This window comes from Quercus lobata, chromosome 4 (assembly GCF_001633185.2).
Source record: "Quercus lobata isolate SW786 chromosome 4, ValleyOak3.0 Primary Assembly, whole genome shotgun sequence".
Lineage (NCBI taxonomy): Eukaryota > Viridiplantae > Streptophyta > Magnoliopsida > Fagales > Fagaceae > Quercus > Quercus lobata.
Window position 1 is genome coordinate 40,043,981 of NC_044907.1, and position 72,089 is coordinate 40,116,069.

Here is a 72,089-nt window from a genome sequence, read left to right on the forward strand (position 1 = left end):
ATCGTTGTGTTCTTTATTTTTGGCACTGTTTCAATGATATGATTTATCTGTGTTAACCTAGATTTGTATAATTTACCTAAGTTAATTACTTGGCTAAATAACTAGATTAATTTGATTGTATTTAAGGGGTCTAAAAATGTACAGTATCTCTAATTACAGCCCCTCTGGGATGTAAAATATATATTTTCTCACCATTCCCATAGTGTATGAGACAAATGTATGCATTTCGATTAGGGTTGTATTCTATGATTATGATTCTACCATATATGTCTTTTTCATTTCATTGACAATCAATTTTACGGTATAGACGCTTATGACCTCCCTCTTTATGCCCCGTGGCAATGATTCCTCTGGCATTACGACCTTTACTACAATGATGCTGTCTATAGATCAAATTATTTCGTGGATTGGATTTCACTTGACTGTTTACGACTCCATTACATGTGCTCAAGGTAGAAGTTTTGTATAAATGTATTGCCATGCTATTAAGTATTTTGATTTAAATTATATGCCCCATAATTGATCTCATTCTTCTACCATTTCCCGGGAGTCAATGACTATTCATAGCTATTACCTTGACACCAAAGAAGTGTTCGACCCAATGCTTTATTTCTGTCCTAGTTGATCCCGATTCGACATTAGAAGTATATTGATTTTTACCTAATAACTAAATAATTTTGTCTGTAAATATTGCATATTTGATTCCATTCATAAATCTATTTTCTTCCCTATGAGTCTTAGTCTTACTAAGAATGCTAGTTCTTACTGTTTATATGTTATGATATGAATATACCACACTAATTCATTATGTAGGGATGATGAGATTCCATTGATACATAACCAATTCCAATAGACTTATTGAAGGGTCCCATTGGCGTGCATCTAGTAGGAATTGAACCTACGAATTTGCCAATTATGAGTTGGGCACTTTAACCATTTAGCCATGGATGCTGAGCGGGGATCCTCGTACATGGTGAATAACCAAATTCCAATTGAAATGAAACCTTAGGATAAATCAATGAAATTTAGAAGGACTCAATGAAAGGACATCAATTCAAATCATGGGTTTTCGAATTTAAAGAGATATTGAGAGAGATCAAGAATTCTCACTATTTCTTAGATTCATGGACCCAATTCAATTCAGTGGGATCTTTCATTCACATTTTTTTCCATCAAGAACGTTTTATAAAACTCTTGGACTCCCAAATTTGGAGTATCTTACTTTCACGCAATTCACATGGTTTAACAAGCAATCGACATTTCACAATCATGGGTGTAGTACTATTTGTAGTAGTGGTCTTTATAGGAATTGGTAGTGTCTCATTGTACCCATTAATGATTAGGATAATGTTAAGAAAGCTAAGCAAGCTAACCCAGTGGGGTTGGCCGAGTGGTTGGGCACTTGGTCTCAAAGTGGCTATCTTGGATTTGATTAGGAGTTCCTTAGTTCAAGTTCGGGCACTAGCACTTTGAAAAATCTTCCTGAGCCAGCGATTTATCCCGCTATGGGCCCACTCGTTGCGAACAGTGATTAGTCTTTGGTTGAAAGGTTTGAGGAAACATTATGGGAAATCAAAAAAGAAAAAGAAAGCTAAGCAAGCTAATGCATTGCTGGTGTGGTCTTCCATAAAGACCGATTAATTTCTCCTAAATTAGTCTTTCTTATCCTATTTTCAGGATAACAAATGAGAATGCGCTAAGAGTCACCAATCACGCCTTTTATCTCGTAAGATAAATAAATAAAGGTTTTCTACCTTGTGGAACAAGACTTCTTCTAACATTAAAATCACAAATGCTAGCTCACACACCCTAGAAAATAATAATAATAACCAACTATTTACATATTCTATATATATATATATTTATTTATTTATTTGAGAATCATTTACATTATATTTTCAATACAAGAATCCTAGTGAGAAAAAAATTAATAACGAACTATCTACATTATATTTTCAATACACAAATCCCATATCGATTTACTCCATTTCATTTAATTTTTTATTTCGTAATCTACACTACTTAATGTCACTTGTTTTATAAATTAAAGCTTTGAGAACCCCTTTTTGTTTTCTTGGTCAAATGTTTGAACTTACACCATTTCATTTTTTGTTTTTGTTTTCTTGGATAGCTTATTTTTTGTTAATTTATTTTACTATTTAGCTTATTTTTGCTACTATTCATGGGTCCCACTGCACTTTTTAGTATTATTTATGGGTCTTATTGTACTATTTCAACTAACTTTTACCTTTATCTACAATACTTTCAGCAAAAAGTTTTCAATTTCAGCAAAATAAGCGGATCTTAAACAGACTCTAGTGCGTTTGGCTCCAAATTAAAAAGCCAACTTATTTTACTATTTAGCTTATTTTTGCTACTATTCATGGGTTTTACCGCACTTTTTGATACTATTTATAGATTGCACTGTACTATTTCAACTAACTTTTACCTTTATCAACAATACTTTCAGCAAAAAGTTTTCAGTTTCAGTAAAATAAACGGATCTTAAACAGACTCTAGTGCGTTTGGCTCTAGATTAAAAAGCTAGCTTATTTTACTATTCAGCTTATTTTTGCTACTATTCGTGAGTTTTACCGCACTTTTTGATATTATTTATAGATTGCACTGTACTATTTCAACTAACTTTTACCTTTATCAACAATATTTTCAGCAAAAAGTTTTCAGTTCAAGTATCGATTGCTTAATTTGTCAATCTATTTTTACAACATACTCCATTAAGTATATCTATATATACCCAAATTTTCATCTATAGCCAAAACCAATTAATAGATGTCTAAATTTTGTTGATGATAAAAAATAGATGAATTAAAAATATGAATTAGCCCAATTAATAGATGTCTAAATTTTGTTGATGATTAAAAATATGAAATAGCTATCAAAAATGAAAACTAATGATTAAGGTTGCACTTGGCATTGGCTAAAAAATTCAGTTTAAAAAAAAAAAAAACTATTTAGCTTATTTTTGTTATTATTCAGTTTATTTTTGGTACTATTTGATGGGTCCCATTGCACTTGTTGGTATTATTCATAGGTCCCACTATATTATTTCAATTAATTTTTAGCGTTATCTACATTACGTGTTTATTTGGGAACAACTTATTTAGTTGAAACTAAAAAGTTTTTGTTGAAAATACTGTAAATAAAGTTAAAAGGTAGCTGAAATAGTACAGTTGGACCCATAAATAGTACCAAAAAGTGCAATAAGACTCATGAATAGTAGCAAAAATAAGCTAAAAAAAAAAGTTAGTTTTTTAAGCCAATGCCAAACGCACACTACTTTCAGCAAAAAATATTCAATTTCAGTTAAATAAGCTGTTCCCAAACGGACTTTAAGAGTAAATATTTATTTATAACAAAAGCTATTGTATGGTTTCAATTAATTGAACTGGTAAAAATTTATGTTGTCAAATGATAAACTTGTGATTCAATCTTGTTTAAACCAAAAAAAAAAAAAAAAAAGCTTATTAGTGCCTTAATTAATATGATCTTAAAGGGTGTTTATCATGTAGCATAGACTATAAATTCAAGTCTTATTGTACTTAAATAAAAAAAATGATTAACATAATACGAGGATTGAAATCCTAAAGTTGTTACTAATTTTATTATAAAAAAATTTACATTGAAATAAGAAATAATATGATGGGTGACATATTAAAAAACATAACAAATAAATTTCTTAATTACTTTATTTTGTCATAAACACAGCGAACCAAAATCTTTTCACTTCTTTTAGAATCGAACAAAGAAAAATCCTTCATTACATTTTGTTTGAAAACATAAAGAGAATTCCCTCTTTCTGTCAAGAATTAATATCGTACCGAAAATTGTTTCAATTTGAGTTGGGGGAATAAAATATTTATGTACTAGTAAATACCGGCGTAATTATAATATTAATGAATTTAATAGTAAATATATTATTTGCATGTTTATAAATTTAATTGTTTGGTAAAAGTACATGTAAATATTATGGAGCTTTAATTCTTTCATTTTATATCTAAACCAATAAGCTTAAAAGTTTTTTTTTTAATTAAAAAAGAAGGAAAGAAAAGACCATGAGACAAAACAAGACAAGACAAAAAATTAAATAAGAAATGGTAAATGATACATAGAGAATCAGAGATGGTCACGTTGAGGGAGTAAAAAATTATTTAAAAAATTAAAAACTTGTGGGTGGAAAGTGGAAACCCAAAAACTCAAAATTAAAAAAAGCCAACCCATCCTGCCGTTGGAACTAAAAACAAGCCAGCCAGTCATTTTTATGTTTTTCATGTCTTCCAAGATTTTATTAAGTTTTTCTCTGTACACACTTTGCGTTAATGGGTTTTGCTTAGCACAGGCTGGCATCCATTTACTGGCCAGAGCCCACTATTTATTCCGGGAAACGATCCCGATATAGCATGTATTTCAACTAGCACGAAATTAATGTGTTTCTGTACAAGTCCACCTGCCGGCTGCTGGTACGGCACAAAATTGACTCATTTGTTTTTTGTTCAAACAAAATAAAAAAAAAATATTATCACAGACATGGTACACATACATAATACACACACACATAGTACAGAAAAAGTAAAGAAAAATATGACTTGAAGTCCAAATTTTTAAGAAGGTGACAAAGTCAACATGAATTTTTGTTAAAACCTTATTCCCTCGATGTTATGTGTGTGTTTGATTCTAAAATAAAAAAAATGACAGTGAATATGCTAATTATAAATTTATAAAAATAACCAACTTTGAATGCAAAAATCCTGCAATTATACTGGGATCAACTCAAAAGTTGCATATATATAGTTCTTTTTCACATAAATATATATGACATCGAGATTCCCATTCAAGCATTGCGTTCGATTCCACTGCATATCATTATCATGGCCATTAGAACTCATAAATCATCACAGGGAGCCCCATGGCTTCCATGTTTGCTTATTCTATTGCTCTTCATTACGTTCACTTGTGCTTCACCACCAACGAGACCGAGGCTCGGTGTACTAGGCGGACACAATAATCCAAAAAATGATGTACACAACCCATCTCTAACTGCATCTGACTCAAAAAAAGATTATCAAACGTTCTATTTTGATCAACCAATCGATCACTTCAACTATCAGCCCGTAAGCTACAACACTTTCCGGGAAAGATATATCGTGAATTTTAAGCATTGGCGTGGCGCCAAGGCAGCTGCTCCCATATTTGCATATCTTGGAGAGGAGTCTTCCATAGACGATGATCTTGGTCTTATAAATTTCATGCCAGAGAATGTTCGCAGGTTTGGTGCTTTGGAGCTGTACATAGAGGTGAGTCTAAACATATTGTTAATTAATTAGGAAAACTTGATTCATATGGCTTTATATATGTGTGTATAAATAGATATATACTCACGATAAAGAACCGCTATGAGAAAAACAAGATTGCTGGAAGCCTAGAACCCCTCCTAAAATATTACAGGTAAGAAAAATATAATCATAAGAATCATATATGCAAATGAAAAAACCCACAAAAAAAAAAGGGGGGGATCTTGCAAATGCCTGAAATCTTGTGAGACTTTCCTAGGCCTGTTTGATATGTGATTCCAAATAACAGTTTTCAGTGTTTAAACACTGAAAACTGTAATTCTAAAAAAACCTACGTGTTTGGTAAGACTGTTTTTTTAAAAGTGTTTTAAGTAAAAAAAGTAAAAAAACTCACACACATATACTAAACACACAATTATATTTTTTCACACACTGAAACATGTTATTTGAAACATGATACCTAAACACATTTAAATTTGCTTTATGAATATTGTAAATGCATGTTTTCATAATACTTTTTAAATCACAATTTTCACATTATTTAATCAACGATAGTAGAAATCTCCAATCAAACGATGAATTTCTATCTTTACTTGCTTCAATCACTAGATTCACTACATTAAATATATGATTCCACTGCTGTCGATAATTATTTAATTATATAAAAATAATAAAATTGTACCTCTATTGACTTTGAAATTGTTTTCTTCTTTATTGGAACAAAGTTCATCGATGGCAATCCCATCATGGAAATATATTCCAAAGTTGTCCTCCATAACGATTTTTTTTACAGCATCGCTTCTATGGTGAATCAATCCCTACTGGATTTACAAGCGAAGAAGCATTGAAAAATGCTACCATTCGCGGATACTTTAGCTCGTCTCAAGCTCTGGCAGATTATGCAGAAGTAATTAGAAGCTTGAAGAAAAATTTATCAGCTGAGTCCTCTCCAGTTATAGTCGTTGGAGGATCTTATGGTGGAAGTAAGTCTTATGAATATTAGAAATTAAATCTCACTCAAACTAATTAAATCTCATATATTAATCTCAGTTCCTAATGTTTTCCACTTTTAAATTTTTCCAACAGTGCTTGCAACATGGTTCCGCCTAAAGTATCCTCATATTGCAATGGCTGCATTTGCCTCTTCAGCACCCATTCTTTACTTCGAGGACCTCGTTCCACATAATTCATATCCTGTTGTTGTTACCAAGGACTTTCAGGTTAAAATAAATAGTTTATACTCTATTTATTTTGAACCATATCTTATATTTTGAGATAGAAATTCTGATTTAACTTAATCTAAATGTATAGATGTGAAACTCTTTTTTAGAGACTTGAACCTTAACCCTTGTTTTTTCTTGTGCTTGTGGGGACGACCATCACGCAAAAAGTGCGTTATGATAACCGTATACCTTATGTTTAAAAGGCTTTAACCTTGTACCGGAAAATTCATATTATGCTGTTGTTACCAAGGACTTTTAGGTTAAAATCAATAGTTAATACTTGAACCGTGACTCATATTTCAATGGGGTTAACTTTGTGTGAGGATGATATGTAGTTTAGTGGCATAGTCGAGTCTCCTTTTTAAAGAGAACCATATATAATTCAAATCTCCCTCTCCTACCCGTAACAATTGAATTATCTTATAAAAAAAAAAAAGAAGTTGACTTTGCTTGTATTATGGATATTGCAGGAGGCTAGTTTGAGCTGCTATAATACCATAAAGCAGTCATGGTCTGAGATCGATAGAGTTGCTAATAAATCAAATGGTCTTTCCGAACTCAGCAAGAAATTCAAACTTTGCAAGTAATAATACTGAGTTCTTCATTTGTCTTCATATCCCATTTGTTTGTTAACCTTATACTACAATTTATGCTGATATAATTTATTCAAACTTTTCAAGGTTTTGATTTCATCTCATATAATTGTATTGATGAACTTATACATAGGCCATTGAAGGATGCATCCGACTTAAAGAATTACTTGAACAGTCTGTATTCATCTTCAGCTCAATATGATAGACCTCCAAAGTATCCAGTGACTGTTGTCTGCAGAGGTATTGACGGAGGAGCCAATGGAACCGACATTCTTGGCCGAATTTTCTCCGGAATTGTTTCTTATTATGGGAAAAATAAAGAGTGCTATGATTTAGGTGATTTCTTTTCAACAGAAACACTGACTGGTTGGGACTGGCAGGTAATGCACTTGCATTTATCAATTTTTTTTCCTTCTAATTTAATCAATTTCACAGCTTCAACAATTGCCAAACTTGATTGTAATTAAAACTCGCCTTGGCCTTTGTAGACATGTAGTGAAATGGTTATACCAATTGGGAATGGCCCGAATGAAACCATGTTTCCTGCATCACCATTTGTTTACAAAGAATATAGGGACTACTGCGTGAATAAATTTGGAGTCGAACCTAGGCCCACTTGGATCACAACTAATTATGGTGGTTACGTATGGCTTCTCTCTCTCTCTCTCTCTCTCTGTATAAGTAATGAAAAAATAATGTACGTGATTTTTTATTTATTTAATTATTTTTTGTTTCTCAATGTAAAATTGCAGCATATAAAAAGGGTTCTCCAGAGGTTTGGTAGCAACATCCTCTTCTCCAATGGCCTACGTGACCCTTATAGCAGTGGAGGGTAGCTTTTCAAAAATATATAATCTTTTTTTATATTTTTGGGCAAAAATGTTGATCCTTTTTTCTGTAATATTTGGTATTTAGTTAGCTTGCACTTACAATGATCTCATTATTATATATGCTAATTTCAGGATATTGGAGAACATATCAGATAGTATACTTGCTGTGTTTACAAAAGAAGGTAATTCATAATAATGTATGCAATAACTTCACAATTTCAAATGAGATATCCACATTTGAAACATGAAATGAATGACGTGATTGGAATTATTGCCCTAATTTAGGGTCATAACAGTTCCGCTGAACTTTTGGACCCCTTAAAAAGTCTAAGTAATTATCTTTTGCTAGACTCTATTATAGAACAAGTTTACTAATATAAAGTTGATTTCTGCAGGGTCTCATTGCCTTGACATAGTGCCAGCTGCAAGTGCAAACGATCCAAAGTGGTTGATCGCACAACGAAAACAAGAAGTTAGGATAATCGAACGATGGTTTAACGAGTACTACGATGAGTTGCATAAGTTTGGTTAGAAGTTCACACGTAATGCTATTCATGGATTATGAAGTCACCAAAAATCAGATTCTGCTTTTAGTGTGGAGCAAAGATTAACCGCAGTAGTGCAGACTTGAGTAATAAAGACAACGTTTAAATATATATTAGAATAATGATTATCATACGCATCATGCATGCATGTACCCAGTTAAAATAATTGTGAAATTGTCATTTCACAATTATAATTAAAACTGTGTTATTAATACACGATTTTACGTGTGTATTTTTCTATAACTAGTTGTGTATAACTTCTATATCATGAGTCTTAATTTTTTACACAACTTCTATATCATGAGTCTGAATTTTTTTTCCAAGTGAATTATGACTCTCTCTCTCTCTCTCTCTCTCTCTCTCTCTCTCTCTCTCTCTCTCTCTTGTGTGTTATGCTTTGTGGAGTTTAGTTGTGTTTGATTTGGATTATGACCCGACTAGAAATAAAATTGTTACGGTTTTTTAATGGGAGTTTTTCTAAGGTCTAGTCCATGGAGGGGAAACTTGAACCGATAGGCCCAAGTCGGAGCTTAGGATAGAATAACTATTTGTAGCTTATTTGTAGACCATTGTGAATCCTGTGTGCAAGATAGAAAACTATTATTTTAGAGATTAGGGTTTTGTGTTGCTTTTTTGAGAGAAAACTGTATTGCCGCATCTGGTATTTTTTCATGTGAATAGTGAAATCCCTACAATTTCGTGGACGTAGATAAATTGCCGATCTATGTAAATATTGTCTTGTGTGATTGCTTTTTTTTTTTTTTTTGGCATATATTTTTCTTTATTTTTGAATGTCATAACTCTGAGAATTTCATGTATATTCCCTTTAACACACACAAAAGAAATGACTATAGTACATATTTGCATTTCTTACTAAAAAAAATCACAATTCTTGACAGGGATCCAAAGAAATATTTTACGTAACAACGATCAAACTTTGAAATCGCCTGATCGAGATTGTCAATTTACTTGGTGACTCTTCTTAGTTCTTCATTCTTAGTTGCATGCACTTGCATGTGAGACCTTAATTATTGAGGGTGAGGTTAATCTATGGTTGAATCTATGACCTAATTTTTTTTTAGCATCTACGGTTTTTTTTTTTTTTTTTTTTTGGGTCCCATTTTCTCCATCTCATCCCCGGTCTATCTTCTCTCAAATATTGGTTCCACAGTGAGTAAATGTTATTATAGTCACTTTACAAAATAGTCATCCCTTTTGGGTTAACAAAACTAGTATGTAATCCGTACTTACGCACGAAAATGGTGAATTGTAGTGATACTATTGATTTTTAGCTTAGATTATTAAACATATAAAACATTAGTTCAACCAAGATATTTGGAGATACTAAAATGGTTTTTCCTTAGCAATTTTCATGATATTGGCTACGTCAAGTTTCTCATTACACTACTATTACATATGTAATTTTGAAAATCACTACTAGATACTACATATACAATATCAATTGACAATCTTTGTTTGTGAAATTCTAATAAATACAACACAAAATAAAAGAATAAATTGGTTTAATAGTATCTCCTAAATTGAATGGAGGTGTATGTGATAATTCAACTCAATTATAGTTTGTGACCTTCAAGATCTTCGCATACAAAATATCTGAATAAAAATAATATAAAAAATACGCTCATTAGTTCTAAGAAAAAATAACAGCAAAAATGTAAACAATCTAATTTGTATAAAGCAGAAAAGACAAAGAAAATTATCTAAGATGTCAAGATTTAATTAGGCTTGATTGTTTGTATTTAGCACCTACTCATCATTAGCTTAACATCAACTCCACCAATTGAAAAAACTTGCCAAATAATAATATGTCAAAATTAAAAGAAAAAAAAATGAGACAGTGAATAAATATTTACCTAGCTCAGTTGACATCTTAAATAGATAACTTATGAAGTCACTTAAGTCCATTGGTCTTTATAAAATCTGTATGGACCAGCTTTAGACTTCTAGCCCAACGGATATATGGACTTAAGCCCAAAACAGCCCAAAACAATAAATTTGAAGAGAATGGGTTGGGAAATTGGACTTGTGTGAACCAGGTAATAGAAAAATATGTTTTGATGCTAAAAAGAGAAAGATAACAGAAGTTTGTTAAGAAATAATGTTCTCAGATTGGTCCGAGGACGCTGATTCTTAAATATTTTCTACTTAAAGCTCTATTACAAATTTGTTTACAGTTTTTCCGTCCTCTTCACCGTCAGGGGAGGCATCCGGGTTGGAGGAGGCTTGCCTCCACTGTGCATGGCGCAACTTTCTCTTCAGCTGGTCGACTTCTAGTTGCAGCACTCTGGTATTCTCTTCTTGAGAAAGATGACCCTTTCCCCGTGACTGGCTTCTTCTGGTCTGGGCACTATACAAACTCCCCTCTCAATCTCTTCTCCGCTCGAGGTTGACGAAAGGATTTTGACGTTGGGACCCTATGGATTCTGCCTGTCGTAGGTCTGAACCTGCCATGGTTGAACGTTGAGCTCGCTAACACCCAAATATTCCTTCCCATAGATGGCACCAATTGTATAGACCAGCTTTAGACTTCTAGCCAAACGAATATATGGACTTAAGCCCAAAACAGCCCAAAACAATAAATTTGTAGAGAATGGGTTGGGAAACTGGGCTTGCGTGAACTAGGTAACAGAAAAACACGTTTTGATGCTAAAAAGAGAAAGATAACAGAAGTTTATTAAGGAATAATGTTCTCAGATTGGTCTGAGGATGCTGATTCTTAAATATTTTCTACTTAAAGCTCTATTACAGATTTGTTTACAGTTTTTCCGTCCTCCCTCCATGGAGGGTCTTTCATGTTATATAACCCTCTTTAGATCATCTTGATCCTATACTTGTTGATCATCTGAGCCCTTACTTGAGTACCTGTCCTATTAGACACCCTCTTGATAACGACTTGTTTCTCTTTGGACAATTCAACTGTCCCGGACAAAGGCCCAAGGCCCAACATGTCATTTTGGGCCTTTATCCCTACAGAATCCATTGCAAGAATAGTCATGAACATTTTATAAGAAATAAAAGAAAATAATTTTGTATTAGGGTCCGTTTGGTTGGAGGAGTGAAAAAGTGAGAGGATAGAAAATAGAGAGATGATAGAAAAGTGGAAGGATAGAAAAGATTTAATTTTCTCTCGTATGTGTTTGGTTGGGAGGGTAGAAAAATGGAGGGATGAAAAATTCTTTTGTTTGGTTGAGAAGAAAAGTGAGAGGATAGAAAATAAAATTGGTATAAAGTTACCATTATATCCAATTTAGATAAAACAAAAAGAATACATTATATTTTATTAAAAAAATATGTATGAATGATTTCTTCATTAAAAAACTAAAATAAAAAGAGGATAAGAAGTTTAAGAACCCAAAACTTTTTTTTTCAAAAAATAAAAAATCAAAACAATTTTTTTAATCAAAAAAAAGAAAAAAAAAACAATTGAAAAAAGAGAGGGTGTTGTACGAACACAAAAGAAAAGAACTGAAAAAGAAAAGAAAATGAAAGGATAAGGAGTCAAGGACCTGACTTACAAGTCAAACATGCAAATTCCCATAACACACTAGTATATATGTAATTTAAGTGTTAAGCCCCCCCCCCCCCCCCCCCCTCTTTTCTCTCTTTTCTTCCTAGTTTTCCTCCCAAATTGGGAGGAAAAAAATTTGTGGGCCCGGGTGGATTTTTTTCTTCAACATTTTTCATCCTTTGTGTTTTCTTTCCTATACCAAACAAGGGAAAACATCATTTTATCTCCTGTTTTCCTCTCTTCATTTTCCATCCCTCCTATTTTCACTCCTACCAAATGGAGCCTTAACGAAATAGTTCAATAACATCAATAAAAATTTTTTACCATTAATTATTCCAAAATTACCCACATGACTATGTTTTCACAATTTTTGGAAAAGAAAATGCAAAATTTTCTTTGGCCATCCCTGTTCAATCAAACCAAACACATAGATCATCACTATTTTTTTTTTTTTTTTTGGTGAAAAAAGAGCTTCATTACAAACTAAGTAGCAACAATACAAACAGAACAGACCCTATTACAAAACAACCCATTGAGGTCATCCTCAAAAAACATCTATAAGGTCCACAGGTGGACTATCAAAGGTAGAAAAATCAACATCAAGACAAAAGCTCAATCTAGCAAGACTATCCGCACCCCTATTCGCCTGACGGAAGCAATGCTTAATACAAAACTGCGAAATGTGAGAAATCAATAACTTGCAATCATCCAACAGAGGCGATATGACATTATTCACATAAGAAGGATTTTCTAAGGCATCCACAATAGATTTGGCATCAAGTTCAACTTCAAGAGCATTTATGTTAAGGTTGTTGCATAAAAGAAGACCCTCCCTTAAACCCCATAGCTCAACGGCAAAACTGTTGGTCATGCCAATACTTCTACTAAAACCCATAACCTACCTACCTGCATCATCTTTAATCACCCCTCCACAGCCTGCCAAACCTGTGCTACCACAATAAGAGCCATCTGTATTGAGCTTCCACCATCCTTGAAGCGGCTTCTCCCACCTAATCCTCCTTAAAACTTTCCGGGTCAGCAGCCTTGGAGAAGAAAGGCAATGAAAGAATTCCACTGCTAGGTTTACAATCACCAAATCAAGCTTCGGATTCCTACATTTGCCATTGAAGACCGCATTATTTCTACTCTTCCAGACATTCCACACAGCAAAAGGAAAAACAACATTCCAAGGAGGTTGAGTAGCACCTAAACTGTGCTTAAATTTACTATTTAACATCAGCCAATCTTGAAGGTTGCTCCTCCAAAAGGCTTGATTAGAGGGTAACACCCCCAACTGATTCCACAGACCTCTTAAAAGAGGGCAATCTCTCAGGGCATGTAAAATGCTTTCAGCTCCTTCCTAGCATAAAGGGCAAGTAGTATCAAGACTAACACCCCTCTTCTCAAGGCAAACCTTAACTCCAATGCTGTTATAGGCACACTTCCAAAGAAAAGTTCTAATCCTTGGAAGAGTATTCACTTTCCAAATCCAACGAGCTGGAAAAAGATCTATCCCTTCATCCCCCATGGCAATCCTATAAGCACTCTTCAAGTCAAAAGTACCTTTAGGAGACCTCGACCAAGCCAACTTATCAACACCTCTACTCAACAAATTCATTAGGGTTGCTTGAATCAACCTTCTAACCTCAACAGGAAGTTCAAAGGGAATCTTCCCCCAATCCTAACCAATGTCTATCATAAAATCTTTAACTTCTAACTGGCTAGCCTCCCTCGTGATAGGACCCTGAATCAAACCTCTAAGAGAACCTCCATTAGTCCAATTGCTTTGCCACACATTAAGCCCACTATCCCTACCAACCATCCACCTGCTACCCTTATTGAAAGTGTCCATACCTTTCTTCATCGTAGCCCAAATGTGAGAGCAAGGAAGTCTGTTAGCATTGGTAGCAACTCTTCTTCTAGGATTACAATATTTCATATTCAAAACTCTAGCCCAAGGGGCCTCCTTTTCAGTATGGAACCTCCAATTAAGCTTAGAAAGGAGAGCTATATTCTTCCCCTTTGCAGATTGCAACCCAAGCCCCCCTTCCTCCTTAGACTTTATCTCCTTATCCCAACCAACCCAGTGAATCTTCTTGGCAGCCTCAGAAGAACCCCACAGGAAATTTCAATTCAATCTATCTAACCCATTCAAAATTCTACCAGGCAAAAAGTTACACTGCATAACATATGAAGGAACAACAGCTAAAGAGGCTTGAATGAGAACATTCCGCCCCGCCAAAAAGAGCATGTTAGCCTTCCAACCCGAAAGCTTTTGTTTTGCTCTATCAAGGATGAAATTGTACTCCTGAGTAGAAGAACCAGGATGCTTGAGAGGGAACCCAAGATACTTCTCCAAGAAAGGAGTGGAAGCAAACCCAAGAATGTCACAAAGAGATTCCCTTGTGTCATGGTCTACATTAGGAGAGAAATACACCTTTGACTTAGCTTCACTTACTGATTGCCCAGATAACTCACAAAAATCATCAAGAACATCTTTAATGGCAGCGCAATTAACCCAATCTGCCTTAGCAAAAAGGATGAGGTTATCCGCAAAGAAAAGATGAGAGAATTCAGGACCACTTTGAGAGGCTTTAACTGGCTGCCATGTCTTCATATTTCACTTCTCTTCTATTAACTGACCAAGAAAATCCATGCAAATGATGAAAAGATACGGAGAGAGCAGATCACCCTGCCTTATTCCTCTAGAAGGAAGAATCGACTCCAAAACTTCCCCATTAAACAATATGGAAGTGGAGACCGTCAACACACAACTCATTATAACATCTATGAGCTGTGTGGGAAGGTTAATCCTAATAAGCATGTTCCGAATAAACCCCCACTCAAGCTTGTCATACGCCTTCTCCAAATCTATCTTTAAGGCCATCCCCATCTTCCCTTTCTTTTTCCCAAGGGAATGAATTATCTCTTGGGCAATGATGACATTATCAATACCCTTTCTACCCGGAACAAAAGCCGTCTGTAAGGGAGAAATAAGCTTGTCCAAGAATGGTCTCAACCTTGCCACAATAATCTTGGTCACCACTTTATACACCGTATTACACAGACTAATAGGTCTGTAATTACCTAAAGTCTCAGGACCTTGGATCATAGGAATCAAAGCAATAAGAGTCTTATTCAGATGCTCAGGCACTTTCCCATTCCTAAAGATCTGCTTAACTTCCTCAGTCATAGAGTCTCCCACTACCGGCCAAAATTTTTGGAAGAAGCCCGCATGAAGTCCATTCGGACCTGGGGCTTTAAAAGGTTTTAAGGACCACAAGGCAGCCTTGATTTCTACTTCAGTAACCTCTCCACCGATGCTCTCCCTTTCCCCATCCAAAAGGCTAGCCTGGCACTGGACAAAACTAGGATCATCCCTTGAAACAACCTCATGAGATGTTGCGTATATCCCAATAAAACCGCTTCTAATAAACTCTTTGATATCATTCTCCTGAAGGATCCACTCCCCCATTGAATTTTTAATAGCCATGATTTGATTCCTTTTCCTCCTAACCAAGGTTGAAACATGGAAGAAAGCTGTATTACGATTCCCTTGAACCAACCAATTAACCCGAGACTTCAGAGCCTATAACTCCTCTTCTTGATTGAGAACAAGATCAAGATCCCTAAGGAGATCCACTTCCAACTTTAGAAGAAAACTAGAAGGTTTAGAAGCAATAGCCTTCTGAATACCATTGATTCTAGCCATCAGAATTTTCTTCCTTGTAAAAATATTCCCGAACTGATTTTTATTCCAATCCACAACATTCCTAGTGAAGCTATCAACGGCCTAAACCAGATTATTTGCACCTCCCCAAGCTTGAGAAACAATATCAGGGAAGGTAGGGTCAAGTAACCAACACGTTTGGAATCTAAACGGCCTCTTCTTCCCCCTACTTACACTAGGATGCATCTCTAACAGAACAGGACAGTGATCAGAGTGGTACCTAGGAAGATGGGTGACTTTAGCATCCGGGTAGAGCAAACACCACTGAGGGATCACAAAGAATCTGTTTATTCTCTCCTGAATCAAAGCTTGAATTTCCCTTCTATTAGTCCAAGTGTAACGAGGACCCGCAAAGCCGATGTTTATCATATTACATTTATCTAAATACTCCTTGAGCAAAAGAGAGCTGTTAACACTAAACGCTCCACCACCAAATTTATCATCATTAACCAAAGGTTCATTAAAATCCCCTACTATAACCCAAGGCATATTGTGAAGGTCTGCTACTTTCATAAGGTTATTCCACAAAATGTGTCTTTCAGCACATCTAGGACTAGCATACACAGCAGAAAAAAGCCAAACAACATTAGAATTGAGTACCTTAACCGTAAAATGAATTTCTTGTTCAGTACTAGCCAAATGGGCAACGTTAACTTTTCCAGAATTCCACAGCACCCATATTCCACCAGTAAATCCAACTGCATCAGAGCGAATAGCTCCATCAAAAGGGAGTCTCTCAGTGATTTCCCTTGCTCTATTAACCCCAACACGAGTTTCCATAACCACCAAAATATCCGGATTATATTTCTGCACCATCTCCTTAACACGCTTCTGAAAAGAGGGCTTAGAAGCACCTCTACAATTCCAAATAACGCTATTCATAAGGACAATAGAGACTGGGACTTGACAACACTCAATGGGCAAACCCACCATCACCTCTTCCTTCCAAAACCATCAAATCCGCATCATGAGCTACACAGCCCCTACTCTCATCACTTAAGGAGCCATGGTCAGTACAATTTACCTGAAAACCCTCTCCATCACCGGAACCAGCACCAGGACAGCCCAACATGCCGTCATCACAGCCAGCCAGCCCTCCGTCCATGCCTTGATCTTCAAGAGGACCAAACCCATGTTCCCAGCTCATAGTGCTCGCCTCACAGCCACTTTGAACACCATGTTTTCCTCCAGAGCCACCTCTTCGAACCTGTCCCATCTCGGAATCATCAACAGCAGCGAAATGGAAATCTCTATCCGGCGATGGCACCGGCTTGGCTACAACGATCTGCCTCAGCGCCGCCCCTGCGATGGAACTGACTTAGCTCATCCTGCGTGCCGGCGATCAGTCTCTTAAGTTGTCTTCCCCAGTAGCACCGATCTCAAACTTGTATCCACCCCTTGCACGAGCCTCCGTCTTCATCCCTTTGACTGATCCAGACTTACGGCCTTGAACACCTTTTGGAATAAAGGCTTTCATTTATGCATTTTGGGCCGAACCCTTATGGGCTTCTTTCCCAATTTTTTGGAGGACTTGTTCCACTTGGGCTTTCTCTAGAATTCTTAAAGGGGCCAGCTTTCTTTTTGCCTCCCTGCTAAGCCCATTGGAGTCCTCAGTCATCTCCACACCAACCCAATTCTTCCTATAACCATTACTCCTCTGCTCCACAGCAAAACCGTGGCCAGGTAAGGACCCACCACTCCTCTGAAATTTTGTCTCTTTCTTTCTACGTGCCACGACCACCCAAGGTCCATACGATCCCTCATGCACGTCCTCTTGCACGGCATTGTCCTTTCCATGTGGTCCCAAATTTATCTCAGCACTGTTAGTATCATGCACAACGTGTGTGCTTGCCCCTCTATCACCTGCACCTCCCTTCTCCTCTTCCTCACACGGCGGCACTGGCCTAATAACAAATGGACAAGCCTCTCTTTTATGGCCCATTCTTCCACACTCAAAGCATAAGTTATGGATACCCTCATAAGTAACAGTTTGCTAGAGTTTACCTATCATCACCGTAGTAATAAGCGGCTTGTCCACATCGGCTTGGATACACAATCTTGCAAACTTCCCTCTTGATTCAGTCGCCGTAAAAGTATCAATCCTTAACACATTGCCAATAGCCTTCCCGATGTGTTGGAGAGCCTTAGCATTGTAGTATTCAATAGGTAACCCACTGAGTCTAACCCAAACTGCAATAGAAAACAACTTGGTTGATTCGGGCTTGAAATCCGGTTCCCATGGTCTAACTGAAAGGAAATGTTCTCCTAAAAACCAAGGACCTTTCTTCAACACAGTCTCCACATCCTCTTTCAAAGACAACCTTATGAGAAAAAAACCATGTTCAAGGTCAACAACATCCATACGCCCTGCTGGCTTCCACAAGGATAATAATCTAGCTTGGAGAAAATTTAATCCAATAGCTCTACCGTATACTTTCACAATCAAAGCTCTCACCCAAGTTCTTCGGATCTCTTTTTTAAGCTCCTTCGAGAACTTCACAGCTACCATACCTTGCCTAAGAGTTTCCACTTCGTCATCTGACTCGGCATCGTAACCCATGAACTCCTCAAAACAAAAGGCCTGCGTGTATGCACCTGGTATTTCACCCATAAGTTTATCTCTAAATGAAGCATTTTGGCTGCCATGGCCCCCAGTGAAACTAGGAGATGCAGACCCCGAGCTTTGGCCTTCACAAAAAGCCGCATGAGTCACATTTTTAACTTTTTTATTGCTGCAAGCAAGTTCTGCTTGTTCCTCGAGAGAGAGAGAGCGTTCCATTTCAGAGAATAAGGCAAAAAATGTTTTTCCAAGCTTGGATGGTACTAAGAATACAAATCATATAGCTTATGATTTTTACTCCACCAATTACAATTTATCTTTAGATCATCACTATTAAAAGAACTAAAAGATCAACAACCAATCAACAACCATTTCCAATAGCTACATTTCAAACATCCATTTTGTATCTATAACATTTGATATGGCTTAAAAAATATATTCACCACAAACATGACATGCCCCAAGAAATCATTCATGCTTGAAGCACATACTTACTCTTATTGTAAATTGTAAATAGATATGGATATCATAAGCATGTTTTAGGCTAGCTGAATTGAAATCATGAAAGTAAATCAGATATCGATATTGATGTGAACCATTTGGTGTTATTCAATGTATGTCCACCAGACCACTTATAGAAATGTAGGTTTATAAATTAAATCCTATTTTTTGTTGCGTGGTGCATATTTAGATGATCACATTCTTCAATCTGCCATTATTGGTGAAATTTAGCCTCTCAGTTCTAAAGAGTCATCTAACAATCAACAATAAAACCAAACAACTAAAGGGCTAAGATTATGGAATAAAAATTTAGAAGAAAGAAAGTCGGAAAAATTACTCAAGGTGAAAGTCAGTACCAATTGAAGGTAAATTTTAGTTAAGTCAAGCATACCTTTACCATTTCCTAGCCCAAGATGTATATGGCTTCAAGGTTCTCGTTCTGAAATTTGCAAATAATGCACCAATTGATTGTTAATCTTAAAGTAAATAATAATCTGAGCTGCAAATTTTATCTTCTCTTGATCCTACTCTTGAATGAGAAATAAATGCTATCATTCTAAATTTATGGATTTATATAATAACACGCCAAATCAATCAAAGCATCCATCATGCCTCCAACAACACCAACAATTATGCAGCTACTTAAGCCTCTAGTAGTAGCACCAATATCAGTTATGCAACAGCTTAAGTTGAGCATTATTGCCACCAACCATAAGCATCGGTCCAGCTAGCATACATCTTGAAAATCACTCTCATTTTGGTAAAAACCAGAACACAGAAGATCAATGCATCAAATCAAATCATTGCCAAACTCAAGGAGAATATTGTGCAATAATAAATCATGCCAGATCATAGTTAACCTGTGTGTCAAAACTTTCCTTGTATAATCCTAAAAAAATGGAATGGAATAGAATGTAAAGGAATGGAATGATCATAAGAGAATAGAAAGGAATGGAATGGAATAGAATGTATTTAAGCAAGGGAAAGGAATGGAAAAGAATGAAATTAAGTAACCTTGATTGGATGTTTTAAAATAAAGGAATGGAAAGAAATGAAAATGAATAGAATATAAGTAATCTTGTTTGGGAGCAATATGGAGGGAATGGAATGGAATCATTTTATAACAATATTACTATTAGACCCCTATTTTAAAATAAATGTTTGAATATATAGGGGTATTTTGGGAGTTTTAATAAAAACATTATTAAATCTAATTCCATTTCCTCCTATTCTTCCCAATTTTGGGGAGAATGAAAATTTGAAGTTTTAAGGGAATAGAGAGGAATGAGTGTTCATTTTTACTTATTCCATTCCCTCCCACTTAAACTCCTAAACAAGGGAATGAGCTTTTTATTCCCTTAATTAAAACTCCCAAATAAGGGAAATGAATAATATTCTAAAATTATTCTTTTCATCCCTTTCCATTCCATTTCCTTCTTCCAAACAAAGCCTAAATGTCAATGATAGTCATTCCAATGTGGAGAATTATTTCCAAAATCCTTGTACTCTGATTTTCTATATTATACAAAGTTGAGAAACATTTAAAACTCTGGTATGTTTGGTAACTATTTTTTTTCCCTTATTTTCTGTTTCCAAAAATAATTTTCTATTTTGAGACTAAAAAACTTGTTTGGCAACCCAAAACAGACAAAAAACAAAAATTGTTCTCAAAACTCAATTTGTGAAGAAAACTGAAAACATGCAAAAGACTATTTTTAATTTCTAATTTTTAAAAGTCAATGAAAATACATATTTAATTTAATAAATCTATCTCATTTAATAAGTTAGCATTAGAGTTCAAATCCTAGTAACAATATATTTTAGTATTTTCTATTTTTTTTTTCAAAAAACTATCTTTTTAATTTCAACTAACCAAACATGTTTTTTGATTTCAAAAATATAAGAAAATTGTTTTTTCTTTATATTCCCAAAAATAAGTTTTTGAAAATAGAAAAAAAAAAAAAAAACTGTTATCAAACATAACCTAAAATTTTATTTAAGCTTATTTTTCTTCATTTTCTCAGTAACTAAACAATAGGTAAAAAAGGAGTAATGCATTATACTAAAATATAATAAGCTATTGTATAACTTAACAATATAGAATACTTTAAGAGTCATCAAGCAACTGCCTGTAATGTTGCTATTGTAGTTGACTTGCAGCTATAGATTTATTGTTGTTGTTGTTTAACATACACCTGTCCTAAGCTGCTGTATTAGAGTTAAGGAATTGTTAGTCATTTACCGTAGAAGCTGTTAATATGTTAGTTAGTTGCTGTCAGTTAGGTAGTTAGATAGGTTGTTAGAATGTAACAGATATGGCTTTCCTTGGAATAGCTTTGAATACTCAAGCAAACTGGAAATAAGCAACAGTTTCTCTCCTATCTTCTCTATCCTCTCTAAAATTCTTTCTCATTCTTGGAGGTCAGCTGCCTCGAATTAGCTATTTCTCTTATAATCTACTCACTCTTGGGTAGATTCTTATCAAAATAACTTCTATTTTGACCATTTGTGTGATTGAAGTTAATGGAATTCTTAAAATAATCATATATGAATTACATATTATGTTAAAGCTTTAATCATAAAAGTTTGTGAGAAGTAAAAGAGGCAACAATAATGAATCTATATATCTATATATATCTAAAATTTGAAACGTAGCATTTATTGTTGCCATGTTCTAATTGAACCACGTCAGCAGCCATATCACCTATTTATTTTCAATAATTTCTCTCTTATTTTTTGATTCTTTTTGTTTATTTATTAAATTTGTAGTTTACTTTTATATTTTCTCCAACTTTCCCCCTTCATTTATTTTATTTTGACTATTCTTATTCCCATTCTCTTACTATAAATTTGCTATTCTCTCTTTTACTCTATACATATTTTATCACATAAAAAGGTTATTACTCTTTCTCATGTTTTTATTTTATTTTATTTTTTTGGTTTTTTTTTGGTATCTTTACTTTATGTTGATGAATCTTCATGTTCTTTATGTTAGGTTCTAAGACTTTAGAAACTAAATGTATTAGAATTTCATTATGTATTATGTAGGCAAACCATGATCAAAACATAGAGTCTAGATTTAGGCTTGCTCAAAGTATGTTTATTTGTAAAAGTTGGAATCGAGTGATTGCAGGATTTATTGGTCTAAATCTGCAAGGCTCAATCGATCGAAAATTAGACTCGATTAATTGAACCTTGTGCAGATTAATTTTTCTGCAAAATTTTCCAACTCAGCCTAAGGCCAGTTTGACATGTAGGGTTTTATATTTTACTCCAAGTATAAAAGGAAAAACCCTAGCTACCTTTTAGATGTCTTTGATATGCTGTGTGTTGAATCTCTTGTGAGATCTAGATGTATTTACCTTCATACACACTTAGAGTTATCAAGATCAAGATTCATGTTAAGAACTTGGTGATTGCTTCAATTGCTGCATAAAGAATTTAAAGAAGATCTGAAACCTTTGAGTAGAGTCTCAAAGTCACAAGTGGGAGTACTCGTGGTTGTAGTGGATCAATGAAAGAAGTAGTCCGTGGACTTGGAGCTGTCACATGGTTGTGATAATAAGTTTTCTACTCAAGGTAGCAATAGGATGTTAGTGGTCTAAGTTCTATTATAAAAACTTCAATTCTTTCATAGTGGATCTATTTTACCTTGGGGATAGCTAGGTTAAATCCTCCCCAGGTTTTTTACCAGTTTAGTTTTCCTGGATTATCATATCATGTGTTCTTTATATTTTCGCATTATTTATATGATATGATTTGAATGTGTTAATCTAGATTTGAATAATTTATCTAAATAATCACTTGGCTAAAAAACTAGGTTAAACAACTTGTGTTTTAAGAGGTCTAAAAACATCTCTCTCTCTCTCCCTTTTTTTGTGTGGATTTTTTTTTTTAATGTTTTATATCTTTACAATAGGTTGATGAATTTGTGTATTTTTTAGAACTCTACTTTAAGTTGATGCATACCACTACAAAAAATAAATAGGATTAAATTGTATTTCACGTTCCAAACTTTTTGGTTTTGTGTTTTTAAGTTGTGATATTTCTTTTTCTTTTCTTTGGTTGTTAAATGCTATCATATATATTGCATTATAAAGATAGTATATAAGAATATAATATTATTCAATTACATAACATGACTTGGATAATTTGGTGTGACTATATCTTTTCTTTTGACTATTCTTCTTCTCATCTTATTTTCTATAAATTTATCTAATTCAGGTCTCTTATGAAAGAGGTGATTATTCTCTTTCTTGATTATTTATTCTTTCTTGCAACTTAACTTTAGGTTGATGAATCATCATATTTTTTTGACACTATTTTGGGTTAATATACGATTTTGTGTGTTTTTGAGTTCTCCATCACAAGCATTTTCTCTCCATCTTATAGCTTTTATTTTTTTATTTTTGTCTATATATAAAATAATAGGTGAAGCAGAGAGAAACTCAAATTGCAATTTCAAATTAGATCTCTAATTTTATGCCACGTGTCCAAATTACAATTTCAAATTAGAACTCTAATTGTGTGACGTGTCTTTCCTCAATCCGTCTAAAATTAAGTGGGATCAAATTAAGCTGTGCTCTTTTTTTTTTGGGGGTGAATAAAACATTCTGCTCTTCACACCTGCGTATTTTCAGGTTCACCTCCCCTTCTACAATAATCAAAACCCAAAATCCTTCGTCTCCTTCAATATATAGCTCCCCTCTTCTTCAATTAATGCTATGGAATTTCAAAAGAATATCTCGGTGTCAATGATGCATGTATTTCTGTAGCTTATATGGGCAGAGGTTCTCCATCTATTTCGATTGTACTTTTCTTCACAATTTTAAAGGTCCTGCTCTACAAAATGAAAGGTTTGATTACTCCTATTCCTTCGTTTTTGTGAATAAGCAAATGAAAACACCCAAAAAAAGAAAAAAAAGAAAAAACTAAATATAAGAGAGATGTACATAAATTTAAAGGGAAAAAATCATATTCCCAAATAGAGAAAAAGATATATGAAAAAGGAAGAAAATATACCTGAGTCTTGAGACTAAGAAGCTGATCCGTTAGCATGAGAAGCCTTAACCCATGGTGGACAGTGAGGCGAAGCTGTAAGTGTGGTGATGAGGTGGAGCCACCTTCAAGCTTGCCCTCTGTCCAGTGGCGGAGCCACCTTCAAGCTTGCCCTCCCAAAAAAAACTTCAAGCTTAATGTAATTTTAGCAACTTACCTAATCTGCACCACCATATAGTTGCAGACAACACTAGCTTTCGCTGGCAGATGCATCTAGGTAGGCGCTTGCTAAATAAGCAGTCTTCACACTTTTCTTAGCTCATCTCTAAATCTCCAGCATCCTTTTTTTTTTTTTTGAAGAGAAATCTCCAGCATCCTAACTCTTCTACCTTTTTTCTTCCAATTCTTCTTTCTTTATTTCTTCATCAGTTCTTCCGTCATTTTTATGAAGCACAAAGAGTGACTTTTTTATTTTACCAAACAACATTTATCAATTACCCATCCTTCCTCCACCACGTGTATGGTTGAAACTAGAAGTCTCAAAATTTAGAGTCCCTAGGTGGTCAGGTAATGGTATGCGTCATAAAAAGTGAACAGTAATTAATAATCTATATATATATATATATATATATATATAAATAAAACCGAAACCTTTGAAACTCCCACAATTTTCCACATCATCATTTTAATTTAAAAAAATTTTAATTTTTAAAATTAAATAGTGAGAGAGTCCTAACAGGAGTCTCTTTTATATATATATATATATAAGAGACAAAATCTTTGAAAACCCTAAAGTAATCTCCTCTGTCCGTCTCCACTAAGAGAGAAAACCCTAAACTTCAATTTCTTTGGTATGCTTGCTATTGCTTTTTCTCTTTTTTGTGAATTAGTTTTTTTTACTTTTGTTTTGTATGGAGTTTTGTGTGGTTCAAAGATGCTATATTCTATATTGTTTTAGATTATATAACCTTAAGCTTTACTTTATGGAGACGTATGTACAAGTTTTCAATTCCTTTTGTGTTGATATTTTCTCACAGCTGTGGAGTAAGGTATATGCACTATATGTTATCTTATGTTTTCTCTTATAGTGTCATGCTTCTTTGTTTATTAATTAAAGATTATGTTGGAAGCCTATATTATTTGCACCTTCAAAGTGTTCGACAATGTTTGAACCAAATTTTTCATCAATTAGGAAGAATTGGATAAAAAAAACTTAGAAAAGCTTTCCATCCTTACTGAAATTGTCTCGCAATAATGACTTTTTTTGTTTTGTTTTTATAATTTGTAGGTTTTGAATGTTTTGATTTTTTAATTTTATTGTCTTTTGAAAGTTTGACCATCTAAATTTTTGGGTTCAATTTTTTGCAATATTTGAAACAGTTTATCAAATTTCAACTGTTATAACTATGGATTATTCTCTTGAAGGTAACTTATCTTTCTCTTATATTTCTCTATTTGGTAGTTATATATATTTTGTTTTGTTTCAATAATTTTTAACATCAGAACTTTTTAGTTATTTTTTTTTTCAATATCTAAATTTGGCTTATTCATCAAATTGTAACTCAAAAAGATAGGAGCAATTCACGCAATAGTATAGTTTCATAATCAATTTAAAATTTTATAAAATTATTTTAGTCTATTATAAATAGGTAAGTTCCCGTGCGTTGCACGGGTTTCTAACTAGTTATATATATAATAAACAACAAGGCTTAACTTTATAACAACTGGACGGGAGTGAATCAGGTAGAATTTTTTTTTTGGTAGAATCATCAGGTAGAATTTCACATCTTTATTTTGTGTGCTTTTTTTTTTTTTTTTGCACGTGTTTCAAGCCAATATTTTTACTGTTCATTCACTATTGCAGTTACTGTTGATAAACAGTAGTCGCAATATTTGACTGATAAAGGGTCTTTAAACAGATTATTGTCTTTACAAAGGTCATCTATGTTTTTACAATTCATGTCCTTATTTTGTATGATTTTTTCCCTCCAGATTGTCGTAAAATTGGGAAACTTTGTTGTGAACGAACTAGGCTTTTTAGCTACTTATTTTCTTATCAAAGGTCAACTCTTTTTTATTGTTTATGTTATTATTATTGGTCAATTATTTGATAAGCTGTTCATATTCTATTTATTAGAGATATAAATCTAGACTAAATATGTGTTGTAGTGTAAAGTCTAAGGTCCCCGTTTGGTAGAGTAGTTTAACAACATATTTTCAATTTTTAAACAATATTACATGTATTTTCACACATTTTTTCATTCACACGTATTTTAAAAAAATACAAACAATATTACTAGAATAACGTTACCAAACAGCTCCTACATCTGAAAGTCAAAACATCTATGTGGCATTAAAAAAAAAAAAAAGTGTGTGTAAACATCTATCCCAAATTCAATTGAAGTGGAAATTGTTTTAAGTGTTCACGTGGTGGGATTTCCATCAATCCACGTTTCATCCTTTTGTCAAAACACGTAACGTGCTTTCGAGGAATTGACACCTAAGGCACAGATCAGATAATTGCCCAAAAAAGGAAAAATAGCCAAAAAACAAAAAAAGAAAAGGTAAGGTAGAGATTAAAGATGCAACTGTAATGATTCAGAATGGGGAGAAATTATTTTATGCGTCAATAATCGCTTGTGTGCATATATAGCCATATGCATAAAATGAGTCAACCTAAAATAAAAAAAAAAAAAGTTAAGATTCAAATTATTTCTTGTGTTATAGTTTTTCACTATATATATAAACTTACTATTTAAATATGTTGCTTCTCTAGAGTCTATACGCTCTATACTTCCAAAATATTTTGTTTGGTTCAACATATTTTTTTTTTCAAAAAAATGAGTTCTTATTCAAAAAAATGAATTCAAGAAAATTATCTTATTTTTCGTATTTAGTATTGACCTTGAAAATGAAATGAAAAATAATTTTATTGTATTCAATAAAGAAAATCTATATTATAATGGAAAGATTTTAAAAATAATAATCTTATACAAAATCATCAAGTGGTATAATATTATAAAAAATAAAAAAAATAAATCTAACAATTCAATCCTAACATATATAATATATATTTATGAAATTTAAGTGAGATGGGATTTCCCTTTCGATCTTAGCTGTTCTGAGCTTCTGTCTTCTGGTGATTTGATCTTTGCTTTTGCTGATTTGATTTTTGCTTTTACAAACTCAGTTTCACGTGCTCACCTCAATAACCGAGAGATATATATCTTCTTCTTTTTCCCTTTACTCTTAAACTTTCAGTCGGGTCGGATTATACAGATTTTCAAACCCTTAACCCACTGTCCAAACAGAATATTCGGGTTTACTAAGAAAACAAACCAAATCCAACTGATCAGAGGCTTCGGGTCGACCCACTGGTTTAAGGGTCTGTCGGATTTGGCCTTAAAACAAGCCCACCTCCCCATCAAAGCAAATTAAATTAATAAGATAAATTAAAGTCACAATATTGTTAACAACATACTTCATAATTACCTTATTCATATGATAAGTTATTGACGGTAGTCAAGAAAGTAATGTTACTGTCCTAACAATGACTCCAAAAATCAATAACAATTTACTAACTCAATAATTGTAAAAAATGTTTATAGTGTAACATTGCTCTAATTTAATAAGAAAATTTTAATGATTCTTTTCTTTTTCATGTCATAAAAGAAGAAAAATTATTGAATACATTGGGAGTATCATAAAAACGTATTTGCTAAGTTTTGCGAATGAAATTTTCTGGTTAATAATATGAATTTAAACTTAACTGAGTATTTTAAATATAAATAAGCTTATGATTAATAATATATCCATTCTCGTGCGGTAGCACGGGTTACATACTAGTTTGACATAATACTTAGTTATTTTGAAAGTGAAAATTAGAATTTATATTAAAATACAATCATGCTATGTATTTGAATGTGTTTCTCAACTATTTAAGAAATATCAGGTGTAATTTTGTAATGAGTTTTGATTATTACAATATCTCATTTAAGAAATGAGAAATTTGAATAATATATTTGAAACTTAAAGAGTTTAGTTGTAAGAAAAAAAAAAAAAAAAGAAAGGAAAACACAGCGTACCATAATATAATTTAGAAAAATATGGACTACCTCAAAAAGAAATAATTTCAATCAAACACAACAAAGACTAAAATGATATATATATATATATAAATATTGATAGATGAAAATTAATTTTAGAATTTTTTTGATTTTTAGAGAGAACAAATTATATATCATACCACAATTACAAAGTAATCATATATTCTCACGCATCGTATGGGTCTGCGACTAGTTGTTATAAAGTTAGTTCAAATGGTTTGGCAATGTTTAGTAGCTAATATTTATTTGCACATAGGCTATTAGATTTTTTATCAGACATTTTAACAAATATTTTTCATTCAAATAGGCTTCAAAACACAGGTCTTATACGTGGATAGGAGATGTTAGATAAGAACTTAACCATGGGTACCTTTATTTGATTTTTTGTGAACACATGGAAGAAGAACAATTGAATGTGAAACCAATTAAAACTTCTGGTTTTGTTGTTGATGCCGCAACTAATGATTGTGGCTCCAATATTATGATGTTTTGTTCTTTTGAAATGCTTTCAAATTCACGTAAAAGTATACGTAAACAGAACTGTGATGCATTCTCCAGTCTATTTAGCATACAAAATTTCAAAAAAAAAAAAAAAAAAAATCCCATTAAAATTTTATGCAAATGAGTAAAAGGGACAATCCACCAATCCTATTCCAATTTCAAACACTACAATAATTCCAGTGACTCAGTGTCCACTATTTTTTATAGCTCCAATATTATGACATCAATAATTTAAATTACCCACCACCCTTTTACCACTTCAGTACCAAATTCCATAAGCATATTATATTATCTCAAAATAAATGAAAATTAAACTATTGAAGTTGCAAAGCTCCTAAATTGACACAAACACATCACTATTCCAAATAAAAGAATTAAAAATAAATGGGAAATTTGCAGAGATATAATTGATCATTGAAAAATTATTGACTGGAAAAATACAAAGTTCTGGTAGAAGTGTGACTAATGCAAAAATAAAAACATTAAAGCTCGAATAAAACGAATGTCAGCAACCAATTATATATTTGACTATTAATAATAAGAACATAAACAGTAAAACAAAACTGACCTTAAAAAAACATTTCAAAAAACATGACTTTGTTGTTAATAAAGTTTCCCAATTTTATGACAATCTCCTGGTAACAAAAAAAAGTTCACCACATGCAAACACACATGGTCATTTTATTGCAACTAAATAGAAATTAAGTGAAGCAAGAGGAAAGAAATGAGTAAACAAACCTTAGCAATGCTTGGAACGGGTTTTTCAAAGCATAAGCCTGGACCATTAAAACCTTGTAGAAAAATAAAATTGGAAGGGAAGGATAATCTCTTTCTATATATATAAGATAGGGAAGTAACCCTCTAAATGCCCAGAACCATGCATCATAGAATTTGAGAGGTCCCTTTCAAATGACAAATTTAGCTACAAAATTGGTTGTAGCCGTAGGTTACAACTTTACTTAGGGTCCATTTGGATACTGTTGATTTTGCTGAAAACACTGTAGCAAATAATTTAAAAGCCAGCTGATTCTTTTTGGGGCTGACTACTGTAGCTTCAGCTGAAAGTATTTCAGCTATGCGTTTTTGCTTTTTTTATTTTTATTTTTATTTTTAAATTTCACTTCTCTCCCACCCTAATGCCTGTCTTCGAGAAGAGAAATCCACTCCCACCAGAGAAATCCATGAGGAAGAGCTTAGAAGAGAAATCCATGAGGATGACAACTCAATCCGACGCCGGCGAAGATCGGGTTCCCTGAGAGAGTACTCTTCCTTCCATAAACCCATTTCACCCCTCTTCCAATTTCACTTCTCTCCCACCCTAACACCTCTCTTCCCATAAACCCATTTCACACCTCTTCCAATTTCACTTGCTAACCCATCTGTTTAATTTAGGCTAGCTTTATTATTTTGTGGCTTTCTTTTCTAATATGTATTTAGTAATGTTTGAATTGTTGGAATTTAACGTAAATTGTTCTGCTTTGTTTTTATTTTCTGTTCTAAAATGGCCTATTGAGGTTAAGAGCCTAATCTTTTAAGCTTGTTTTATGCATATATGATTAGAAATTAGAATACAATGCAGAAGGTTTTTTAATTTTTGGGTAAATGGGGTTTTGAGTTTGTGAATTGTGATGGTGTTTGATATTTAACTGCTAGATGTTTAGTTATTAAAATGTGTGTTTGTGTGGCAGGGCCATTGGTTTCAGCTACAGAGGCTTATGGTGGATCTTCCAAAAAGGTATATTATTAATATTTTTAAAATTCAATTGTTGGATTAAATATTCTCTTTGTTCTTAATATGCATGTCAAATTTTCTGTTAGCGGATATTAATTACTATGTCATCCATAAACTCATGTTTTACATATAATTCTTAAGTTAAAATCCTTTGAGTGTAATATTTTATGATGAGATAGTTATTAATCTCCGATTATCTTGATATTTTGAAGGCATAGAGAGTATAACAAGGCAATATAATCCAACTGTTGATTTTTCAAAATACTTGTTCTATAAAATATTATGGAGCGGTGTAATAACATTGCAAAGAGTTAGACCAATTGTTACTTGAACTTTTGAGTTAGTATTGGAAGGGGAGATCAATATGTTTCATGAGTTGTGGTCCCTAGCTGATTGTGCTACCTCTTGCGGTTGTGAATATGATTAGTATTTTTTGAGCTCGAGTGGTGGAATTGTGTGAGTTTGTTTATGTGACATTTGTGTAAACTGATTACCAGACCTATAAAAAAAAGTGTAAACTGATTACCAGAACACTAAATTATTGTTGCAATCCTCATTTTAAATGAAGTGCATAACTTACTATTAGGGACGGTTAAAGTCAAAAGAAGAGAATGCATTTATATATACAATATGTGTGAGAGCTTGGAGTGTGTTGATTTATGCTAGTTCTACTGTCTTCCAAGTTCCAAGACTTATAGCCGATGAACTAAAAGGCATTCGTAAGTTGTAACTACCCATAGGACTTCCAAGACTCATAGAGTTTGAGCAGAATTATGTAAATATTGTCCAATTGCTATAATTCTTTAGCTTTCAGCTTTCATTCAACCACACTGGGAGTTGTAGGTCATAGGTATTAGTGGTTGGGAATTTTTGGATTATTTACTGAGAGGGTCATGCATTGGCACTTTTGTTGGATGTTTTGCCTTGTTAGCTTGGTTCTCTTACTTGGAGTAACCAGATCCTGGTATCAATTGACTTTAATTATTTTTGTACATAATTTTCATTAGTCTAATCATGATTCCTGTACTTTTAGTATCTTAAATTCTTGATCACAATTTAAAAATATTTCCAGGTTTGTCTGCAACATCAGCTGAAATAAAGCAAGGGTTTAGGAGAGCTTTTGCTTCTCCGTGGCCTGAGAAGCTTCGTTACCAGGTCTGTATGTGTCTTGACTCTTGAGACAGTTTAAGGTGTACAATCTTTTCCTTACTTTGAATGGGGGGTATTCATTTTTCTAGACTGATCCTTGATCATGCTACTCTAGTTAACGTTTGAATCATTTTTCAGTTTCTCCATCAAGTTTTGTGTCTCAAATTAGTGCATTCTGACTATGCTATTTCTCAAGCAACCACTTGATAGCTTTCTTGTACTTACAGCACATGAATACTTTTGATGCATACAGATGTTAAAGATACCCCTCCTGCTATAGTCAAACACTTACGTATTTTACTCTAGAGTCTCTCTATAGAATTTATTTATTTTAAAAAAAGATCTTAAAGAAGAGGATGTTGATGCTTCCAAATAGGAATGTATTCGTGTCACTATGAGTATCATGCATATATACAACAATAATAGGACTTAAATAATATCAACTGTAACTTCAATCTGATTCATAATTGAAATTTATGCCTGGCTTGGTTTTGAGAGTCAGAAATGTAGAAGTTATACCAAAGCAAATGGTGGTTAATTGCACAGTTACTTAGCAAAAGTGCCTGCAATCTCTTGTGAAAGATAATCAAACTATGTTATAATGGTAATAACATACAGCTTCAAATGATCTAAAACAATGATCTTTTATTGTAATTTTCCAACCTCAGGGACTGTCCGAATGATATTAATGAAGAAGTTTCCATTCTTATATATGCCTCTTGCACTATAGTTTAAAGAAGACTTTTGTTTTCAAATCTTTAGAGATCAATAAATATATTGGTGCTTCATAGGTCGTTTTGTGTAAACATGCTTAACTTATGATAATTCTAATGTGTAATTCTTGGGGGTCATGCTGACCTGTTTACATGATGGTGTAGAGTGAGTTTGTTGTACTGTTCACTATTCCAAGCCAACGTAATATCTACTGCCAGTTCCTACGAATGTCGGAAACGAGTAACTATCTCTCCAATTCTGATGGCCATTTCTGTGACGTTGACAACTGTGTCATTAGGATGTCCCTGAAATTTCATACTTTTGGTAGGAGGTTTTATAGTTGTCACTGTTGGTTGCCAATAAGTATCATATCCAAGTATTGGCAAAATATTTGTATTGTGCGTTAAAGAACCAACTCGTTGTATTCCTATTTATGTGCTGTATCTTATTGTGCAGGATAATGACCATGCATGCAAGTTCTTTAAGTGGTTAGACACCAGCATTTGTTGTACACATGGCACATCAACAACACCTATAGTTATTGCCAAATTTAAGCGATTGGAGCATGCGGTAGAAGTTGCTAATGAAGAGTTGAAGCAAGCACACGCTGAACAGATGCAGCATTGGAAAGGAAGTGAGTTGCAAAATGAAAGGTTGAAAGAGCCAAGGCTGCACACATGATTTCTAAAGAGAAAGTAAAGAAGTTTAAGATAGCTCTAGTAGTCTCTTGGGTCATGTTTGTAGTATTGCTTATCCTGTCTACTAGGTTTGGGGAAGTCGAAATCAGACAGAGGTGTTTGCCATAATGGGATGTGTATGTATGTAATAATACAGACTTGTATTATTACATTTGTTTTGTATATTAATTGTACGACTTATTTTGTATTGCAAGTAATAATTTATGATATGTATGTAGTTGTACTTCTGTTATATGTGGAGACGTTTGATGGAGATAATGTTAATGGCCAAGTTGATGGAAATTGTAAGTTTTGTTGTTATATATGTGTGTCTATATATATATATATATATATATATATATATATATATTATTTATTTATCTATATACACTTTGCCAGCAATTGATAGTTAGGGTTCTTGGTGTCTTTAAAACAAATTGAAGGTAGATTTTATTTTCTTTATTTTTTTAAAATTCCTGGCAGATTACTGTTGCAATCTTCAAATCTATTGAGTTTGTCTCTTGTTTAGATAAGATTGGAGTCTATTTAGAAGTCTGTTGTAAGTTTGAAATCTACTGTTGCAATACTGATAAGTTTCACATGTAACGATATATACAAATTCATAAATCAAAGGTATTACAATCAAGTTTTGTGAGCCATTAGTTCTGCTTACCAAAAAAAAAAAAAAAAAAAATCACCATAAAACAAAATAGTATTACATTCAAGTTTGTGAACCATCAGTTATGGTTCCCATAAAAAAATTACCATAATGTTAATGGTATTTTCAATCACACTAATTTCTATTGTGACAAAAATAATAGTCACCATAATCAATTAAGGGGATTATAACTTCACAACTTAAGTCCTACAATGGACGCATCCTACATATCGATGTTGTGATATTGTTCTGAACCCCTTTCATCTCAGGTTTGTCAAAGGAAGAGATCACATGTGCCATTTCATCGTAATGACCTCCCTCGCTACTTCCATATGTGCCTCATGTAGAATACCCATGTTCAAGGTCACTATTTTCATGTGCTCTAATAAAATTGTGAAGAACCATTGTAGCAACAATGATGTGTTCTTGAGTGCATATATGAAAGGTTGGCATACTTCTCAAAATTTTCCATATATTCTTCCAAACTCTAAAAGTTCATTCTATGATCGAATGAAGTGATGAATGGAGATAATTAAATTTCTCCCTTGGATGATGCGGGTCTCGACCTTGCTGAAAATCGGGAAGGTGGTACCTCTCCCCCTATATGGTGCAAGGAACCCTTTCTTCATAGGGTGCCCTGAATGAACAAGATAATACTTTCCTGCAAACGAGAATATTTATTACATTTGTATTTTCACTACATAATACATACTTTAATACAGTAATTAAACTGCATATTTACAAACCAGCTGGAGGTTTTAGGAAGTTGCCACTTTCATTATTGAGACAACTTAAAAAGATTCTTGTGTCATGCGCTGACACTTCCCATCCAACACATGCGAATGTGAATTTCATGTCAAAACCACATGCGCACATGCAATTCGTTGTTGTGATCCCTTTCCTTCCTCTGTATGGATGTTGCTTATCAACTAGTAAGACCACGGAGACATGAACCCTATCAATCGCACCAATGCAATTCTAACCATTGCCACAAAAATACCATGTGAAATTCGATATGTGTTATAACCATAAAGATAAATTGAATAAAATCAAGTCAAGATACCAAATTCACAAAGTACCTTGAAATGTGGCCAATATCTATCTGAATTGCGAATATGTTGTGGCACGTTAGGAAATGCAGGATTAGTAGGCTTGATAATGTCTGCTGCCATAACATTGGCTAACAATGTAACTACTGTGTCCATGTGTCGATGCATTTTCTCACCCAAATGCTGAAATCTATCCTGCACCATTCTATTACACATGCCACTACCAAGTACCACCAATGTCATTGCCACAGACTCTTCCATGCAAACTCTTTTGGTACCGTCATATATATACTGAATGTGCAATGTATTACACAATTCTCGAAACACATGGCTTGATAGTCTAAAGACATTGCGACATTTCTGCTCATTTCCATTTAAAATATATTGTACACATTCAAACCCTGTTTGTAGATTTGTATGCATTGGTACTTGGTTCATATAGGTCTCTATGTAAGTTACGACACTTGCACACCCAACTAACATTGGCTAACAAATACAATGTTGTGGCTCATCTCGAAACTCATGTCCTTGCATATGTTACCGACTTTAATTGCATGTACAAAATCTGGAGTGATACTATAATATGTAGGCTAAAAACAAGTTGTTAAACTTTATTGAACCTTTATTAGTACTAGGCTAAAAAAGGTGGTACCAATAAATTAACAGTCCTAAAAGCCTAGGCAGCAGTCTAACATCTATAAAGTACCATCACCAACTCATGCAAGCAAAGTGTTTGAATTGAATTCATTATCATGTGCTTCCATGATTTGATGGCTATGTAATCAACTAGCTGCCAAACAGCCAAAACAGATACCCTACTTAAATTTGTTTTGGATTGGTTTATTTTAATATAAAGATGTAGGATAATGTTTTCATAATTTCATCCAAGATTACTAAAAATTGTATATTCAAATATGGAGTGGAAAGTATAGAAACTCATCGATGTTAGGAATCACATGAGTCGTTTAGCAAATCCATCATTTTGTTAGTTGCTTTGAAATTTTGTTGGCCGGGAACTAGTGCATTAAACTTTTACCTACACAAATGAAGTATGAGTTAGTTCAGCATAATGCAACAATTCTAGCTGAGCATAAGAAGAAACAAAGAGAAGCAACAAAGAAAGGGAATCAACCATTGACAGAGCATAAGAAGAAATATCAATCAAGTTCATTCATTTTATAATACCCTTCCCAATTTAATACCCTGATAGCACATCAGTCCAATAGCCAATTTCCTAACTGTCTTCCCAAGCCAGCTATGTAACCACCTTGTCAGCTAAGCCATCCAACTCATCCTAACTAACTAACTCCAATAACTAATTCTAATAAAATACAATGCTAATGTAGGCACATCTTCAATACAAGTATATATACATTAAAGTATAAGTATACAATGCCAGCTAGGCAATTACAACACCATCTATAGCACAGTTACATTGTACACTCTAGCAGTACTAACATAGCCCACCTCATCAGCTACACACACATGCCCCATCAACAACACACGCACCCCTCATCAGCACCATATGCATGCAGCACCACACACACACACACACACACCACACTCTTAACAATACCCTTGCAATAGTACACGCATACCCCTACACCCACACACACACTTGTACCACAGATACACATACACAATTGTATCACTTGCACCATTCCCTACATATCATTGTCCTTTGTGCTCTCTGCTGCACTTATGCACTGAATACATGAATAAACATAAATCTATAACAACATTTATTTATTTACTTACCTTTCTCCCTTCTTAGTGACAGTACCTACCAATATAAACAATGGAGAATCTAGACTCATCAAATGCATCATAGACTTCAAAGAAGACAAACCATAGTACTTATTTAATGGGCCTATCTGATGCTCTATTAGCCATGATAAGCATGCAATCTGTTGCATATCACATTTTGTTGATTTATGGATTTAATTAATGGAAAATCTCATAACCTAGGAAAATGCTAACCATGTCTGAGAAAGTATAATGGATTCTCATGATTTCATGGATTAATTATTAAGAAGCTAATAGGGGCGACAAATTACTTATCAAGCATTAGGTGAGGCTTTAGGCTTTTATTATCATAATTCCAATAGAAAACAATGCTTCCTCATCATGTAGTTTGACCACTAAATGCAAACACCCACATATTGGGGAGACTGGCAAAAATGATATAATTAGTGCATCCAAAGTTAGCTATGAATCTTCCCATCAAAAAGGAGTTCTCTTCATCCCAGTAACTTGTTTATGTGATTACTTCTAAGACAGAAAGTGCTACATCAAGCCTATAATGATGTCCCATATTAATAATGTTCAATTAGTGAAAATTAGTCAATTACTAACAAATTCTAATGTCTAACAAGTCAACAAACCTCAAAATCCCTATTATGCCTCACACAAGCATAACTAATGAAAAAACTCAACATAATTTAAGAAAATTTACAACTGTTCCTCTACCTCTTCATATGTAATACAGCAGCTGCTATGACCAGTTTCCTCACTCTAGATTCTATACTTTAACTTGTGAAAAGTTTTCATCAATCAATAATTGCATACCAGTGATCAGGCACCTGCTGTCATAAACATTCCCACATTACTTGCTGCCAAAAAGTTCCTACTTGAAAAGGAAGATTCAAAGAAAATATGGTCCCTACTTGTACTGCAAAATCCTCACAACAAATTTCCTTGCCAACCCCATTTAGCTAATCTATCACAAGCAGGAAGCCTATATTGAATAGTCAACCAAAAAAAAAAAGCATGTTTTGGCATAACGACTGCATTACAATTTTTACTTAAGTCCATACCTAAGTGTCTTCTCCATAAATTGGAACTAGCTGAGACTTGTGATGTAAAGGCCTTTGATCCATAGATTGAGGAGTTCCCATTGCCAAAGACCATTAATAAGAACACTAGCTGAAGGATAGCTGCTAGCAGGAAAAATTACTCTAGTATCAAATCTGTGACTAAGGACCCTTTGTGGATGCCAATTATCATGCCATAGATCAACCCTACTCCCATCTCTAATTTTCTATTTATTAAAAAATATTCTCACAAATTCCCTAAGCTTCAGAATTTTTCTCCATCCCTAAGAGCAATTCTGGGGGGTTTCACATCCCAAAATATTTTCCCATTCAAGAGGTATTTGTGTATCCAAGCCACCCACAAAGAGCCAGCTTGCATAAGAGAACTCCAAATGTGTTTTGTTATTGTAGCCCTATACTAGTCCCAAAGCCCTTTTCAGCCCCAATAATGCATATAAAAGTGACTTAGCAATTGCGAGCATGCACACACACAATATTGGTTCAATAAGCCCCCTAACAAGAAAACCAATCAATAGAAAAATACAAAGAATAATACATACAAGTGACTTAAAATTGCACTTTTGTACCAAAACTATCCTAATCAGATTCTCTTATTGGTCATACATCTCAATGCCTCCAATTTTTCATTTCAAAATAGTAAAAATCTATTTAGAACAACTTGGCTATTTTATGATTTCCTTCCTTATATTTAACTCTTGCAAGCACCTTAAAAAAAAAAAAAAAAATGAGCATGTGTCTTCCCTCATATTTAACTATGTCATCCATATATATGCAAATGTTACAAACTAATATGTGCTTATGTGAATAGGTTATAAACTAATATGTGTTTATGTGAATGTAGTATGGTATTTAAAGTGAAGTTTCTTCATAGTTTAATATCTTATGAATAAATGAATGTGCATGACATCTAGTCTTCAACCCCTTATAATTATAAGGCATGTTGTCAACAAGGATTGATTGAGTTCTTTAATTCTCTAACTACATCAGTAATTTGACCGTGTAATTGAAACAAATATTTTGTCAATCACAGAAGCTTAACCATTGATAAGCAATGAATTGTTAATGACCATAAAACACATCATAATCTAATACTCATAATAGGGGACATAGATGAAGCTTACCACTTGAAAGTTGGTTCTGCCAAAACATTAAGGAAAAACTTGGGGAAAGCTCTTAGGTATTGACCATATCTAAATTATATTGTGCATATCACACAGAATTGAAGGTTAACTAAATTAATTAATGACATGCCTCAAGTTTTGTCAAGACCTTAAATCTCATAAGTTACAGCCAATGCACAACTCTTAATTCATATTAGTGTATTATTATTGTTCTCTACTCCCTCCAATTGACTTTCAAATTGCAAATTTAAACCAAGCAGTGCCACCATTGGCCATTATCTTCCATTGTAGCCATATAACATCTTCAAATTGAATATGCATGTTACATATTCCATTTTCATTGAAAATTAAAAATTACAAACAAACTAGCATGTATGAGTACTTTAATAACCAAAGAGCAAAACCAAAGAGGATGAATACCCATTTTTAATTACTACCACAATAGAAAGAGTACCCAATAGTTACATCCACACCCATGGTAAGCATAGTTTCTGCCAATAAAAAAATGAAAAAAAGAGAGCAATAGGTACATAGAGAAAATTCAATTACTACAACACAATTAAAAGCAACCCCTATCGAAACAATCCCCTTTCCTTCACAAATGAAGCTTAGGGTGCAGTTGGTATTGTATCTCTAGCCACTTCAGCTAGAACTCTTTTTGATGACTATGTGCTGCAAACATGTTCCTAGCTTATTGGTTTCCCATGAAGAAGCAGAAGCTGAACATATGAAGGCGATCACCTGGTTGCACCCTAGGATGACTCAACACCATGTCCATAATTGCTTGAACCTCAGCAGCTGCCGTGGAAGCAAATGGTGTACGAGTACTTACACTTCTACTTTCAACAATAACATCTGAGATGTTCTTCAAAGAATCGGACATCTTTTACACAATTGAACGTTTTTTTCTTGGTTTCTTGTGAATTCCCCTGAAAAGGTGGATACCACTTGCCAAGCCTTTTCCCTTATTCACTACTAGTCCTACCTACGACGATGATTGGCCTTCAACCTCCATTGGGTCAACATCTGTAGAGGGCTGACAATGGGGGTCAACAAATTCTTTGCTATCAGTGGAGTCCCCAAACCCTTCGATGAATTCCTTTGGTATTTCACCACTTGGGGTCCATGCATTTTCCCCTATTGCAACCGTGCCTTCAAACATGATTTCCATAAAACCAACATTTGGCAAACCTTTGTGGCAAATGGTTGATGCCTTGAGACATGCCTACATGTGTACAACCAATAGTTACGGCACAATATAGTTGTAGACAGTTGAGTTTTTCACAATTATGTAAAAGCAACTAACCTTAAGCTTTCGGGTCCACCACTCATCAGTGGCCTCAATCCTCCTAATGTTAGGATCATAACCCAACCCAGTGTCACACTCAAAAAGCTACTTCCAAGTCTTCCACTATTTTCTCAGATAATTCCATTTGTTTTTAAACTCTAGGTAAGTCACCACTTTGCCCATTTCACCCAATTGCTTAATCACTGTATCAACCCCTTCCTTTCTCAAAAATCCACTATTCCTCTTGCCTTCTAGAACTAGAGCAGCACACAAATCACAAAAAGCTTTTAGTTCCATTGGATCTCTCCACCCAATTCTCACATCATTACCAGCATCCTTCGATTTCCCCTTAACCATTTCTGCTATAACGGAATTCTATACTCATTGAGGCATTTTGATAAACAGTTCGTATGTATATCATAATTAGTTACACATGCCCACATGAAAAATTCAAATTAAACTCACATAGTCCAAATACAAACATAGGCAGGAATAGAAACACACAAAATTACATGAAGGAGAGAGAAACCCACAGATTAATTTCATGGAAAACAAAAAAATCACACATAAAAGTTGAACACAACTTACAGATAAATGCAGAATACCAACACATCAGAGAGTATGAGAAGTTAGACGTAACTTACATATAAATGCAGCGTCTCTCGCCCACAGCGGCGGCAACAACGTCCCAAGCGGAGAGAAGATGGGCTCGAGTGAAGGAAAAACAGAGGGGATCGGGTTCATTTGTTCCACGTAATGGGTTTGCAATTACTGTGTTTCCTCTATTTTGATGTTTTATTAGTTGGTGGGTAGGTGAAATTCATTGAAGAGGAAGAGGATAGAGTATTGAAGCGCATTGAAGACATCTTTGCCATGATAGTTGAGAGAAAGAAGAAGACCGTTCTGCAAAAATTAGTCGTTGGCGTTGTGCACTGTTTTGTGTTTCAGTCCTTTGCTTCGTGGGTCAGATGAGTGATGAGTGAAATATCCTAGGTTTTTAAGTTAAAACAATATGCACCGTTCAAAGAATTGTAGCAAAACGTTTCCTTAAGAGATGTGGTCCATGAACAGTACATGCATGCAATTACTTCAAGTGAAACAGTGCGTTTAGGTTTCTGTTTATGCGTTTCAGCTGAAGTTGTTGCATCTATTTCGTGGGCACTGTAGCCGTGGGTCCCACGGTGTAAAACGCAAATGCAGACGTTAGCCGTGTTTCAGTGCAATCCAAACACTCACTCAATATCTTTTTATTGGAGGTGAATTTTGACAAATCCACCATTAGATTACATATTTTTCTTATATCTTCTATGCTTGCAAAATTTTTAGAAATTTAAAAATCAATAGCTATGTCATAAATAAATTGTTTAGATTGCAAGTTTTTGTAGTTTAAAATTATTCATAAAATATAAATTTATAGATCATATAGTAAATAATATCCGATTGACATAAAATTTGACATATGTATTAAGAGTGTAAAGTACATGCAATTCAATTATCAGAGCACTTGCACCAATCAATGCAAAATTGAAAAAGTTGCAAATTTTACACAATTTTACACATTTTTGCTTAAAAACTACCTAAATCAGTTTGTTTAAAACACTGTTTATATGCAAGATTGCTATAGTAATTGTGCATATATGCATGGTTACTGTAGCTTTCTATATGATTATTATTTTTTTCTCTCTCCTCTCCCTTCCCTTGTCAAACTCTCTCTCATCCACTCTTCAATTTCAAGAAGAAGAAGAAGAAGCCAACCACCAACATCCATCCACCATCAAAACTAACCAACCACCACCACCACAACCAACCCATTACAACATCAATTTAATTCAAACACAATCAACCCAAAATTAATGAAAATCATCACAAACCCAACTTAAAATCAACTCAAAATAAAACATAACAAAAACCCCAATTGGCAATATACAAATCAACCTTATAAAACCCAAGCTTGTTGCCACCAAGAGAGAGAGTGTGAGTGTATTGAGCCATGGAAGCTTGGTAGAGAGATATTTTTCAGATTTGAAGAGAGCACTGATTTGATAGAGAAAGAGAAGGGAAGAAAGAGAAATGTTTTTTTTTTTAGAAATGAAAAAGAAGAAGAAGAAAGAAAGAATAGCAAAAGAAAAAGAAGAAGAAGAAAGAAAGAAGATGCTGAAGAAGAAAGAAGGAGAAGAAAAAAAGAAGAAAGTAGAAAGAAGGAGAAAAAGAAAGAGAGAGAGTGTTCAGAGAAGTGGTGTTGGTAAGGTGGTGGGGTTGTGTATGGGTAAGGAGAAAAAAAAAAAAGGTGAGAAAGTATTATTTTAATAAAAGAAAGTGTATTATAGATAATCTGATGCGAGCACTTTTGCAAATTAATTGTATAAAATAGAAAAAAGTAGGTTTTTATTGTAAAATAGAAGGAAACTTTTACACTTACTGATGTTAATGCTCTTAGATTTTTTTAATATGTATTAATGTATAGTTTATTGAGTAAAGTTGTAACCTTAGACTATAACTAATTTTGTAGCTAAATTTCGTCCCTTTTCAAATTCCATGGTATTAATGAAAAAGTGGGGGGAGTTGTATACGAAGGAATTCCTAAACCGCTATGGTAAGATGTGTAGGATTATATCTTCTTAAAGAGAATTTTATGTGGCCCACATTTGAGTGAAGATGAAACTCATGTCTTAAGTTTCCTATTTGTGAAAGTTACATGTTAGGTGTAACATTTTTTAGTAACTCTCAATTAGTATAACCTCTTTGGCTAATAAAACACCATGAAGTTACAATTTTAAGCTCCTTGATGGAAGGAAAGTTATGAAAATCTTCATCGAAAGGGGTCTCTAGTCTAGTCTACATATATAGCTTGTATTTCCATCAAAAGGATATTTGTGAGGTAAATGTTATAGACTAGAAAACCCTTTTATATACACTATCATCAAATAGTGAGTTTTCTTTTCTCCAAACACTAAAACAACTATGGTTGGAGGTATGTTTATTTTATTCCGCAACTCTAAATTTATTTTACAAGATGTACCATTAGTTGTGTAGAAGTGGAATTTTGGTTTTCATATCTATGAAAAAACCGTTTGATTTGGGGAAGAAAAGGCAGGTTTGATGATTTGCGAAACAACTGTATGATTTGAGGAAGAAAAGGTGAGTGAAGCTATATACAAATGAATACCTGAATTTTGGTTTTATGATATGCGTAAAAGTTGGTTCAATAGGGGAGGTGATCCAGGTCTTGGTGGGTCTTATATGTATAAGTGATTTTTTTTTTTTTTTTAATTTTTTTTTAGGGAATTTTAACCTATAGCGTCCGTTCTTGATGATAGCTCTTTATCATCAGACCAAGACACCAATCGGTTTTTGGTATAGACGAGGATTTATTCAACCATTAGAGATTTTACCAGTTGAGCTCAATTGGAACCCACCATATATAAGTAATTTAATTAGAATAGATGCCTGGAAGGATAATTATAATGTGGTTTCCATATAAATATATATATATATATATATATATATATATATATTTGATAGAATGGACATAGGTGTCACTAAATTGGACTAAATTGGAGTCCAATTGTAGATTCTAATTAGACTTTTTTTGAGCTTTGCCTATTAATATATATATAATATAATATAATATAAATAAAATAAAGTCAAATTAACATTGGTTACCAAAAAAAAAAGAAAGTAATTTTGAATTTTTAAAGCCGCTTTAACTTTTAAGTTGGAGGCTCGGTTTTTAAATATATATATATATATATATATATATATATAAAAGATTCTCCATCCATTCCAAATTTCCAATCGCTATTTTAGTTAGAAAAACACAAAGTCAATGGGCTAATTATAATAGATAACGACGACTTTTAATGCAAAAATCCTGCAATTATTTTGGGATCAACTCAAATTTAGTTACATGAAAATAGTTCTTTTCCTCATAAATATGACAACAAGTTTCCCATTCAATCATTGCGTGCGGTTCTTCTACGTATCATGGCCATTAGAGCTCCAAGATCATTCCAGGGAGCTCTATGGCTTCCATGTTTGGTTCTTTTGTTCTTCATTACGTTCACCTATGCTTCACCACCATGGAGACCGAGGCTCGGTGCACTACGAGGATACAAAAGGGCAAACAATGGTGTATACAACCCATATCTAGTTGCATCTGACTCAAACAAAGATTATCAAACATTCTATTATGACCAAACGCTCGATCACTTCAACTATCAGCCTGTAAGCTACACCACGTATCGGGAAAGATATGTCGTGAATTTTAAGCATTGGCGTGGCGCCAAGGTGGCTGCTCCCATATTTGCATATCTTGGAGAGGAGTCTTCCCTGGACGATGATATTGGTTCTATAGGATTCATGACAGACAATGTTCGCAGGTTTGGTGCTTTGGAGCTGTACATAGAGGTGAGTATAAACATATTGTTAATTAATTAAGTAAACTTGATTCATATGGCTGGCTTTGTATGTGTGTGTATAAATAGTTACACTTACACACAATAAAGAATCGCTAGCTATGAGAATAACAGGATTGCTAGAAGCCAAGAACCACTCCTAAAATATTACATGTAAAAATATATCAGTAAGAATCATATGCAAATGAAAAAACCAAAAAAGAAAAGAAAAAGAATGATGCTGAAATCATGTGGGACTTTCCATATATAGAGATGGAATTTCTATCTTTACTTGTATTAATCACTAGATTCACTACATTAACTATATGTTTTCATTATTGTTAATAATTATTTAATTAATTATAGACTTTACTAAAGACATTTATTAAATAACTATTTTAAGAAATATTTTATAAAAAAGAAAAGAAAAACTAACTAACTTTTTTGACACATTTTTTAATATTTCATAAAAAAATTTATTAGAATGGATGATTAATTAACCGGACCCATTAATTATATAAAAATAACAACATTGTACCTTTATTGACTTTCATTTTTTTTTCTTACTTTATCGGAACAAATTCACTGATGGCAATCCCATCATGGAAATATATTTTAAAGTTGTGCTTAATGACCATTTTTCTTGCAGCATCGTTTCTACGGACAATCAATCCCACATGGATTTACAAAAGAGGAAGCATTGGAAAATGCTACCATTCGCGGGTACTTTAACTCAGCTCAAGCTATAGCAGATTATGCAGAAATAATTATGAACCTGAAGAAAAATTTATCAGCTGATTCCTCTCCAGTTATAGTGGTTGGAGGATCTTATAGTGGAAGTAAGTCTCTTATGAAGATTAGAAATGTAAATCTCACTCAAACTAAACTTCACATATTAATCTCACATCGTAATGTTTTCCACTTTTTTATTTTTCTAACAGTGCTTGCGGCATGGTTCCGCCTACCCTCATATTGCAATGGGAGCAGTAGCCTCTTCAGCACCCATTCTTTACTTCGAGGACCTTGTACCACATGATTCGTATCCTGTTGTTGTTACCAAGGACTTTCAGGTTAAAATGAATAATTTATATTCTATATATTTTTAACCATACCTTATATTTTGTGATAGAAATCCTGCTTTAACCTAATCTAAGTATATGAATTTGAAACTTCTTCTTGAAGACATGAATCTTGACTCTTGCATTTCCATCCCACAAATGCTTGTGCTTATGAGATGATATTATGCAAAGGGTGCGTGGCAGCACGGTGGTAACTGTATCTTATGTATAAAAGGCTTTATGTCACGAAGCTTATAGCTTAGTGACATATATATATATTATATAGTCTGGACTTTTTTATAAAGAGAACCATGTATAATTCAAATCTCCCTCTCCTACCCGTAACAATTGAATTATCTTAAAAAAAAAAAAAAAACAGTTGACTTTGCTTGTATTATGGATATTGCAGGAGGCTAGTTTGAGCTGCTATAATACCATAAAACAGTCATGGTCTGAGATCGATAGAGTTGCTGCTAAACCCAATGGTCTTTCCGAACTCAGCAAGAAATTCAAACTTTGCAAGTAATAATACTGAGTTCTTCATTTGTCTTCATATCCCATTTGTTTGTTAACCTTGAACTACAATTTCTGCTGATTTATTGGACTATATTTTTGTTTCTCCTAGGAAAACGTTAGTACTTTTCATCTTATAAACTTGTATTAATAAACTAACGCATAGTTTTTAATTATATTGCTCTTTATTTGTCATATTACATTTTTTTTCCATTAGGCCATTGAAGGAGGCATCCAACTTAAAGGGTTACTTAAACAGTCTGTATTCATCCGCGGCTCAATATGATAGTCCTCCAGACTATCCAGTGACTACTGTCTGCAAAGGTATTGACGGAGGAGCCAATGGAACCGACATTCTTGGCCGAATTTTCTCCGGAATTGTTGCTTATCACGGGGAAAATAGAAAGTGCTATGATTTTGGTGATTTCTTTTCATCAGAAACACTGGATGGTTGGGACTGGCAGGTACTGCACATGCATTTATCAATGTTTTTATTTTTTATTTTTTATTTATAAATTTAATCAATTTCACGGCTTTAACAATTAAAAAAATTTATTGTAATTAAAACTCTCCTTGGCCTTTGTAGACATGTAGTGATTTGGTTATACCAATTGGGAATGGCCCGAATGACACCATGTTTCCTGCATCACCATTTGTTTACAAAGAATATAGGGACTACTGCGTGAGTAAATTTGGAGTGGAACCTAGGCCCCATTGGATGACAACTAATTTTGGTGGTCACGTAAGGCTACTCTCTCTCTCTCTGTATAAGTGATGTAAAAATTATGTACATGTTTTTTTTTTTTTTTTTTTCATTGTAAAATTGCAGCATATAAAAAGGGTTCTCCACAAGTTTGGTAGAAACATCATCTTCTCCAATGGCCTCCGTGACCCTTATAGCAGTGCAGGGTAACTTTTCAAAAAATATATAATCTAATTTTGTAGTACTTAGTTAGCTTGCACTTACAGTGATCTTATTATTATATATGCTAATTTCAGGATATTGGAGGACATATCAGACACCATACTCGCTGTGTATACAAAAGAAGGTAATTCATAATAATAACATTATGTTCACAATTTCAAATGAGAAGTCGACATTTAAAACATGAAAAGAATAGTGTATTCGGAATCATTACACTAATTTAGGGTCATAACAACTCCACTGAACTTTTGGACCCAAAAAAATGTCTAAATAATTATCTTTTGCTTGCTGCCTCTATTGAAGAACAAGTTTACTAATATAAAGTTGATTTTTGCAGGGTCTCATTGCCTTGACATAGTGCCTGCAAGGTCGGCCGACCCAGAGTGGTTGATCAACCAGCGAAAAAAACAAGTCAAGATAATGAAACGGTGGTTTCACAAGTACTACGTTGATTTGCGTAAGTTTACGTAGAAGTTCACGTACAAGTTCACACATAATGGTATTCATGGATTATGAAGTTGACATCAAAAGTCAGATTCTGCTTTCGGTGTGGACCAAAGATTAACCGCATGTGTGAGTTTTAGTTAGTTCAATTGGTAAAGTCTCTGATAGTTGTATAAGAGATTTGAGATTCAATTTCTGCCTATACCAAAAATTGATTGATGTCTTGGTCTGATAATAAAGAATTATCATTAGGAGCAGACGTCATAAGTTGAAATTCTCTCTCTCAAAAAAAAAAAAAAAAAATTAACAGCATGCAGTGCAAACTTAATTATGTAATAAAGACAACATTTATATATATATATATATATATATATATATATTAAAGCAATGATTATTACACACATTGTACATACACAAAAAGGCTTAAGGATGTGTTTGAATACCGTTTATTTTGCTGAAAACTGAAAACTAAAAACATTGTAGCAAAATAATTTTTAAATGTGTGAATGGTGCTGTGAGACCCATTTTTAATGAAAATTTTGTGGAAAAAAGAGGTTTGTGAGTCCCGTGAACAGTGCACGGGATCCATTGGAAAAGCAAAAAAAGGAAAGTGCACGTTTAAAAAAAAAAGAAAAAAGAAAAAAAGGAAAACACTGAAACGCAGATGCTGGGTCTGTTTTAGCTGTATCCAAACAGGTACTAAATCATGTTTTGAAAAAATAATTTCAGTTGAAATTGTAAAATTGTATTTTGAAAACGTGATTTCACCATTTAATAATTATAATTGAAATCGTGTTGCGAGAACACGATTTCACAAGTTATATGTACTGGTGTGTATATAGCTTTATGCAACAATAATTAGCCTTTATTTCAGGATTCTCTCTCTCTCTCTCTCTCTCTCTCTCTCCAACACAAAAAAATTACTCTTAGTACATATTTGCATTTCATAACAAAATAATCACAACTCTTAATGAGGATCCAAAGAAATACTTTACGCAACAACGATCAAACTCTAAAATCTCCTGTTTGAGGTTGTCAATTTACTTGGTGACTCATCTTAGTTTTTAGTCACATGCACTTGCATGTGAGACCTTAATTATTAAGGGTGAGGTTAATCTACGGTTGAACCCATTAAATGTCGCCAGTTTGGATGGAGTGGAAGGGAAGAGGAATATAGTAGAGTTGGCCGAAATTAACTAATTTTGGCCAACTCCCCTCCTCAAATTTTTTGTCCTATTTTCTCTATCTCATCTCCATTCTATTCTCTTTCAAATAAATATTGGTTCCTCAGCGACAAATGCTATTATAGTCACTTTACAAAATAGTCACCCCTTTTTGGTTAACAAATTTAAAAATATAAATAAATAAAGTGCAATTAGTATTGGTTATCAAAAAAGAAAAATAGTATTGAATTTTTCATTTGATGAAAGCTTCTTAGAGTGTTTTAATTTTTGAGTCGGAGGTTCATTTTTAGATTTAAAAAAAAAAAATCAAAATATATATACATTCTCTACATGAGATGTATAGATGACTGACACCACAACAAGGGGTAGCTACATTCTCTTATATACGGTCCCAATTGCTATTACAGTTAGTAAAATATAAAAACAAAAACTTTTGTTTATAAATATATACCAAATATAATAAATGTCATGCGTCTATATATTTTTATTAAAAAAAAAAAAAAAACTTTCGTTAGTACCAAAAAAAAAAAATTCTAAAATATATATACATTTTCTATGATTAAAAGTATAAAACATGTATTAAATATATATGCTCCTTATAATATTTATATATAAATACTTCAGCTTGAATTAATTTTAATACTCTTATTGGTACTATAATTGTATATTATGCCAATTCATGTTATTATATATATATTATAAAAATGAATATTTCCTAGTTTAATGTTTTATATTTATATTAAACATAAAAAAATTGGATTTTTATTATAATTTTGAATTTATTTATATTAATATTTGTAATAATTTGGATGATTAGATTTAAATGTTACTCATAATGTATGTATGTTAGATTTTAGATTAAAAAATCAAATAATTTTAAATTAATAATATGATACAATAAATATTTTTATTTTCTTGAAAATATGAAAAAATTATATATATAAATTATTTAGTTTTTTTTGTTAAATTACCTATTCTCCAAAAATTTAAATTATTATGAAATGGTAAATTTAACCACTTAACTATAATTCTAGTACTCCCCCTCACGAATAGACATAAAGTTTTCCTTAATAAGTGAAAGTCCAATTAACACGTAAGATTTTTAACATTTTAAATAGGAGGTAAAATAATGACAGATATCAAACCCATGATCTCCTACTTTTAATGCTATAACACATATATATATATATATATATATATCCATTCTTTTAGTTTTGAATTTTTTTTATTCAAATTTTATTTATCTTACACATATTTATTTTCATGATCCTTCTTCAGATTTCAATTAATTGTGGGTGATGATGCCGTAAAATCACCAGTGAGATACACGATCCTCGCACGCTTGAACTAACAACCTGCAAGAAGAAAGAAGTGATCTAACAGAGGGCACCGGTGTGGTGCCGACCAAACACCCTCCGAAGGTCAAGTTAGAACTATTCTCAACTCTAGAGTGCTAGAGAAGGGGAAATTATGTGTACCTTGATTTGTGAGGGTATTAGGACTTTTATAGTAATAGAAGGTTGGCCTTTCTTTCTTGATGTAGAAGTCTTTTCCTTATAGGACTCTACTTGAGAAATTCCAAACGTGATGGACAAGACATTTCCTTGTAGAGAGGGTCTTTCATTAACGCGTGTATCTTCCGAAATTCTTCTTGCACTAGGATTCTGATTTCTTTTGGGATTCTACCGGATTTCAAACGTGTGTAACAAGTATTTTAAGTCATGTCAGGCCTTGGGCTTTCACCTATTGCTGGCCCATGGGCTGGGATCCGTCAGGCCCAACGTGGTGAAAGTTCGTCATGCTAATTTTTACCTCTTCAGCTACCCCCTTCACCCTATGGTCCGTCATGATTTAGGTGGACGGACCAGTAGGGTGACGGTTCAATATTATTTGGGGTTGACGGTCCAAGATTATTTAGGGTTGACGGTTTAAGATTATTGAAGTTGACGGTTGAAGATCCTTGAAGTCGACGGTTCTTCAAGAGGACACGAATTGCGATCATTTGTTGATAGGTTGTCGAGCATTTATGAGGCATGCCACGTGTCACTTTTTGATTGGATTTTGTACTAGATCGAAGCGTTGCTTCGTCTTCCGTGCATTTCACATATATATAACATACTTCTCCTCCCTCATTTCTACACTTTTCAGCTAAAATATATTGTCAGAGCGCCATCGTCAACCTTGTCAGAGCACTTCGTCGAACATCTGTACACATCAACTATACAACCGTCGACCTTCAGTTACTCAGAGAACGGTGAGTATTGTTATTATTATTTTTTACAAGTCTTGCATTTTATGCTTACATTTTGCTAGACCTACACACCTGTCAACACTACTAGATCCGTCAGTCTTAGGTTTTGTCGTCAATTGTAGGCAGTGTCTAGTGCGTCAAGTAATCAGTCAGTAGTTCGTGACGGGGCGGAATACGAGGAAGTATACCCATTCGGTCATAAAGACCCAGAAAGTCCCGACGAAGAGAAAAGTCTGTCCGCCTCTTCCTCGTCCTCAACAAATGAGGATATGGAGATGGTTGAGCTAGAAGATATGTCTGATGACTACGAGGATCAACCATTGGGATCCGTCATCGGTACTGATGGACTTAGAGAGTTCATCATGCTACCAGAGTGGACGGTGCATAAATTCACATCCATCATCAAGGAGAAACATTTCAGCACTTTTAGGGCTAACTTTCAAATTCCGGACTACATTCCAATCCGTCTACCCTACGTATTAGAGAAATGTTAGTATGAGGGGGTAGAAGGTGTCAGAGTGTACGAACAGATGTTGAAGGCGGGACTTAGGTTTCCGCTAAATAACCTACATAGAGAACTTTTAAAATATTTGGGTTTGTTTGTCACCCAGATATCCCCAAACGCCTGGAGGGTCTTCATAGCAATGAAGATTCTCTATGGTGCTATGACAGATGGTGTTAGGAGGCTGACAGTGCGTGAATTCCTTCATTGCTACCGTCCAGACGAAATTGACAGGTCAAGGGGAATGTATAGTTTTGCCAGTAGGAGCCCATTGTTGAAGGTCATTTTTGAAACACCCGACTCAAATAGAGACTGGAAGAGTCGTTACTTCTTCCTAGAGGGTGACGAGTAGATGAGCCGTCCAGGAGAGACGTAGTATATGCCCGTCGACACAACTTGGGGAGTATTACATTCATCTCGTATGCATCCGTCCTAATTTGCAAATTCTTTTTATATTCGTCAGTTATGATTCTTTCTTCTAACCGTCCATTTCTTCTGCAGGTAGACGGTGCCCACAAGTTAGTATTGAGGAGTTTAGTTTCCTTGAGAAGATTTTTCAAAAGACCAAGCCAGAAGAAAGGACTTGGGCGAAGTTGGTAAATCCAAACACCATTCACTGGTATTGTGACGGTCCTGAACCCACTCCTGAAGCCGTCAGATATAACGAAAGAATTCACAGATGTAAGTCCGTCAACCTTCATTTTGTATAAACGGCTTCAACTTAGTTAATAACTTTATCTGTCCTTTTTTGCAGAGATGGACGATGCTAAGAGGAGGGCTCTGATAAAGGCACAGGCTGCCAAAAGAAAAGAGTCCGACGAGGTGGTTCCTAAGGGGACGGCTTCGTCGATAAAAAGAAAGCCTTCGTCCAAGTCTAACCGTCCACTTAAGCAGCAGAAAGTCTCTTTGGAACCCGTCGTCGGGTTAATGGCTGAAGGTGCGAAGACCGTCACCCCATTAAAGCATGGGTCAGGCAAAGGTTTGATGAAGGCCCCGTCCACAAGCCAAGAGAAGCCTCCTCCTCTCCTTCGTGACGACTCCAAATTCACCCTGGAGAAGCTTTCTTCTATAATCTCGTCTGAGGATTACGAGGATTTGGGTAATCACTCGACGAAGGCAATGGGGGAGATAGGTCTCTTTGCTGTTGCACAGGTAATGTTTGTCTGTCGGTTTACACCCGTCCACTCTACTTTGTTTTTGTCTAACACTCTTAACTTGTTTGTTCCAGTCTTTGGTCATGATGAAGGGCCTAATGAATCGGTGCCTTAATCGTGAGGCGGCCCTGGAACGTGTGTGAACAAAGGCGGAGCAGACGGAGGGTGAGCTGAGTCAACTTAGCAAGTGGAAGTTCACTATGGAGAAGAAGTTTGACCTTTCAAAACAGGTAAGGAAAGAGCTTGAGCAAAAGACGGATGAGGTGGGGAAGGCCCTGGAGGTCAAAAAAAGGAAATCCAAGACTTGAAGGAAAAGCTCCATCAGGCTAAGGAGGTAGCGGTCCGAGAATACCGTGATTCCGACGCTTTATTAGGTGAGCTAGGGGGCTCGTTCCTTCAAGGTTTTGATGACGTGCTCCGTCAAGTTAAGAAAGCCTACCTTGAACTGGATGTGTCAATGATAAATATTAATGACCAAGACCAGACGTCTGATTTGCCCATCACCTCAGAGAACACATACGACCTCTTTGCTGAGGAGGCAGTTCAAGGCGTCGGAGAATCAGCTCCAGCAAAAAATGTTCAGGATGCCGACCTGAAAATGTAGATTGCTTTTTTTTTTTTTTTTTTTTTGAGAACGATCCGTCCTTAATTTTGTGTATTAAACAATTACCCTCTGAGGGTTTTATCTGTCATTATTGCATTATTTTACAATTTTATGCTTGCTATATCAATCTTTATTATTTGAATGATGCATAAATATCCGTCCTCTTCAAGTTGTTCATTATACGGAGAATTGGCCATTTTTATGGACTTGTATAGTTTTTGTTTTTGGACAATCCGTCCTACTTGAATATTTAGGTAACCTATCTCGTCCTTTATTGTGGACTTTGAAATTTTCACCTAACAGGGTGATCCGTGCAGTTGATGGGTTTGTGTCCGTCAAATTAGAATTTATTGTCATTCGTCCACTTTATGGGCTAGTCGTCACCCAACTGGTGGTTTTTGTATATTAAATGCTATTCGTCTGGGACTACCCGTCTATTTTGTGGATTTCGTTCTAACCGTCTATTTTTATTGACTTAAGGAGTTTTCTCACGTCAGGGACGATTCGCCTACTTGGCAAAATTTATTTTCATCCGTCTATTTATGAGCTTTGACTACTGCCCGTCTTAGGATGATCAGTCCATTTTTTGGACTTGGTAAATATTTTCAACCCATGGGTGATCCATCCACTTTGTGGGCTTGGTAGGTATTTCCACCCACTGGGTGATCTGTCCACTTTGTGTATTTAGATATTATCACCCTATGGATGATCTGTCCACTTTGTGGGCTTTGTAAATATTTTTAACCTATGGGTGATCCGTCCACTTTGTGGACTTTATAACTATTTTCACCTTATCGGTGATCCGTCCACTTTGTGAACTTTGTAAATATTTTCACCTTATGATTGATCTGTCCACTTTGTGGACTTTATGAATATTTTCACCTTATGGGTGATCCGTCCACTTTGTGGACTTTATAACTATTTTCACCTTATCGGTGATCCGTCCATTTTGTGAACTTTGTAAATATTTTCACCTTATGGGTGATCCGTCCACTTTGTGGACTTTATGAATATTTTCACCTTATGGGTGACCCGTCCACATTGTGGACTTTGTAGATATTCTCACCCTATGGGTGATCCGTCCACTTTGTGGACTTTGGTAGTCATCTGCACCCACGCTTATCCGTCCTTTTTTTGAGAATTTAAGTAGAAAAACACGGTTGTGTCTGAATAATTCCTCTTTAAAAAGAAAATGCATTTGTAGGAAAAGTACCTGCCCCTTTGGGCTTAAAAATGCGCAAAATATTGTAGCAAAATTATTAAAGGAAAACTAGTAATAAAATTAAATAAACTGGGAAATTGGGGATCATCGCTATCTTTCATATTATCTCTACTAGTAGTACTACCGTAGATGCTCTGTGTTCCATGGGTGCTGTAGCTTTTGTCCGTCCATTGTCTCGAGGTGGTAGGTCCCCTTCCTCTGCCATGACGCGATCCTGTAGGGTCCTTCCCAGTTGGGGCTGAGCTTTCCTTGCTAAGGATCTCTAGCGGCACCCATTACTTTCCATAGTACAAGATCACCGACCTGGAAGTCCCTATGCCTCACTTTGGTGTTGTAGTGTTTTGCCATGAAATTCTGATAACGCACCAACCCCTGCTCTCCCTGCTCTGCTGCCGCTTTAACTTCGTCCACTAGGTCGAGCTGGAGGCACATGGCCTCTTTGTTCTTATCTTCGTCATAGCTCTCCACTCGGTAGCTCGTGAGCCCCACTTCTACGGGAATGACAGCTTCAGTTCCATATGCAAGTCGAAATGGTGTTTCTCTAGTGGGTGTTCTTGCCGTGGTCCGGTATACCCATAGGACGCTCGGTAGTTCTTCCGGCCAGATACCCTTTGCCCCCTCGAGCTGGGTCTTGATTATCTTGAGCAAGGACCGGTTCGTGACTTCGAATTGCCCATTTGCCTATGGGTATGCGGGCAACGAGTAGTGATTCTTGATCCCTAGCTCCGAGCAAAAGTCTCTGAACTCGTTGTTGTCGAATTGCTTACCGTTGTCAGAGACCAATACTTTTGGTATCCCGTACCTGCATATGATATTCCTCCAAAAAAAATTTCGGATGTTCTTCTCCATGATGGTGGCTAAGGCTTCCGCTTTTACCCACTTAGTGAAGTAGTCTATGCTAACTACTAGGAATTTTAGTTGCCGGATCGCCGTCGGGAATGCGCTCATGATATCAAGTCCCCATTGTGCGAACGGCCAGGGTGCTGTCATAGGGGTCAGTTCTTCGGACGGCTGTCTGATGAAATTGCTGAACCTCTGGCACTTATCGCAGGACTGGACATAAGCTTGCGCATCCTTTAGCATTGTAGGCCAGTAGTATCCTGCTTGGATCAACTTATGTACTAATGATCGTGCGCCTGAGTGGTTTCCGCAGATACCTTCGTGTACTTCTCTTATTACGTAATTTGCTTCCTCTTGGCCTAAACACCTCAGGTACGGTTGAGAGAACCCTCTTTTATATAAGACGTCCTTCATCAGCACAGACCGTAATGCCTGGACCTTCAACTTTCTTGCGACGCCCTTTTCGTCCGGTAACACGCCAATTTTTAGGTATGATATCAATGGCGTAGTCCAATTGCATTCAAAGTCTACTTCCTGCATACTTATTCTGTCATCGATAAGTGAGGAGAGTTGAACGAATGATAATACCTGTTCGGGGACAAGCATAAACTCGGTTGATGCAGCTTTTGCTAGATGGTCGGCACATTCGTTTTCTTCCCTTGGGATCTGAATGAATTTGACTTCGAGGTTGCTGATTCGGTATTTTACTTCTTTTAAATACCTCTTCATTCTATCGTTCTTGCACTCGTAGTCGCCATTGATCTAATTCGTTACCACCTGTGAATCGTAGTGTACAACTATGTTTTCTGCACCCGCAGCCTTTGCGAGGTCTAGCTCTGCCACCAAGGCTTCATACTTTGCCTCGTTGTTGGTTGTGGGGAAATCTAGTCAGATCATACATTGGATCTTGTCTCCCTCCGGAGTTTGGATCACTACGCCGGCTCCTCTGGCTCGTCTATTCGAAGATCCGTCTGTATAGATATTCCATTGTCCTTTCTCTTTCGCCACCTGGTCGTCTCTGAGAGTGAACTCGGCGATGAAGTCAGCTACTACTTGCCCTTTTACGGCCGTCCGCGGGCGGTATTGGATGTCAAACTCGCTCAGCTCTACTGCCCACAAAGCCATTCTTCCTGCTGCTTCTGGGCTACTCATGGCTTTTCTCAATGGCTTGTTCGTTAAGACAACGATGGTATGCGCTTGGAAGTATGGCTTAAGTCTTCGCGCCGTGATTATCAATGCGAAAGCCAACCTCTCCATCTGAGGGTACCTCTCTTCTGCCCCTCAGAGTGCTCGACTAGTAAAGTAGACTGGTTTCTAGGATCCATCCTCCTTTCTTACCAAAGTTGCGCTTACAGCAGCTTGTGAAACAGCTAAATATAGGTAAAGCTCTTCTCCCGGCATGGATGGACTAAGCAACGGTGGAGATGAGAGATATGCCTTTAAGTCGTTGAATGCCATCTGGCATTCATCCGTCCACTTGAATGATTTCCTTAGAGTGCGGAAGAATGGTAGACACCTGTTCGTCACCCTTGAGACGAACCTGTTTAGGGCTGCAATATTTCCGTTTAAACTTTGGACCTCCTTAATCGTGCTTGGTGGCTCCAACTCCATTATGGCCCGTACCTTCTCTGGGTTGACCTCTATTCCTCTTTGAGACACCATGAAGCCCAAAAATTTCCCAGCTGTCACTCCAAACGCGCACTTGTTTGGATTCAGCTTCATGTTGAATGATCGGAGTGTGTCAAATGTCTCCCTGAGGTCGTCTAGGTGATCAACTTCATGCAGGCTTTTTACTAACATGTCGTCAACATAAACCTGTACATTCCTGCCGATCTGATGTGCAAACATCTTGTTCATTAGCCTTTGGTATGTTACCCCAGCATTTTTGAGTTCGAAAGACATCACATTGTAGTAGAATAATCCCTGACTTATAACGAAGGAGGTCTTCTCTTGATCAGATTCATCCATCCTGATCTGGTTGTAGCCTGAGAAAGCATCCATAAAACTTAGGAGCTGGTGTCTCGCAGTCGAATCTACCAAGGTATCTATCCGTGGGAATGAGTAGCTGTCTTTAGGGCAAGCCTTGTTAAGGTCCGTGAAATCTATGCACATCCTCCAGTTTCCTTTGGCCTTTTTAACCATGACGACGTTTGCCAAACAATCGGGGTAATATACTTCCCGGATGAAACCTGCCTCTAGTAACTTTCGAACTTCCTCAGCTATGGCCTTGTCTCGCTCCTCAGCGAAAACTCATTTCTTTTGCCAGATTAGAGGGAATGAGGGCGACACATTTAACTTGTGGACCATGACTGAGGGGTCGATTCCTGGCATGTCTTCGTGACTCCAGGTGAACAGGTCTTGGTTATCTGTGAGGAAAGTCGTGAGCATTTGGCACACCGGCCAACTAGCTAGTGTGCCAATTTTAGTCGTCCGTTCAGGCCATGTGTCATCAAGTCTCACTTCTTCCAGCTCTTCAACCAGCTCTGTTAGTGCTCATTGCTTTCCGATACACATTGTTTGCTGTTGATCCTCCATTTCTAACATGGCAATATAGCATTCCCGTGCTGCTATTTGATTTCCTCGCAGTTCTTCCACCCCATACTCCATCGGGAATTTAATCATCAGGTCGTATGTTGAAGTCACTGCCTTCCAGGAATTGAGAGTGGGCCGCCCGAGGATGGCATTGTAGGCAGACGAGCAATCGACTACGAGAAAAGTTACCTCCTTAGTGATCTGCTGAGGATAGTCACCTGCCATCACAGATAGTGTTATTGCACCCAAGGAGAACACCTTCGTTTCCCCCAAATCTCACGAGTGGGGCATTCGTTGGGGTTAACCGTTCCCTGTTAATCCTTATTTGTTGGAATGCCGGGTAGTACAAAATGTCTGCTGAGCTGCCGTTGTCGACAAGGACCCGATGCATGTTATAATCCCCTATTTGCAAGCTGACCACAAGTGTGTCATCATGAGGATGGTGAAGTCTCTGAGCATCATCCTCTGAAAATCCGATAACAGGGTTATCTATTCGCAGCATCTTGGGTACGGATCCTGTAAGTTGGACACTATGGACCATTTTGAGGTAGGTTTTGCGGGCTTTTTTGGAAGATCCGGCTGCGGTTGTGCCCCCTACGATCATTCTTATGTCCCCTATAGGTGGTCTAGGGCGTTCGTTCTCCCGTCGTGGGGCCTGTTCCTGGGACGAATCGGTTCTTTCCTTCCTGATAAACCTCTATAGCTTCCCTTGTCTAATAAAGGCCTCAATCTGCTGTTTCAGATCGTAGCAGTTGGCTGTGTCGTGCCCGTGGTCTCGGTGAAAGCAACAATACTTGTCCCTTGGCCTCTTGTTGGGATCTCCCTTTAGTTTACCAGGGAACGTTAGTGCTCCTTCATCTTTGATTTGCATCAAGACTTGATCTATCGGGGCGGTTAATGGGGTGAAATTGGTGAACTTTCCAGTGGGGGGTCTAGGGCGCCTTTCATCTCGTTGATCTCCGGTTCTAGCAACCTTTCACCCCCTATCCTGTCGTGTGTTCTCCTGTCTCTCCCAATTCTTGGGCTTCTCTTCGCGGGCTAGCAATGCATCTTCTACGTTCATGTATTTGGTGGCTCTATAGAGTACGTCCGTCATGGTCTTTGGGTCATTCTTGTATAAAGAAAACAAAAACTTACCCTTCCGCAGCCCATTAGTGAATGCAGCTACGAGTATCTTATCATTAGCTTCGTCAATTGAAAGGACCTCCTTGTTGAAACGAGTTATGTAGGACCGCAGCGTCTCGTCTTTTCACTGCTTGATGCTTATTAAGCATGCGGTGGACCTTTTGTACCTATGTCCCCCTATGAAGTGCGAGGTGAACTAGGCGCTCAACTCCTTGAAAGTATTGATGGAGTTTAGTGTCAATCTACTGAACCAAACCCTCGCAAGGCCCTTCAGCGTCGTCGGGAATGCCCTACACATGATCTCGTCTGGTACCCCTTGAAGGTGCATTAGGGTCTTGAAAGTCTCTAGATGATCGAAGGGGTCCTTGACCCCGTCGTAGCTTTCGATTTGGGGCATGCGGAATTTCTGTAGCAGGGGGAATGAGTTGACGGAGGTAGTGAATGGTGAGTCAGTTCTGTTTACTAGGTCATCAAGATCATTGGACACTCGTCCCTTGAAGGCATTCATCATGACCTCTATTTGCTCCTTCATCGCCTGCATCTCTGCGATAATAGGCGGAGGGGCCGAATCCATGAGAGATGGAAGGCTCATGTTTTGCAGCTCTGGTCTGCTTGGGGCGTTGCTGCCCTCTGGCTTCTCTTGCTCCCTTCGTTCGGCACTGTTACCTTCTTGGTTTTCCTCCTGAACGTTATGTCCTGCATCCCTTTGGCGTAGCTGCTCCTCCAGATCATGGTTCTGTTTTGTGAGTCATTCTACTGCTGCCATAAGAGTTTGGACCTGCCTTTCTAATGCAGTAGATCTTGGCGGCTCGTCTCCTTGAACGTTGTTGGTGGTAGCCATCGAGCGAGTGAGTACCATGCAACTCTTATGTCCGGGAGGTGATAGTCTGGCTAAACTCTTCGCTTCCCACAAACAGTGCCAATTGATGATGCTGTAAAATCACCAGTGAGCTACACTATCCTCGCACGCTTGAACTAACAACCTGCAAGAAGAAAGAAGTGATCTAACAGAGGGCACCGGTGTGGTGCCGGCCAAACACCCTTCGAAGGTCAAGTTAGAACTATTCTCAACTCTAGAGTGCTAGAGAAGGGGAAATTATGCGTACCTTAATTTGTGAGAGTATTGGGACTTTTATAGTAGTAGAAGGTTGGTCTTTCTTCCTTGATGTAGAAGTCTTTTCCTTATAGGACTCTACTTAAGTAATCTCAAACGTGATGGACAAGACATTTCTTTGTAGAGAGGGTCTTTCATTAATGCGTGTATCTTCTGGAATTCTCCTTGCACTAGGATTCTGATTTCCTTTGGGATTCTACCGGATTTCAAACGTGTGTAACAAGTATTTTAAGTCATGCTAGGCCCTGGGCTCTCACCTATTGCCGGCCCATGGGCTAGGATTCGTCAGGCCCAACGTGGTGAAGGTTCATCATGCTAATTTTTACCTCTTCAGTGGGTTTCAAGTGTTGAAGGAAAAAATGGTTATTGTTTTTCCAAATTTTAGTTTTTAGTTCTAAATTTATAATTTCAAAATCTTATTTGACAAGCACGTAATTAAGTCATAGAGGAAAAAAAGGTTATTAAAAGATGTTTTGACAAAGGTATAGTAAATAATTTTTTTTTTTTTTTTTTTTTAAGAAGAAGACAATAAGTTAATTGTGTTTGGTCAAACAAATGTTATTGGGGTGGATTGTTTTTTTCCTTCAAGTTTGGAATTGAGTATTATTCCCTCAAACTTCAAGGGAGAAGAGTGTAATTATCCTTTTGTTTTTAAACATTTTTTTTTTTTTTTTTGAGAATCTTTTGTTTTTAAACTTAAAAAGGCAAGTTTCATGAGATTTTATGAGTTGACAGTCGCATGTGCACACATATATGATATTTCTTGAAAAACCCATATAAACTTGGAAGTGTTATTATTTTTAATTATATTTGACTAGTTGGGAATAATTTTCTTTCCATTATTTATTTTTAAACTTAAAAAATGTCAGTCATGAGATCTCATTAGTTAACATGAAAACAATAAATAAATAAATAAATATATATATATATATATCATTCAACTGAAAAAAACAAGTCAAAACTCATGAGATGTAATATATATATATATATATATATATATGAGATGGGTTCAAGTTACACTATTTGTAGACGATAGATTTGTAATTGATCTAATGGTTAAAAAAATAGCATTAAATGTTAATTGACTTACATCTCATTCACTTAATTAATAGCAATTTTGTTTCTCTCTCCTTATTTATTATTTAAAACTTTTTACATATATTCCTTTTTTTGCCAATGATTTTACAAATATATTTGCAATACTTTTTATTTATTTATTTATTTTGTTGAGTTCGTACTAACTTTTTTTTTTCTTTTCTTTTCTTTCTTTTAAGCTGGTCATACTCTTATAGTCTTATCAATTGTGAATATATATCTTGTCTCCTTAAAAATAAATAAATGGTTAAGTATTGTTTAATGAGGTTTTAAATAAATGGGGGAAACAAAGAAGAAGAATTAATTACAACAAATGAAGAATTAAGTACATAGTTCCTTTTGATTAAAAACTGTTGGCTTAAAATCTACGACCCTGTGGGACAAGGCACTACTTCATTACCAATGAAGAGTTGCATCAAATTATATCACTATGTTACTTGGGATCCTCGTCCTTTGTCTAAGTCCTTATGAACATGATAACACAAACACAAAATAAAATATGCTAAGGACCACCAAGCTTCATATCCTTATATTGGATCTAGAGGATTTGATATAGATTCGATAACTGGAGGCATATATAATTTCCTTGAAAAATTGAAATGTAACCAAAGCAGAAAACAAAAACAAAAATGCCAATGAAGTTTAATCCAGTTGATAACATTCGGGGTTTTTTTTTTTTTTTTTTTTTTTTTTTTTTTTTTTTTCAAGTATAGAAATGCAAGTTCTTAAAAATGGCAGTATCCCTTTAATCAAGTGAAAAACAATAATTAAGGAGAGAGAGAAAATGCTAGTATTAATTATGAATGAGATGGAAACCAATAGCATTTAATGCTATTTTTTTAACCATTAGATCAATTACAAATCTACGGTTTACAAATAGTGTAACTCTTGTCAAGTTACACCAGGTGTAATTTGAACTCATCTCTATATATATATAGTTTGAGTTCAAACTACACTTGATATAATTTTGCAAAATTAATTACACTATGTTTACACTAGATTATGAGGAGATCTAACCGTTAAAAAAAAAATACTATTGTGTACATCATCACTTAACATTTATATCATGCCTACTGAGTTACTAGCATTTATTTTCTCTCTCCCCTTATTGATTAGTGATTACGTTTACAACTAATATCATAACAATGGGTTCCAGTTATGTAGAGAGTGCGAGCTAGGGTTAAGCATATATGAGCTTACAATATAATTGGACCTCTTGGGCTTCACACACAAACCTAATACCTCTAATTAACAATTTATTATTATTATTATTATTATTATTATTATAAATGTTCTAAAATTATACTAAGAACTTATGTGTACTACTAAATTTAAATATCATACAAAAAATATATATAACACATATATATCCATTCTTTTAGTCTTGAATTTTTTTATTCATATTTTATTTATCTTACACATATTTATTTTCATGATCCTTCTTCAGTTTTCAATTAATTGTGGGTTTCAAGTGTTGAAGGAAAAAATGGTTATTGTTTTTCCAAATTTTAGTTTTTAGTTCTTAATTTACAATTTCGGAACCATATTTGAAAAGCACGTAATTAAGTCGTAGGGGAAAAAATGTTATTAAAAGATGTTTTGACAAAGATACAGGAAACATTTTTTTTTTTTTTTTAAGAAGAAGAATAAGATGTATTAACAATAAGTTAATTGTGTTTGGTCAAACAAATGTTATTGGGGTTGATTGTTTTTTCCCTTCAAGTTTGGAATTGAGTATTATTCCCTCAAACTTCAAGGAAGAAGAGTGTAATTATCCTTTTGTTTTTATCATTTTTTTTTTTTTTTGGAGAATCTTTTGTTTTTAAACTTAAAAAGACAAGTTTCATGAGATTTTATGAGTTGACAATCGCATGCGCACACATATATGATATATCTTGAACAACCCATATAAACTTTTTTTTTTTTTTTGGAGAAACGAACAACCCATATAAACTTGGAAGTGTTATTATTTTTAATTATATTTGACTAGTGGGGAATAATTTTCTTTCCATTATTTATTTTTAAACTTAAAAACTGTCAGTCATGATATCTCATTAGTTAACATGAATACAATAAATATATATATATATATATATATATATATATTTATATTTATATCATTTAAGTGAAAAAAAAAAAAGTCAAACTCATGAGATGTAATGAGTTTATAAACTTGAAAGTATTACTATTTTAATTTATTTGAATAGTGGGGAATAGTTTTTTTTAATTACATCTTATGAGTTGACTAATTATTTTTCACTTGAATGATATATATATATAGTTTGAGTTCAAACTACACCTGATATAATTTTGCAAAATTAATTACACTATTTTTACACTATAAATTATGAAGAGATCTAACCGTTAAAAAAATACTATTGTCTACATCGTCACTTAACATTTATATCTTGCCTACTAAGTTACTAGCATTTCTTTCTCAAAAAAAAAGCTACTAGCATTTATTTTCTCTCTCCCCTTATTGATTAGTGATTACATTTACAACTAATATCATAACAATGAGTTTTAGTTAGCTCAATCGGTAAAGTTTCTGATAATTAAATAAGAGATCTGGGGTTCAATCCTTGCCTACACCAGAAACTGATTGATGTTTTGGTCTGATGATAAAGAGCTATCATTAAGAGCGGACACTATAGCTAGATTGAAACTCTCTCTCTCTCTCTCTCTCAAAAAAAAAAAAAAAAAACTAATATCATAACATAGAGACTAGAGAGAGAAAAGGTTTTATTGCTTTTTTTTTTTTTTCAACCATCAGCATCTCTCTCTTGGTCAATCTTCATAGAGGCTTATGGTTCTGTAAAAGTGTGAATTACCTTAAAAGGTTAAAATTTGTTTCATTCAAATATTTAAAACTCTTTCCATTGCACTCAAAATCCTCAAACTAGCCCTTGGTTAGAACACTCCCAGAGAGAGAGAGAGAGAGAGAGAGAGAGAGAGAGAGAGAGAGAGAGAGAGAGAGAGAGAGAGATTAAAATTTTGAATTGGGATCTAATGAATCCATTTATGAACGGACAGAGTAATAGAGAGACTTGCATAAGATAGATAGATGCTCAAAGATAGATAGACCTGTATAAGATAGTACTACTAAGTACCATGTTAAAACTTACAATTGGACCATTAAGTAAAACTAATAATAGATTTTAAAAAGAAATTACCCCAGTGATAGATTATTATAATTGTCTTAATTAATTATCTTATAATACCAGCAACTGGACTATTAAGTAAAACCAATGATAGATTTCCCAAAAAAAAAAAAAAAAACCCTAATGATAGATTACCTACAATGAACTAATCTCAAAGCGAAGAGTCGTGTATGAGTGTAGGCGTAAATTTGTACATCAAGGCAAATTGGAAATGAACTGTTTGAAAATAAAATCATCAATGACACCATTAATAGGGTGTTTACAATATAATATTGGACAACTAATTTTAAAAGTATTAAGTTTATCAAGAACTTGAATATTATCAATTATTTTAGTTGGAAAATCAAATTTATACTTGGTTTTTCAAAATATAGATTATATTAGTTGGCTTTTTAGATAGTATTCATGTTTTGAATTATACAAGAAATATTAATAATTTTTTGTGCATACCAAACTCTAAAAAAGGGTCATTTTTAAGGCCGTTACCAAATAGAAAAAGAAAAAGAAAAATGAAAATGAAGTATTTTTTTTTTTGAGGAAAAAAAGATGAAAATGAAGTAAATTTTAAAAAATTGTTTTTTAAAAAATAATTCATTTTACAAAAAATATTAACATTAAAACAAATGGAGCGTTATACTTAAATGGAAGACCATTTATCTCTCAACGAGCTATTTGTTTTAGTTGCTTTTTTTAAGAGATTTGGTTGAGTATAACTTTTTTGAAACTTACCCTTTTCTTTTTTAGTTATATATAATCTTTCATTAAATAAAAATATCAGTAATTGCAAATTCCTATTAAAAAAAACCAACTATCTACATTATGTTTTCAATACACAAATCCCATTCGACTTAGACCATTTCATTTTATTTTTAATTTCGCAATCTACACTACTTAATGTCATTTGTTCTATAAAATCTTGATAATTCCTTTATGTTTTCTTGGTCAAATTTTTGAACATTATATTTATCTCAGAGTATCAAAGCTTACTTTTACTACAATAATGTGAAATATCAATTGTTTTATTCGTCAATTTATTTTTACAACATACTCCTATAAGAATATCTAAATATACCCAATTTTTCATCTATAACCAAAACATATTAATATGTTCCTCCTATTCCTATGAGAAAAGCCCTTCGCACTGCGATGCCTATATATATCGGCTTGATCTTTCATAAGTGGAGACTTTTCAATTTTTTTAGAAATATACAAATTCAATAGGGTCCGGATATTTACTCAATTCTTCAGATGTTTTAATAATGATCAATACTATATTTTGAATGGTCATGAAAAAAACAAGTAAAATTTTAGTCAATGGTAGCCACACAGAAAAAAAAAGTGGGTACTATAGATGACAAAGTCAAGATACTAATTATAACATATAACAATGATTTTGAATGCAAAAATCATGCAATTATTTTGGGATCAACTCAAATTTAGTAGTATATAAGTAGTTATTTTCTACGTAAATATGTACTAATAGTTTCCCACTCAAGCACACATTCTCTCACATATCATGGCCATTAGAGCTCCAAGATCATTCCAGGCAGCTCTATGGCTTCCATGCTTGCTTATTCTCTTGCTCTTTGTTACGTTCACTTCTGCTTCTCCACCAAGGAGTTCGAAGCTCGGTGTGCTACGAGGATACAATAAGGAAAGTAAAAGTGTATACGACTCATCTCTAATTGAATCTGAATCAAACAAAGATTACCAAACATTCTATTATGACCAAACACTCGATCACTTCAACTATCAACCCGTCAGCTACACCACTTTCCGACATAAATATGTCGTGAATTTTAAGCATTGGCGTGGCGCCAAGGCGGCTGCTCCCATATTTGCATATATGGGAGAGGAGTCTTCCCTAGACGACGATATTGGTTCTATAGGATTCATGATGGAGGGTGCTCGCAGGTTTGGTGCTTTGGAGCTGTACATAGAGGTGAGAAAAAAAATATTGTTACTTAATGGCTACATATAGTTACATATTTAAAATAAAGAATCGCTATGAGAATAACAAGATCGCTAGAAGCCTAGAACCACTCCTAAAATATTACATGTAAAAATATAATTGTAAGAATCATACAAATGAAAAAAAAAGGAATCAAGCAAATGCCTGAAATCCTATGGGACTTTCCATAGAGATTAAATTTCTATCTTTATTTGCTTCAACCACTGGATTCGGTACATTAAATATATGATTTTGCTGCTGTTGATAATTAATTAATCATATAGAATTAGTAACATTGTACCTTTAATGACCTTCATTTTTTTTTTCTTTATTGGAACAAATTCACAGATGGCAACACCATCATGGAAATATATTCTAAAGTTGTACTTTCATAACGATTTTCCTTGCAGCATCGCTTCTATGGAGAATCAGTCCCGTATGGATTTACAGGAGAAGAAGCATTGAAAAATGCTACCGTTCGTGGCTACTTTAGCTCAGCTCAAGCTATAGCAGATTATGCAGAAGTAATTATAAACTTGAAGAAAAACTTATCAGCCGAGTCTTCTCCAGTTATAGTAGCTGGAGGATCTTATGGTGGAAGTGAGTCCTATGAATATTAGAAATTGAATCTCACTCAGACTAAACTTCATATATTAATGTTTTCCACTTTTTTATTTTTCCAACAGTGCTTGCAGCGTGGTTCCGCCTAAAGTATCCTCATGTTGCAATCGGCGCATTAGCCTCTTCAGCACCCATTCTTTACTTCGATGACATTGTGCCATCAAATTCATATTATGCCACTGTTACCAAGGATTTTCAGGTTAAAATCAATAGTTTATACCATACTTAACTTTGTACCATAAATTCATGCCAAGAGGCTGGCTTGCAGTTTAGTGACATTTATAGTTTGATCTCCTTTAGAAAGAGAATCATGGTTCAAATTCCTCGTTCCTTACTTGTAACAATTGAATTATCGCAAAAAAGAAGAAAAAAATTACATTGTATTATGGATTTTGCAGGAGGTTAGTTTGAGCTGCTATAATACCATAAAGAGCTCATGGTCAGAGATTGATAGAGTTGCTGCTAAACCCAATGGTCTTTCTGAACTCAGCAAGAAATTCAATACTTGCATGTAATAATGCTAAGTTCTTCATTTGTCTTCATATATCCCATTTCTTTGTTAACCTTAAATTACAATTTATGTTGATTCCTTGGACTATATTTTTGTTTTTCCAAGGAAAATGTTAATTTTTCTATCTTAATTGTCTTAAAACATTTTTTTTTTTATAATTACCATTAGGCCGTTGAAGACTGCATCCGGATTAAAGGATTACTTGCACACTCTGTTTGCAACTGCGGCTCAATATGATAGACCTCCAAGCTATCCAGTGACTGTTGTCTGCAAAGGTATTGACGGAGGAGCTAATGGAACCGACATTCTTGGCCGAATTTTCTCTGGAATGGTTGCTTATTACAAGGAAGATAAAAAGTGCTTTGATTTAGATGCTTTCTTTTCAGCAGATACACTGAGTGGTTGGGATTGGCAGGTAATACACATACATTTATCAATTTTCTTTTTCTGATTCAATCAATTTCATTTTACAAAATTTTGGCATTCACAGCTTCAACACTTACCAGACTTTATTGTAATTAAACCTCTTCTTGGCCTGTGTAGACATGTAGTGAAATGGTTATGCCAATTGGGATTGGCCCGAATGACACCATGTTTCCTGCATCACCATTTGTTTACAAAAAATTTAAGGACTCCTGCATGAATACATTTGGAGTCGAACCTAGGCCCCATTGGGTCACAACTTATTATGGTGGTCAAGTATGGCTACTCTCTCTCTCTCTCTCTCTCTCTCTCTCTCTCTACAAGTGATGTAAAAATAATGAACATGAATTTTTTTTGTATCTCAATGTAAAATTGCAGCATATAAAGACGATTCTCAAGAGATTTGGTAGCAACATCATCTTCTCCAATGGCCTCCGTGACCCTTATAGTAGTGCAGGGTAACTTTTCAAAAATACATAATCTAGTTTTTTTTTTTTTTTTTTTTTTTGGGCAAAAATATTTATTGTTTTATTTTGTAATATTTGGTATTTAGTGGTCTAATAATGATCCAATATTTGCTTATTTCAGGGTGTTGGAAAACATATCAGACACCATACTTGCCCTGTCTACAAAAAATGGTAATTCATAATAATTTATGCAATAAAGTTTCTCATACACTCATTAACATATAGTACAAACGCATTGCATCCCCAATTTTACAGGTGATGTCCACATTTAAAATGTGATAGTGGTAATATGTACAAAAAAAAGAAAAAGAAAAAAAAAAGATTGTGATAATTAATAACCTATTTATAATCATAACAGTTTCACTTAACTTTTGGATCCCAAAAAAAATCAAAATAATTATCTTTTGTTGGCCTTTATTGAATAACAAGTTTACTCATATAAAGTTGATTTCTGTAGGGTCTCATTGCCTTGACATATTGCCTGCAAGGGCAGATGACCCAGAGTGGTTGACCGCACAGCGAAATGAAGAATTCAAGATAATCAAAATTTGGCTTGGCAAGTACTACAGAGATTTGCATATGTTTGCATAGAAGTTCACTCATAATGTTTTTCATGGATTATGAAGTTGACACAAAAAATCAGATTCAGCTTTTAGTGTGGACCAAAAATCATGTGAGACCTTATTAGCAAGCATGCATGATATTGAAAAGGCTTAAAAAAACTATGTCAAATGGGAAACCTTAGTTTATTTATTTAGGGAAATGGGATTTCGGGATGGATGGAGTTAATGAATTTACTCTTGTACTTCTACGATTATTCATTTCCCATGTTTGGTGAATGTTACATCAACTTGATTTTTAAAGAGGTAGAGGATATTCAAATAGGCAATCCTTATTTACCATTGCTTTTCATTCTGATTATAGAGATAGGGAGAAGAATGTTGAGGAAAATTAAAAAATGAAGCTTTCATTTTGTTCAAGTGAAATAGATTTGGTTTGGAAGAGTAAGAATCACAAGATATATGAATAAGATAAAAAAAAAAAAAAAAAAAAAAAAAAAAAAAAAAAAAAAAAAAAAATGCCGGCCCACCACACACGCAGAAATGTTGTTGTCATTTATTATTTTCTACTAAAAAAAAATGGGTAAATTAAAAAAAATTTCTCTTGAGTTATGCAAGAATGGCATTCCGCCCCAAAACTTAAGGGTTGGTTTAGTTGAAGAATGAAAAGTGAGTATAGAAATGTAAAAATGATAATTAAAAATAATTAAAAAAAAGTAAAAGAATCGAAAGATGAGTATGAGTATGATAGACTGGATGAAAATATTGAAAAAATAGAGAATATGAATTGAAAACTTTTATTTTCTATCATCCTCATTTTCCACCGACACGTCCAACATAGACCATACAAGAAATGACACTTTCCTTTTTTGAGGTTTGAAGTAAATCAACGCATTAGGCATTCCATTAACAATACTAATTGTGGGGTACAAGAATTTAAATAAGGTATTTGTGCCATGTGTCATTCCCATGGCTGAGGAGGCTATTTTCACGCCGAGGAGGTCACATGCTCGGACAGTAAGACCACATCAGTGGTACGTTACCTGAAGAGGTCATACTGTAGAGAAAGAGTTTCAGGGAGGGGATTAGCCCTGACATGATTGAAGAGATGGTGGCTACCATTAGATTTAATGCATCCCACCAAACCTCCTAGTTGCATTTATGTGGAGAAGACCCCTGAACAGTGCTGTCTTGGTTGTCCCAACTCACAAGGGGTTTGGGAAGGTGGCTGATGGGACAAGCACTCAAGTAGTAACCTGGACGATCAACAAATGGAGGGCCAAGATCATCTAAATGGAGCTATATAATGTAAGAGACCCTCTAGGGAGAGAGGATGAGAAATTCGATAGAGAAAACACTGTAGCAAGAAAAACTGAACTTATATCCAAGTTTAAAGGAAAGATATATAAGGCTCACTCTCCTTGGATTTGGCCGAGGAAGTTTCTATTTGCACAGAGCTTGTTTTATTACCTTTGGTTCATTGTGCTTGTTGTCTAATTCATTGAAGCCTAGCCTTTATGCCAACTCTTTACAAATTCATTGTGTTAAGCTCTTTGAGCTTGAATCCATTCATCTTTTGGGCTTAAGATCCAAAACCTGCCCATACAGTAATAATATATTCCAATTTTTGAAAAGTTGGTAAAACGTGTATGTATTACTTTAAGAATTGTAAAGGGAAAGAGAGAACTATTAGAGATAATTGGATCTGCGAATCACAACCCAGGAAAATACTAGGTTGAATATTATATGGTGGAACTTAGATTTCTTACAAAAATGTTAAATAAAATTTCAACAACATATGTAATGAAGTTGTGTGATATCTACTTTCCAAAGATGTCCACTTTATGAATCTAATTTTCATAGTATGCAAGCTTGATGCTTTGGAAATTAGGGTGACACATAACTTATTTGGAAAATCCATCTTTGGTATTTTAACAAATTCTTTTTAATTTAAAGGAATTTTAGCAATTCAAACTTACCAAATTAAAATTAGCAATGGCATTTTCCCAAAGACTCCCCATTTGGGCCAAACCAAGGTCATTTGATTATAATTCAATTATTACAATAAAGTTTTATTAGGCAAAAATGAGCTTTTGCCCATTTCACACAAAAAATCTAGCATTTTGCTCTCTTTCTCAAACTAATTAGGAAAGTGCTCTTATTTTGAAACTCGATTTTCTAAAAATCGTGTTTCAATTTTAAACTCGATTTTTGGACAATCGCGTTATAGCAAACTGAAAAATTAAATTCTTTTTTTTTTTTGGAACTTGAGTTCCATGTAAAGTACTTGAGTTCCATGAACTCCAATACTTCACATGGTACTCGAGCTCCAAAAAAAAAAAAAAAAAAAAAAAAAATCCTAAATCCACGTTATCTATAACTCGATATTCCAAAAATAAAGTTTTACATTTGGAATTCGATTTTTAGAAAATCAAGTTGTAAAACAGAAACATTTCCCTAATTAGTTTGAAAAAGAGGGCAAAATACTGGATTTTTTGTGTAAAAGGGGCATTTGTCTATTTTGGCCAGTTTTATTACACTTAATTTTAAAAATGATTAAGCGTTGGACATTTTTCATAGTTTTTGTGGTATCTTTCATTTTTTAATTATAATCTGGATTCATGGGTTATGATTTTAAAGGGAATTACATTTTATTCAGCAAAAAAGGGAATTAAATTTTCTACAATATAGGCTTAAATTCATCCTGAGGGAATGGTCAATTTTTTTGTCAAATCAAGAACAAGCTCAAATGAACCGCGGTCAAACTTTTGAAAAATGTTTGAAAATTTTACTTTTGGTATGGAATGATGAAATTTAGCTATTAGGTGAAATTTTGACTTTGTTTGACTGATGGTCAACTTTTGATATGAATTGATGGTTCTTTTTCTTCTTCTTTTTTGATTTTTATACCTGACCTTCTAAACCGGTAACTGGTATAGCACTAAAGTAAAATAAACGGTCTGGATCAAAACACTTAAAATCTATGGTTAAGATCAGGGAAAAATAAAATCAAAGAGCAAGAAAGATAAGAGTTCGGCGAGACAAGAAAAAGAAAAGAAAAAGGATGGGTTTTGACTCTTGAGTGGTCGTACTACATTTTGAGGCGGAGGTCGTGGTGGCCTTACTTCCAAAACGGTGGACTGTATGCCGTACACTAATTTGAGATATTTTTAAAAGCTGATGTGGCTTTTTTTTTTTTTTTTTTATATGTCTAAAATTTAAATGCATTAACATCTTATTTAATTTTTTAAGTGTCTAAATGTTTATCCCTTTTTTTTTTTCCAAATTTTCTAAATTAAAAATTCCAATTAATTATTAAATATTCTCTAAAAAAAATATAAAAAATAAAAATTAAACCAGTTAAGAAGAAGAAGAAGAAGCAAATAGAGTGATACAAAAATAAAATTATATGGCATAAAGTATCCATCCAACAAAACTAAGGGAACCACTGAATATGAAAAAAGTACGATCATATGTGATGTTAGTAATGCTTAATGTGAAAATGAAACCATCAAATATAAGAAAAAAAAAATAAGGGAATCATTGAATGAAACAAAAGTACGATCACATGTGATGTTAGTACTACCAAATGTGATAATAGAACTGTCAAATATGAGAAAAAAATAAAGGCACAATCGAATGTGATAAAAGTATGGTAAGATGTGATGTTGGTACTATCTAATGTGACAATGTAATCATCAAATGTGAGAAAAAATAAGGAAACTAACAAATGTGACAAAATTACAATCATATGTAATATTGGTATTACCCAATGTGACGATGAAACTGTC

At 34.5% G+C, this 72,089-nt stretch overlaps 5 protein-coding genes, 1 non-coding gene and 1 pseudogene across 6 annotated transcripts; 3 read left to right on the forward strand and 4 right to left on the reverse strand.

The window, feature by feature from the left end:
- Positions 1-877: 877 nt before the first annotated feature.
- TRNAM-CAU lies at positions 878-951 on the reverse strand. The gene has a single exon. It is a non-coding gene; the product is annotated as a tRNA-Met (tRNA).
- A 3,902-nt stretch (positions 952-4,853) lies between these two features.
- On the forward strand, positions 4,854-8,757 carry LOC115987813 (lysosomal Pro-X carboxypeptidase-like). The gene is made up of 9 exons (XM_031111423.1): positions 4,854-5,312; positions 6,103-6,292; positions 6,396-6,529; positions 7,003-7,115; positions 7,259-7,505; positions 7,614-7,769; positions 7,878-7,957; positions 8,088-8,137; positions 8,351-8,757. Exons 1-9 carry the CDS (start codon positions 4,887-4,889, stop codon positions 8,485-8,487), a joined length of 1,533 nt encoding a protein of 510 aa, XP_030967283.1. The 5' UTR covers positions 4,854-4,886; the 3' UTR covers positions 8,488-8,757.
- Positions 8,758-15,618: 6,861 nt separating this feature from the next.
- LOC115985181 lies at positions 15,619-16,975 on the reverse strand. Its single transcript, XM_031108149.1, has 3 exons — positions 16,686-16,975; positions 15,934-16,615; positions 15,619-15,822 (listed from the first exon to the last, which is right to left on the reverse strand). The coding sequence occupies exons 1-3, from the start codon at positions 16,973-16,975 to the stop codon at positions 15,619-15,621; spliced, it is 1,176 nt and encodes a 391-aa protein (XP_030964009.1).
- Positions 16,976-17,752: 777 nt separating this feature from the next.
- Positions 17,753-18,538, reverse strand: LOC115985183. Its single transcript, XM_031108150.1, has one exon. The coding sequence runs from the start codon at positions 18,536-18,538 to the stop codon at positions 17,753-17,755; it is 786 nt and encodes a 261-aa protein (XP_030964010.1).
- Positions 18,539-39,344: 20,806 nt separating this feature from the next.
- Positions 39,345-40,004, reverse strand: LOC115985184. The gene is made up of 3 exons (XM_031108151.1): positions 39,819-40,004; positions 39,666-39,752; positions 39,345-39,584 (listed from the first exon to the last, which is right to left on the reverse strand). Exons 1-3 carry the CDS (start codon positions 40,002-40,004, stop codon positions 39,345-39,347), a joined length of 513 nt encoding a protein of 170 aa, XP_030964011.1.
- Positions 40,005-43,617: 3,613 nt separating this feature from the next.
- On the forward strand, positions 43,618-49,563 carry LOC115988011 (annotated as a pseudogene).
- A 15,694-nt stretch (positions 49,564-65,257) lies between these two features.
- Positions 65,258-68,681, forward strand: LOC115988010 (lysosomal Pro-X carboxypeptidase-like). The gene is made up of 9 exons (XM_031111637.1): positions 65,258-65,707; positions 66,127-66,316; positions 66,403-66,536; positions 66,736-66,848; positions 67,017-67,263; positions 67,392-67,547; positions 67,650-67,729; positions 67,860-67,909; positions 68,196-68,681. Exons 1-9 carry the CDS (start codon positions 65,282-65,284, stop codon positions 68,327-68,329), a joined length of 1,530 nt encoding a protein of 509 aa, XP_030967497.1. The 5' UTR covers positions 65,258-65,281; the 3' UTR covers positions 68,330-68,681.
- The last annotated feature ends 3,408 nt before the right edge of the window (positions 68,682-72,089 follow it).

Coding starts and splice junctions, on each gene's coding strand:
- LOC115987813 (XM_031111423.1), top strand. CDS start 4,887: ATGGCCATTAGAACTCATAAATCATCACAGGGAGCCCCATGGCTTCCA. Junction 7,506..7,613: donor TGACTGGTTGGGACTGGCAG/GTAATGCACTTG, acceptor TGGCCTTTGTAG/ACATGTAGTGAAATGGTTAT. Junction 7,770..7,877: donor CAACTAATTATGGTGGTTAC/GTATGGCTTCTC, acceptor GTAAAATTGCAG/CATATAAAAAGGGTTCTCCA.
- LOC115985181 (XM_031108149.1), bottom strand. CDS start 16,975: ATGGGACAGGTTCGAAGAGGTGGCTCTGGAGGAAAACATGGTGTTCAA. Junction 16,616..16,685: donor GAAGGAAGAGGTGATGGTGG/GTTTGCCCATTG, acceptor TTGGAATTGTAG/AGGTGCTTCTAAGCCCTCTT. Junction 15,823..15,933: donor TGTTAGAGATGCATCCTAGT/GTAAGTAGGGGG, acceptor AATCTGGTTTAG/GCCGTTGATAGCTTCACTAG.
- LOC115985183 (XM_031108150.1), bottom strand. CDS start 18,538: ATGGAACGCTCTCTCTCTCTCGAGGAACAAGCAGAACTTGCTTGCAGC.
- LOC115985184 (XM_031108151.1), bottom strand. CDS start 40,004: ATGGTTAAGGGGAAATCGAAGGATGCTGGTAATGATGTGAGAATTGGG. Junction 39,753..39,818: donor TGGGTGAAATGGGCAAAGTG/GTGACTTACCTA, acceptor ACTTGGAAGTAG/CTTTTTGAGTGTGACACTGG. Junction 39,585..39,665: donor GGTGGACCCGAAAGCTTAAG/GTTAGTTGCTTT, acceptor GTACACATGTAG/GCATGTCTCAAGGCATCAAC.
- LOC115988010 (XM_031111637.1), top strand. CDS start 65,282: ATGGCCATTAGAGCTCCAAGATCATTCCAGGCAGCTCTATGGCTTCCA. Junction 66,317..66,402: donor TGGAGGATCTTATGGTGGAA/GTGAGTCCTATG, acceptor TTTTTCCAACAG/TGCTTGCAGCGTGGTTCCGC. Junction 66,849..67,016: donor AAGAAATTCAATACTTGCAT/GTAATAATGCTA, acceptor AATTACCATTAG/GCCGTTGAAGACTGCATCCG.